Source organism: Achroia grisella, unplaced genomic scaffold (genome assembly GCF_030625045.1).
Source record: "Achroia grisella isolate CSIRO2021 unplaced genomic scaffold, CSIRO_AGI_Agris_v1 utg903, whole genome shotgun sequence".
NCBI classification, from domain to species: domain Eukaryota; kingdom Metazoa; phylum Arthropoda; class Insecta; order Lepidoptera; family Pyralidae; genus Achroia; species Achroia grisella.
The window spans coordinates 3,534,733-3,606,821 of record NW_026713061.1 but is presented as its reverse complement, the minus strand read 5'-3'; the positions used below and the strand labels follow the sequence as shown (position 1 = coordinate 3,606,821).

Here is a 72,089-nt window from a genome sequence, read left to right as displayed (position 1 = left end):
GTAAGAACGGTAAAATACAGACCTGAAAAATCCTCTTTCAACTGCTGATGCATTCAAAATAACACTATCTTCTTGATTGTACCCAGTGTAACATAAGATTGCAACAATTGAATTAATGCCAGCTGGCAATTCTCTGAAACGCAAATACTCCATTGATCTAGTAGTGACCAATGGTTTGTGTGGATAATATAAAACATGAGCCAATGTGTCCATACGAACGTGGAAATTGGTAATGTACACACCCATGGCTTGCTTACCCATAGCACTTTGATAAGTGTTCCTAGGACTTTGATTGTGATCAGGGAATGGAATGATAGAGGCACAGACACCTAATATCATGGCTGGATGAATTTCACAATGTGTATAAGTAGTACAGTAGGCATATTCTTTAAGTTGCGCCAGATCATCTGGACTCATAGCAATCATTACAGTTTCCTCTTCTAGGGTGTCAATATATTCTACAACACCACTAGCTACAAGGTTTTGCCATCCATAATTGTTGTAATCTCTTTCTTTAAGGTTGTCAATATGTTTCTTCTTTAATAAAAGGGCTCCATTTTCAACAATAAGCAATGGACGACATATTCTTCCAGCATCTGTATAAATTCTAATTTCTCTGTCTCGGATATCACGGATCATGCTTACTTCTGATACAATGATGTCCATTTGACGTCTAAGTTTCCTCAATGTAGCCATAAGTTGTTCAGGGTCTCTATGAATCCCGACCCAACAACCGTTTACAAATATCTTTGTTGCATCTGCAATTGCAGAAGGAGCAATTTCTTCCAGATTTTCCATTGACCACTCCTCTAAGAACTCTAAGATAGGAGAAGGTTGACTGCCTACAGATATATAGGCCATTAGAGCCAAATTTTTTACAAGCCCGACAGCAGCACCCTCTGGGGTTTCTGCAGGACATATCATACCCCAAAGTGTATTATGTAGCTGACGAGGTTTGGCTAGTTTTCCATCACGTCCAATAGGTGAGTTGACGCGGCGTAAATGTGATAATGTTGATGCAAAGGTCAGTCTATTTAATACCTGTGATACTCCAGCTCTGGCTTGATGAGCTTTTTTCTGATCACCCCAATTGCCCGTAGCAAGTGAATAACGCAACCCATCAGTAATAATTTTTGTTTTAATGGCTAATTCAAGATTGAAATCTTTTCCTCTGTCAATGAACTTTTGAGCATACATACGCACTTCTTTCAATAAGTTTTTGAAAAGACCTCTGAACAGGAAAGCCAGTAAGGGTCCAGCCAAATCCAATCTTTTATTTCCATAATGATCTCGATCATCTAATTCTCTGCGACCCAGAGCTGCTAGCAGAAGTCTATGCACCATATAACCCAAGAAGTAAGTCTTCTTAGTTTCACAAAAGTCTGACACTCCAACATGTGGTAACATTTCCTTTTGTAGAATCTCTCTAGCATATTTGATACGCTTGTCTTTTGTTACACCAGGACGAGCCCCACGGGAACCAATAAAGTTCAGAGCTACATTTTGTTCTTGAAACACAAAAGCTTCATCTAATGATGGTTTCACCATTTCCATCATTTCAGGATCATCAAAGTCATAAATAATGTGTTCCAATATATCTCTGTCAGCTACAAATCCAAGTGCTCTGAACACAATCATGATTGGAATTTCTTGTTTAATATATGGGACAATAGCAATAATTCGCTGTCCTATAGCTGATTTCTTTATGCTCTGACCACCCCTGGCCATCATATTTACCCATAATGTTGAAGTTGGTCTTGAACTGTGCTCAAGACAAGAACGAATCTCTGTTTTATAAGCATATTTTCCATCTTTCATACTGAACACATACACAGTATTTGTTGCCATTTTCTCTTGAGCTATTAAAACTTTTTCGGAACCATTGATTATGAAGTAGCCACCAGGATCAAGTGGGCACTCATTCAACTCTGTTAAATCTCTGTCTGTAAGATGGCTCAGGAGGCAATATGTAGATCTCAGCATAATTGGAATCTTCCCAATAAAAGTCTTTTGATGTTGTGTTTCAATAGGATCTTCATTTTCTTTTACAATAGTCTTTGTTATATCCACATACAAAGGAGCAGAATATGTAAGATTACGAAGACGGGCTTCATTTGGCATCATGGGAGATGGAGCGCCATCTTTCTCCCAGTGGGTGGGTTTTGATAAATAAATTTGGTCAAATTTTAACAGATATCGTGGTGGAGTTTCGATTTCGCCGGATGAATGTTGTGCTTCTGCTTGTAGTTCGATTGGTGGGGAATCTTCTACAATTCGTTGTACGGACATCTGGATAAATTCATCGAAGCTGTCCAATTGTTGTCGTACCAATCCTTTTTCATCAAAATACGCGTTGATGACAATCCAACAGGCTTCTTGCCAAAGCTCCGAAGAAATTTCTTCCACATCTTCTTCTTCATATTGATCGTCCTCCGTATCATACATTATAGATTCAGAGAAATTATATATTAGTGAATATTAATAACATTAATTTTAGGTTTAAACAGTGGTTTGTGTAAGCAAGCACAAAACGAGTACACAAAACCAATCACTACACTTCTATATCAAGAATGCTCGGATCGCAAGTTCACTGGCGCTCAACCTGAATGTTAAGTCGTAGAATGAATTTAATGAACGAATGAATGACAGTAAAATAAACACCGGCAAAGCAAACCGGTAGACTGACAATCACATTTTTTTTCTACGTTAAATAGATTTACGGCTTCGGATATTTGGGTAATCAACAAAAAACCAGCCTATTTATTAATTATTGTAATCTATCTTTTTATTAATTATTATTACATTACAGAGTGTCCTATATGTTTAAATGAATTTAGGGACAATATTCATGTGTTTCAACTCTAGGTTCTATGGAAAGCTATTTATACCACAAAATTGAAACCTAAATAAAGATATTCATTCGGTGGCATGGGGTCCATACCATAATGGGTCCTAATTCTATTTTATATGTTGATTCTGATAACTGAAAACTTTGTGGTAGAGGCTTTATATTGTCCATTACTTTTATCATCAAATTGCATGTCATTTAATTGAATGACACCAAAAATAACACAAACTAGTCACAGAGGATTAAAGCACACAATCTGTATACCAAACAAATATCTGTCAGTGTCACGTCATTGTCATCTTTAGATCTCGTCTCATCTATCTTTAGTCGATCTGATTCTTACTTTTTTTTTAATAATTCCTATACAATTTCTAAATTTTCAAATATTAATACCTGAATAGTATAGCTTTAAAAGTTATGTATTTTAATATTATTATTTCTTGATCGTTGTAAAGCCTGTTTCTGACGTTACCTCATCATCGTGATGTTTTGTTTGACTATATTCATATCTGGTGGAGTTCGATTGATGTAGTACAATGATTCATATTGTATGTTTTTCTGTGATTTTATATATTTACTTTGCTTTTGTTTCCATATAATTACTTTCAAGTATTGAGTATGGAGTCTTCTCGAAGAAATAACTCGGAAGATCAACGATGCATACTTGGACTTCAAGATTTAAAACTATCAAACAAAGATGAGGACGGTACTGAGCAAGCGCACGGCGGCGCGACTTCTAACTCGAGCACACTCGGCAAAAGCCGTTCGGTTGGCGCAATAGAGAGTTTTGTCTTGGACAACACCCAGGCTAATCGACTAGATTATAGTTTTTACGAGAGATCAAATGTTATAGCAGCCTCTAAATTTGCAACACCGAAGCGAGTCGAGACAATTGCATCGATAAATAAACGCGATATAAACACAGCAGCGTTGCCCGCTAGCCCTACGCGTTCTATCGATTCATTATCGCAAAGGTCATTAAGTTATCAAACTGAAGACTTGTATGAGATTCCTGCAAATCCCAACACTCAGTATCCGCCGCCCGTGTATGAAAATATTGATTATTATAGTGACCAAAGGTCAACACAAGCACCTTTTTATCACCAACTGTACCAGCACGGTCTGACGCCCTCTGTTTCCGAGGGCTATTACGACACGCGTTATAGTAAAGCCCAACCTCAGGTGCCAGTCAGCTCCAAACCTAAAATAACACCATCTGTGTATGAAAATATGCTTTGTAGTGATAACAGTGAAAAGAGACGTGATTACAAACCAACTCAGGTACATGAGCAGCACTACATACAGCAAGGATCCGTTCCGGGCCCACAAGTGGCCAACAGTCATATAAATAAAAATGTGTCACAAATTAAAAATGATAATGTTGGAAAAATAGACAAAGCTCCGCCACCACCCTACAACTCATCAGACAATAATCCTAGCAGTGACTATACAGTTATGAAGTCAGCTCCCCCTAAATATACTGATGTGACTGCTCTCTTAAAGAGTAATTCTACTGTCAGTTTTGATGACAAAGTTGTTACAATTCCATCCACTGCTATTTACGCTTCAATTGCTCCAAGTGCTCAAAGGCCTAAAGCCAACATTGCTACTGAAGTCCAGACTGCTACAGCAAGTCCAAAATTTTTCCATCATAAACCAAGTATTGCAAGTGGTCTAGGTAAAGAGAAATCAGGTTTGGCTAATGGTGGCTATACTGCAAAGCCAGTTGTTGGTAATAGAATGCAGATAGTTGATGATGTGAATGGTTCTGATTATGTGTGCATGACAGGAGGCCAATCCCCTGCAGCTGTAGCGGCCAATAAAGACAATGTTTCAATAAATTCAGAATCAGTTGGCTCTCGGAACTTAGTGTCTGGGATGACATCTTTATGTTCCCCTGCACAGTCACCTGCACCAAGTCCCACTCCTAGTTCTGTTTCACAATTATCTGGTGGCTCTAGAGGTTCAGGAGGGAGGGGCAAGAGTTTATTACCTTACAGTATTACCCCCCCACGTCCACCTGGGCCGAGTGAAGCTCAACGTAAAATTGAGGAATTAACAAGACAGCTAGAGGAGGAGATGGAAAGGCAAGATGAGGAGGGTGAATATTTTGGTAAGTTGTGATAGGATAAAGGCAAGGCAATCCTTTCTTTTCAATATATACTTATACTCTGTTGGTGCCTGAGTGCAATATGACTGTGTTATTTACCGATAATTTAGATTTTCATTGGTGAAAGCATTTTTAAAATTCTTTTAGAGTTTTCATTATAAACATATATACACATAACATGAACATACAAAATTAAAATCTTTACTCTTTCTAATATATCTAAATTGCACTATTAGCCTAATAGAGAATTTGAGATTACCTACCTACATATCATATGTTTACAACATTCACCCTTACACACTTACAATAATACAAAACATATGTCTTGTTTATAATAAAATTCCATTTGTACTTATAAGCAACAATAATATTTTTTATGCAGGTATATGCCATACATGTGGTGCGGGTGTAACAGGAGCAGGACAGGCTTGCCAGGCGATGGGCAACCTGTACCATACCAATTGTTTTATTTGCTGCTCATGTGGCAGGGCACTACGCGGCAAAGCATTCTACAATGTACATGGCAAAGTGTATTGTGAAGAGGATTACTTGGTGAGTTGAAATTGTGTGTATAAAATAAATATGTGAGAATTTATAGGGGATGTTTTAAGTTAATGTTCTTTTTTGTTAAGTTTATCATCCGGCTATGGCCAGTGGGATTGTAGGGATGTCTAATATATTATTTTATTTTCTTATTTCAGTACTCAGGATTTCAACAAACTGCAGAGAAGTGTGCAATTTGTGGACATTTGATAATGGAAATGGTGAGAAAAATCTTTTTTATATTACTTGACATGACATTATTACTTTAATTGTTGCAAAGTACTAAGAAGCAGTAGATGATTTTTAGATGAAACTTTTGCTGGACAAACTATGTATGCTTCCTATGTAAGTAAGGTTATTAAAGTATGGTTGCTATGGCAGGTTAGGCTAGGCAAAAATTAATATCAATACACAATATGAACATCAATTTTATTCATATGAAGTATATCCCTTTAATTTTTGGTATTCCAGATCTTGCAAGCAATGGGAAAATCATACCATCCAGGTTGTTTCCGGTGTTGTGTATGCAACGAATGTTTGGATGGTGTGCCCTTCACAGTGGATGTTGACAACAAGATTTACTGTGTCAATGACTACCACCGGATGTTTGCGCCCAAGTGCGCAAGTTGCGGTAAAGGTGAGTGATAAATGAACGAGTATCTACAATATAATATATACGAAACATCTTATATTCCCACTCATTTAAATTTTACATCATAATTTATTTTGTAATTCCCGCGAATTACCTATCAGATAATTGTCTGCGGAATAAATTAAACACAAAAGGTATAATGTTAGTTTGAGATATTTGTATAAAATTTAAATTTATCCTAAAAATAAGATACTAAATATGAACAAACATTCAGAGGATTATGTACACGCCCATTATCTTATCTATATAAAATGTAGCATCAGATAATCCATATGCATGTGCAGATATGACAATTCCTCAAATTAATTAAATATGTATTTGGATCATATTATATATAAATTGCTTTATATTGACTTTATTACATAGTATAATATAAAGTCGCCGTCCTGTCTGTCTGTCCCTATGTATGCTTAAATCTTTCAAATTACTCATCGGATTTTGAATTAGTTTTTTTAATAGATAGAGTGATTGAAGAGGAAGGTTTATATATGTATATATTAATTACATGTACACCCGTGCGACGCCGGGGCGAGTAGCTAGATAAGAATAAAAGACTTATGAAATGAACTTTTTTTTTGTTTTGGCTGTAATAAGGTGTATTTATTTAGGTATCACACCGGTTGAGGGAACGGATGAAACAGTCCGAGTGGTGTCAATGGACCGAGACTTCCATGTGGACTGCTACATGTGTTGTGTGTGCGGCATGCAACTAACTGACGAGCCTGACAAACGCTGCTACCCACTGGCCGGTAAGTAATTGCAACCTCATATACAGGCTATAATAATTCTTAAAAAAATATATATTATAATATATACTTTTAAAAATTTTGCTCCAAAAAAATAGACCCATCCCATATGGAATGATAAAGTCTCGTTTCTTCGTCAGATCCCTCCTCCACTTTCGTCTGTCGTTGCCAGGCGAAAATTTAAGATGTAAAGTTGAAATAACTTGATCATCCGACTTCTCCACTGGATTTTGCAATTACTTTCTATTTCCAACACTCAAAAAATATTTTCGTGAAAAGCAAAAATAATAGATACCTCAAACAGCTTCTTTGAGGGATTCGATTAATCTTATTGTGAAGGTGGATGGGTACGATTTAGCATATTTCTAGAAGTTCTAAATAGTACAGTCATTATGCAGAGAAATTAGTAAAAAAATGTTTTCATTGTAGTTTTTATAGTTTTCGTTGCCTGGTACTTAAGCTGATCCATGTATATATTTTTAGGCGATTTCAATAACAATCAAGATGAAGACCGAGGGAAAGAGAGACATAATAATCTCTCTCTCTCTCTCTTACGTCACGTATGTTGTAATTTTAATTAATCTATATATTAAACTGCTATCAGGTCGGCTTATGTGTCGCTCCTGTCACTTGGCTACCATCGGCGCTGCTTCAGGACCTGGCCAGCCACCAGCACCGCATCTATCACCGGCCTCTTATCAGTACATGGGTTGAGCTCCTGTTTTTACAATTCCGATTTGGCAGCTCTTATTCAGTACTGAGGCTTGCTCAAAATTGGTTAATATAGTTAAATAATGTAACATATACATTTGTTAACTTAATGAAATTTAAGGCTTTAAGCGACGTTAACTCAACTTTATTGTGGTTAAAGAGATTTTCCTGGTCTAAAATATTTTTATGTTGAAAACGGCCTACCATTTAAAATTTTTAGTGATCCCTTTAATGACCTTTAAATGTAAGATTCGAAAAAGTTTGCATTGTAACAATCTTGTTAAAATAATTGAAACAAATCTATAATATAATGCTTTAAACTATTTACTAGAGCGTCAATAGCAGTCTCATAAAATTTACGTGAGTTTTAGTTCTACTGTATATGTAACACGCCCTTTTATCAGCCAACGCAAAAAGTAAGATGAAGAGTCATGTATTTGTGAGTCTGCTTGTCGCAACGTAGTTTCCAATCTAATGAACCAATTATAATCCCTTTTTTTTATTGTTTGAAATCCTATGTGATCGTTATCTTACCTATAATATATTGTTTTTCATAAAGGGGTTACTTACAATTTTATAATTATTTTCTGTCGCTGACTGGTATAAAAACTCCGCACTGTGTATTTTCTCTGAATTCACTGTTATAGTGCTGTAGAGATCGACTTTTTAGCTGATCTCGCAGAAATATTTTAGAGGCTTTAATGCTGAAGGAGGATGGTTATATTATGTCAAAATTCAGTCAATGATATATTGTTCGTGTAACTATTACAATTTGTATGTAAAACATGCTAAAATTATTGAATTTATAATGAGTTAAAGATGTATAGTATACAAATTATTACAAATCACAATTATTGTCACCGTTACAATTTGGCAACTGTTAGTGTCATAAAACAATGTTATTAAAAATGGTTTATTAAGAAAAAGTAAACATATTAATGATTGTACTTTTTAACGTTTATCAGTATTTGTACAGATTGTTTTTATCTGTACCTGTAAAACAAACATGTAGTGTTATTAGTAGTACATTTTAAACCATTTTAAATATATACCCCCTAATCGTAAGATTTAAAGCTCTTACAAATCCTATTTAGCTAGAAATGTTTTGTGACTTTCTTTCAAATTAAGAAAATAACACGAAAGAAAGTAACTAACTCTTTAAAATAGCTTAAATGGGTTTCTTATGCGCATGACATTTACATAAAGTGGGGGTAATTGAATTAGTAGTATATAAATACCTGTTATAGAATAAGTTCCATTTAGAATTAAGAGCAAATGGCAAGATATTATTTAAATAGTTATTAAACTGCTTGTAGTATTCTACAAGTACACCTACTGCGACTTAGTTTAAGGGGAACGTACAATTAGAGAAATGCAATCGTGTCACGAAATAGTAGAGGTTTAATTATGTAACGATGTTGTTACTAATTCGGAATTGTAACGAATTAAAATTGATGCGTTTGCGATTTTCTCTGAACTATTTGAGAATTGGAGAAGGGAGCTAAGTTGTAAAGTTTTCAATTTTAATATGTTCCTAATATAACTGAAATGCAATTGAAAACTGCTGAGAATTGTATGTAATATAGTTACGTAATTAAGGTCAAAAATGTGACGTATATGATTATAGCGTTTTTGTCCAAAGCGTTTTTTATCACTCCATATGTTCTGCATATAAAGACGTCATATTCTGCGGTCCAACGATTCGTGTCACGGTTGCGTAGCCTGAACTGTATTTATAAACTAACAATAATATGAATGTGACTTTAAGACAGTATAATTTGCCTAAAATATTTGTGATATCATTAGATTAATTTCTTATTTGCTGCTTCAATAAATGTAGGATAGACATTTTTGAACAAGATATGATTGCCAGTTTTAATATTTTGCCATAATTCTGTAATACTGTAAAGGGGATATAGGAATAGTGGAGTTTTAATATATACGGAATCTAAATCTTGTTACAGAACAAATACAACAATAAAACAAGGATGTCTTGATGGGTTTCATGTTCACTACAAAATAGAATTTTGGATGCATTTACTAATTATACATAATAATGAACACTAGACATGGCAGCACACCTGGTAATTTTCAATTATAATTCTATTGTGATATTCCACCTGATTTGATATTTAGTGCTATTAGTAAGAAGTGTTTATTAATTCTTGTAATGTCACAAAACTATTTATATTAGATGGAGCAACACTAAGCATTCCAGTTATGTGCTGTCCTGTTGTGTACTTAATGTAAGTAATTATATAAGTTGTTTTTTATATCTGTACATTTTGAATATGTGATGATTCGTATGTTATGATTACGATACAATAAAATAAGAAAGGATTTTGTTAGGAAATTTTCTTTTTATAAATATTTAAACAATAAAATTTTCCAAAAGGATATTTTGTTTCATTATCTTCTATCCACTCCTTCCAACAAACGCTTATGTCATCCACTGACTTCCCACGAATTCTACATCGTTGGTCTATCTAGAAAGAGGACGATCCTTGAATCGTGGTGTTGTACGTGGTTTCCATCGTTCACAGTCAACGGACGTAACGCATCACTTTTTGAGAACTATATCGGACCTTTTTATATTTTAATATTAGGTCCTGTCCCGCAGATGTAATGAACATAACAGTCTCCACTGTTTTATGTTGTTATATAATATTATGTACTTTGTCGCTACCTAATTTACGCACCAGCTAGTGAACAACAATTAATAGAAGTCGTCATCAAAGATCACAGTCAATACCAAACGCAATTGATAGTTGATAAAACTTGTGTATATGGTTCAATATTGAGAATGAAAGTAGTCTATTTTATTGCTAGTAATGTATGTTAGATTACTAGCAATAAAATCAAGTCATGTGGGCCGTGCATACCTTCTGAAAATCATTATAGTTAATTTCTAATTTATCATGTTAACTGATAAGGCAGTGTTTTTTTTTTGTGGATGATAATGGAATGGTGCACTTTGTCATCATGAGATCAGGTCAGTTAGCCCATCGTGACAAATTCACCAGGAATTTATCACGATGGTGGAGGTCGACCTGACATGATACATTGCTAGCAATGGGGTTATCAATCCACATTACTAACAATCCCCTTCCCCCCGATAAGGCAGTGTTCATTTTGTCATCTATCACTACCACAAGTGCTTCGCTAACATACTATTACTGTTCATAAAGTCTTTCAGGTTTATACTTAAATAAAACGAAATCAATTAAATTTCATTTAAACATTTATTAAAATATCAAGATATTTTTTCATAACTATAAACAGCCCTTAGGGTTTAAAATATGTAAATAATAATTTATTGGTTAAACCGTACATAAAGTAGATGAGGCAACATTAAGTTATTTTATCAAATATCATAAATATATTCACATTTTTTTCACCTTGTTTTTCATATTTCGCATTTCGGTCTTATATCGTCGCATCTCGTCCATTACTTGGGTGCTTTTCTCTTTCATCTGTACCTGGTAGTGCTCTTTGCTTTCCTTAAGTTTATCCTGTATGGTGTCCTTTTTCTCTTGAAGCAATTCTTTGATGCGCTCCCTTGAGGGTACAGGCTTAATCCAACCTATTGCTGTTAACTTTTTAATAGCAACTGTTGTTCCACCTAGAAGAGAAAATAGATTCTATATAATAATATAAAACAACTTGATACCTCTTATGCCTTTGGTATTATTCAAAGTAATTTAATCAAATTTTTATAAATATATAATAAAAAAAAGTACATATTATTTATTTATAAAATGTAGTATACATTTTATAAATAAAAAATGATTAGTGATTTATATAAAAATAAAAGTAGCTCTACATATGATTCAAGATAAAAAGTAACCATGTGCAGGACATGGTTCATGTTTGTGACAAATTTAACTCAAATCTGTACAGTTGTAACTTATAATTATAAATAACTTGCTGTGCCCGCAGTTTCATTCCTGTGAAATTTATAGCCTATATGTTATTGTGATGTATAAGCTATATTACTGTAATGATTCATCAAAATCTGTTTAGTAGTTTTTGTGTAAAAGAGTAACAAACATCCATCCATACTCACAAACTTTCACATTTATAATATTAATAATGGGTAAACAAAAAAATAGCCAATATTTATTGTGCAAATAGCTATCCTAACAACTAACTAACAATGTATCTTAACAAATATGAGCAATTAAATACATTTATCCCTTTGCCATGATTGGCTTACATATTTCATAGTTCTGTAGTGATTATATTTTAGTACAGAATATAGTTTGTATGAATACATGTAAAATTTCATTAACATCATTCACCTGTCAAAAAGTAAAAACAGACAGACAATTTATAATATTAGTATGGATTAGTTTATATCTACTAACTATATAACTAGTTTATATAACACTTTTTATATTATTGACAGTTTGTCATTCAACATCATGGAAATGCTTTGGATTGAGTTTAGTTAATAATAAGCATGTTTTTTATCTACTTGTTACAGTGTCTACTTATTGATGTGATGAGCTGGCTAGTAAACGAAATTATATTTTTTATGATATCCTAATTTTCTTAATGAATATACAATTGGATGAAGTATTAAAATTAATATTTTAGTATTTTAATACAACATTTTGTTCAATATTCTTTAGTGTTAGTTTGTGTTATCCATTTAATGTTTTAAATGTTTAAATATAGTAATTACCAACAGTGACAGCATAGCGCAGTGGAGTTACTGCTTTGTAGAGAGCAAATGCTAGAGCAAAATATCCTGCGCTTGAATCCCTTAAAGGTGATATTAAAGTTTCACTAACACCAATTGATTCCAATATTGCTAAAACATCTAAACCACTGTAAGAAATTGAATACAAAACTATTAAATTTACATTCTTATATAACACTATATGGGAATAAAGTTTATTTAATTAAACTAACAAGATGTGACTCAAATCATATAAAAATTCATAAGAAGTATTTATCATCACAAGGAATTGAAACATATTTTAGTGCAACCGACTTATTTGGGCATATAAATTTAATGGTAAAATAAAAATTTGGATAAAAAATTTAGATAACCGAAAACCCTGTCAATAGATCACCAGGTCTATACTATACTAGCTGATAGTTGTGATTATCTTTGAGACAAAATATAACTTATTTCAATTCTTTTAATACAAATTATCTTCATATTATATTTTATTAAGATCCATCAGCTGTTTAGTAATCACAATGTGACAAATAGATAGACTCACATTCAGATTTATAATATATTAGTAGTTATTTAAAAGAGATCTTGTGATGAGTATGCATTCCAAATGAGAAAAAAACTATTCAAGTCTTAATATTCAGTTTAATTGAATAAAGATATATTTCTATTCTATTTATTTGGAATAAATCAGAATGGAATAACTGAATGTAGTAATTTACCTTCTAACTGCATAGTAGAAACCACCAAACCATACCGCTGATGACACCATATGAACAGGCACTAGAACATACCAATAATCTCTGTACATATCTTTAAATCTTTGCAAGAGTCCTGGTTTTGGTGTTGGAGGCTCTTCTTGTTGTTTGTTGACATTATTGCCGCTTTGTATTGAGCGCTGTGTTACTGAACTCACTAATGATTGCGTTTGTTTAACTTCGAGTAAAGGTCTGTGGATAATGTTCTGTTGATAACAAAGTCCACTAGATAAAATTCTTAAAGGATAGATTTTATTTGATCTCCATTTTGCCGGTTTGATTACGTTGTGTACAAAATAACAATTCCTATATATTGGTCTTACTACTAAGGCCATTTTATTTTTTTTAAGGTTAAAATAATATCGATTAAAATACTAAAAAATTCTCATTTTTTTTTTTATGAAATATAAATGTATATATGGGCTATTATAAAGTAAAGTAAAATTGACTAATAGAAGAAAATTGGAAAATGGAATAAAATGACGAACCGAGAGGTTATGACAGTTGTCAATGTCAGAAAAACAATCACAGAGTATATAGACATAATATTTTACAGCGTAGACATTATTAGACAGGTTCCATAATTCGTTGAATTATCGATACCATAGTTTACCATGTCTTATTTATTCCTATTATGTATGAATACCAGCGAACCTGGAATGGAGCATTTGGAAGCCATCGTGATTAATAACTCCTATACAGTGAACTAACGGAGTAATGGGAGAATTCGTCCATGTGGTATTGAAAATAAAAATCTAAATTAAAAGTAGCCTAAGTTACCCCTAATAACATTAGTTATCTGTGAGCGAAAATTCCGTTAAAATCAGTCCAGCCATTGCAGAGACGAGCAAGAATGAAGAGGAACACATAATTTTTTCAAATTATTATCATGACTAGTTGATCCGCGCAAATTCGCGTATATCACACTAACTTTATATTTATCATTATATTACGCCTCATTTAAATAATACCTTTTTAAATTATAGACTATGTTATATTCTGATATATAAGCTATATTGTTACAAAGTTTCATCAAAATCCGTGTAGTAGTTTTGCGTGACAGTATAACAAACATACATCCACCATCCATACTCACAATTTCTGGCGTATATTACCTATTATAGTAATATTAGTACAGATATATGCTAAAAGTTGTGAGTATAGATATAGTAAGATTAGTTGAAAAAGAGACCTTGATATACTGCACGCTCATCCTATTAATCTCTACAGCTACCCGCTAACGCCTACTGTAAGAACAGATGATTACGTAGGTACGTACAACCTTTTAGTATTCCATGTGTTAATGTGTTAGAAAAGTATTAGGGGCCGTTCAAGTATTACGTAAGCACTATTTGGGGGGGGGGGGGGGGGGGTCTTTGCTTTGCTTATTTTGGATGACATGGGGGGTGGGGGGGAGTCTAGATGATGATTACGTTATCGGTAATTATTTACTTTTTTACGCAAATGTCAACCCTCACATCGTCTTTGCTAAAAAACAATACATTAATTGAAAAATGTTTACGTAAGCATGGAGGGAGGGGGTAAGAGCTTTGCTTACTTTTGCTGACAAAGGGGATGGGGGGTAAATAATTGTAATAAATTTGCTTACGTAATACTTGAACGGCCCCTTATTAAAAAAATACTCAATTTAAAAAACGTTTTATTCCAACGCACAATTGCATTTTTTATTAGCTGTAGTCTGTTTTTATAAAATTTGATGATGATTCAAATGTCGAATTTGACTATTTGACACTTTGGAATTTCGAATCGTACAGCTTAATTAGCATCTGCAATTCACAAATAGTTCATAGAAACAAGTTTAATGCCATCAAGTTTGATCTATTAAAAACAAAATCAGGTAATAAAATTGTTACATAATTAGACCCGAGAATCTTTGACTGTGACTTGTGATTAGTAAGATCGCTTGGTATGACTTTAAGCCACCTATCTACAATTATAGATACAAAACGTATAAACACGTTTTATATCGCATTTCAAGCTTTCTGATTTCAATTCTATTCTACATACTATTTTTAAATGAAAAGTGCTAGCGATTCGTTACGCGCTAATCCTTTACAAATTTATGAACTTAATGTCTTATTTATATATTTTTTTTTATTTATTTATTTCAGGGATCATGTTATTTTTACAACATTTACCAATATTATATATACGTTAAGGACTAACATATATATATATATATACATATACATAATAAAATTGATGGAAAATTAAATATTATATATATTATAATATAGACTTAATATGATCATCACAATTATGTACAAAAATAATACATATTGATACCATAGTGGTTTCCATAAACATTTAAACGACTTACGGTTCCTGACAGTTCCTGTTGGGCTCGTTCTGTTTATAAGGTACCGCCAAATAGACCATCTTCAGGATTTGTTTTAATTACTATGCGTATACGTGCTTCTACGATCACTATTATGATTTACTATGACAACGTCTATTATCTTATCTATTTTTAGTTTGCTGCATTCAGGGTGACTACGTAATAGCCTATTGATATGATTGATTAGATATTTAACGGCGGCACTTCTTTGTTTACAGCCAGCTGGTAGGAGTTTTCTTTCTAACACTTACTCCAGTGTTTACTTATACAGACATTTTCACATGTTCTATCCTTACTAACTGGTAGAAATATTGGGGGAAGGGGATTGATAGTAATGTGGACTAATAACCCCATTAATAGCCGTTCCTAGTAATGTGGTTCTTACATGTTACGTTAACATGTCAGGTTGACTTTCAGGTGATAAATTCATGGTGAATTTACCACGATGAGCATACGGGCGTGATCTTATTGTCATCTTATCATCCTTTACTGGTGCCGCGCCAGAGTAAACCGTTAGGCCAGGCGGATGCCCTATTCCATTATAATGCATTAGAAAAAAAACTTCTAGAAATTAACTTGCTGCTGCAATGTTGACTGTTCTACTTCTTTTTCCTATTTCCTCATGTACTAATAATGTTAGATTAGTGAAATCCAAAAATGTAAGTAAACATCGTAGACGGCGAATGTTGTAACGTTAAAAACTAGTCTTTTTGGGTTCGATTCGTTATTTGTATTTGTGAGTATGAATGCTTGTTTTGGTCTGGGTGTTGTCTATATGTATTTATAAAAATAAGTATTTCTATCAGCTGTCTAGTGCCCATAACGCAAACTGCTTAGTTTGGGACCAGATGAAGCAGTTGAATAGTCAACTTTATTATTATTATTATTTCCTTCAGTTCTGAACAGATATATAGTATTATTCCTATTTTATGGCATCGATTATTATATAGGTAAGCATTACAAATCAATAATGTAATTGATGGATTTGTTACTTATACTTATTTAGGTAGGTAGTAGGTACCTACTGATACGAATTAGGTTTGATAAAATTTACTTTGGTCGCTTTGTTTGCCAAACAATCTTGAACCTACATATTGATTTTTTTAAGCATTCAATCTCTTACTGACACGCATGTTATTATCGTTGTTGCCAAGATATAATATAGATCATATAGTTTTACATATAATTTAGCTATAGTTCTCTCTGATTATTCCTATAATTATTGTTTTGTAGTAATTTTTTTACTTTCAATTTGAGGCTGTATTTATGATTTGGTTGTCAGAACATTAAGTATTTATTTATCTGTATATTTATATATGTTTTGCCTAATATATTTATTGACATGTCATATTTATATTAGTGGTAACCATAATTTCTTTGCACCACTCATAGTTGTTAAGTCCGTCATATTTTTGTGTATTCAAGGTAAATAAATATTTTTTTACCAGCTGTGGAGGTAGTAGTAGTAGTAGTATCCAAACTATCTAAAACATTCATGTTACTGCAGGATGTCGACTGGCTCTTATAAGAGGAGATTATTTGCCAATTATTATATGATAAATACCATGAAGACTATGCGACTCTATTTAAAAATATAAAACGATTTGCTTTGTTTGTTATTTTTGAATAAATTAATATAATCCTTGCAGGATTAGGTATATATATATATATACTCGTATGTAAATTCAAAGTAGGTAATCGTGTCGTTCTCTTTTTTTTTTACCTTTCCGGAAGCTCGTAAGTGTTGTCTAGCAATGTAATACAAAATTTTTGGCATTTCCTAGAAATATAGTGTTCTAGTACGACTTTATATTATTTATACTAATATGTCTGTCGTTTACCTTTGCGCTTCATCCAACTCTACATAATGTTTAAAAAATAAATTTATGCAAATGAACGTAATACTATTAATTTTTACATGTTTTTAGTTTTTTAAAGTCACTTATGCAGTAATAATAATTATAAGTACGAATATTCAAGTATTTCAATACAAACGAAATGATATGTCAAATAATGTCCAATATATTTATCTATTAATTAGGTATCTGTCTCTACTTATAAAGACAATTTATAATTTACATTTCACTAATAAGTTTATATCTTTACCAAAAAAAGTACATATCTATTTGTATATAATAAATAATATGTATCTACATAATGTACATATTACAAATTAAAGCCATTCTGTACCATTTCTATATTTTGTTACGTAATTTATATTATTCCTTGTACTTGTCTTTGTATGGTTATAACATTTGTTATAATTCCAATGACTACTTACTATAAATTCTGTACCAAATACAATAAATATTTAGTACCTAAGCTATCTTTGTATTTACTGGAAAATTGACGTGCCACTGCAGATATTCCATAACTATATTAGTTCCTTAACCTAATCTCGATCACTAATCACACATTATTTAGTATCAGCTTAATGCTGAGTTTGTGCCAAAGCAGAGGTTTTCAATTGGAATTGGAAACAATTTTAACTCTTAAGCTATCTACGTGGTTAGACGTGAAGATAGAGCAAGTTAAAAGTCAGTGATATTCATGAAGTTAAACAAATTTTCCTAAGCCATGATAAAAATATTTAAAAAGCAAAATATCAGACATTTACTTTGTTTCTTGGTAATCTGGTAGGTACACTTTTGGCTATTATTATGAGATAAAATGATAAGACAAATTGGTTACATATATAATACATTGTACAGTAACTATTCAAACATCTAAGATAAATTACATAATTTTTCTAATTCATTGTTTAGGTATTATACTTTGTGGCTATAATATATTGTTCTCTTTAATAAATAAATATAGAATGTCGATGCGTAAGTCCTGTAAGTATCTCTCCACGCATAGATATTAATTTGGCACTTTATTCAAGTTAATTATTTGTTACAGTCTAACCATGTAGCTACACAGGTTTTAAGTAAAATACAATTTATATTTCAATCGATCTATTAAATTCTAATTATTATTCGTTAGGTAATACGATCGCTGTATTGTATGATCCAAATTTGTTTGCTACCTACTACTTATTCTATCTACTTACTAAATGCAATTTGTTAATAGCTTCTACATAATATATGTATTTACTAATATCTTAAGATAATATCTACCTACATAAATAAATTAGGCCGGTATATAATTTTGAGCAACTGATATGTACATCATAATTTAACATATGTTATTAATATCTACGAATTAACTTCTTTGATTATAGTTTTATAATATCACAGTATTTAAGTATCCCTACACATTTACCTTAATAACAGTAACAATACAATTTTAACTGATAATTATGCACACAGTGACTCTGATCGCCGTAAAGATTCAAACGGCTAACAGTGCCGACCAGTGTCCACTGGCGATTGTCATGCTGCAATGTGGCTTCAAATACTCCACCGCTCGGAGCTGTGCGTACAACTACCATAATTTCCCTCCAGCCTTCTTCGTTCTCTGGCGGTGTGCCCACCATCATTTCTGTCGCCTCTATTACTTCTGCTAGAGCGAGACGTGAGCACTGAGGATATTCGCGCATCATTGCATTTAAACTTCTAACCAATTGTACTGCCGCTTCTTGTGCAACAGCACTATCAGTTTTCAGTTTAGTACTTCTATGACATGTACACCAGTGGTCGTCTATGCCGGCTATCTTACATGTTCGATTTTTTGGTAAAGGTAAGAATAAACTTATACTTTTGTCATTAGCGTAATTCATTGCGCTTCTTGATATGATTTTTTCATCTTTCAATAAATCTAAATTAATCAAATCAGATAGAGTTGCATGTATATCAAAAGGCGTTGTAAGCCGTTGACTATTCAGCTTTAAATTGTGATATGCTTGACTATAATTTTCTTCAAAAGATGGTGGCACCAGTATATGAACAAAGGGCAGTCTTTCTTCGAGTCTTCCTTGTTTTGTATATCGAATATCGCCCCATCTTATCCCATGATCGCTAAGTAGAATTAAAATAGTATCATCTAGGTACTGAGATTCGTCAAGGTTTTGTAAAAACTTTTCATAACTACTATCCATTAACATTGGGTAATTTAAATAGTCATGACTTAAGGTAACCTCCCAAAAAAATCCAAATAATTTGGAAGTTTTCAATGTTGTCGTTAACGCTTCAATGTAATCCAAAAGAACTTTGTAGAAATGTTGACTTCCCATGCAAATGTATGTATTGTAATCTTTTTTGTTGCCAATGTGAGTTTCAGCTTCGTGCATAAATGTATGTATGTAGTAGTCAGTTGGAGTGCCTACAAAACCAAATTTACCAAAATTAAATGTTCCCAATTTTGCACTATCTTCACCCAGAGCCGTATAATATCCAGCGTCTTTGTACCACTCCCAAATGAAAGGACAATTATCAAAAGTAGATCTTACATGGGGCCAACAAGTTTTTTTCAGATCCTTTTCTCTAATACCTAGTAACATAGGTGTTAAATTAGGAAACGTATTATCGCCTACTTTGTTGTAACCTAACAATTCTATAGCTCCTTTCTGTTTTAAGAATGCTAAAGTCTTGGGCATTGTTCTGTGAAAATTTAATCGGGATATTGCATCCATTCCCATGACGATAACATTATATGCTGATTGATTTAAAGGAATCTCATATGACTCATCATCATACGTGAGCATAGGCTTTTTAGTTGCAAATAGGAAAAAGTGTTCGTAGATTATTTTATGATCGTAACCACAAGAAACTTTGACAAATTCGTTCATAACTTCAATATAATTAGTGAAGTTAAGGCAAGGTTCGTATTGTACTCTATCGTCGACGTTCATAGCTGTAACATCCGCGACTGCTGTTGGTCGATAAAATGATTGATAGCAGCAAGAAACATTGAGATCTCTAGGTGTATCATAAAAATATAGGTTTTCTTCTTTGATCCAGATATGGGTGTTATTATTGTCTAATAAAGAAGTATTTGCATTGGGGCACGAGTTGGGTTCAGGTTGTCTAATAAACTTCTTAATGCTTTCATGAAAAGGTTTCAAGCCGGGAATAGTGCATCCCTCTGTGTCGATAGTGTAAGATTTGCCTGGATGACCTGTGTGAGCCCGATGCATGTCGAAAGTTGTGGTGGGATTATCGCCACTGAGAAAGAATATTGTAGCGCTGTCGCTGATGGACATGATGAGGAAGCAACCGCCACATACTGTAGCTAGCAGGAACAGGTATCTAAACCGCACTGGAACAGAGCGTGCTCTGTTCCCTGAGGTTTTAATCAGCGGACCCATGCTGAAACAATAAATTATAATGTGTAATTATTGCAGTTACAATAAGCTATTGGAATTGTTATCTCAGAAAGAACAGATATTATGTAGACGTATGCGATTAAAAAATAGTAGATCATGTCACTGAAAATATTAATATGTTTAACTGTTCCACAAGTTAGTGATATCACAAAATGTTGAATGGAAAATATTTTATTGTAATCTGGGAGCCCTCATTATTTACCTGGCCAATTATGGGAACTCCCCCAAGTCAACTATCTTAAAAAATATATCCACCTGTTCTGAATAACCCTTATTAACAACGTTACGGAATAAATTCAACACAAATAACGTCTAATCAATTTGTAATTAAACACAACACACAGAGCAATCACAAAATAATTCGAAGGACTTAATTTGCTCGATTAGTGATATGCAAGTTAAGTGCCTGCAACTAATTTTCATGATTTTTTAACTTCTACCAACAAATCTTATAGGAACAATATTTTTTAAAAGTAAAAGTCTCTCGTTTCTATTTATTGATAATTATCGTGTAAAGTTACATACGTAGGTATATATCCATAAATGTTTAGATGAAACAATAATAGGTGGGTACACTCGAATAATACAATTACACTCGAATTAAGGGCCCTTAATAAATTAAGAAAATAATAATAATGCATAAAATGTCATCTACATGTGTGCTTACATTAAATTATAAATTACATACACATTCGTACGTCGCAAACCGACGCAGTAAACAAGTAACTGTTAATAATTAGAATAAATAAATTAATAGGAAAATAATAATAATAAATAAATTAAATATTTATATGATAGATATTTTGTAACAAAATGTTTATAAACATAACAACAAAAAGAAATTATTTTAATATCTATTATGGATTGTGTTGTATCGAATCATTTATTTTACCATAAAAAATCTTTTTACCTCACAGATAATATAGTAATATATGTATATGAAACTGACTTACCTATAATATGTTGAGAAAAATTTCATTTTCACTCAAATGTGATGTAATTAAACGGCAATATAAAATATGAGTTGTAACTATCATTATTAACACTTGATCGTCATCAAATAAATAGGCACGTGTGTTACCCAACAGATGATTATGAATAGCGATGTCTGTTTACGGCGTATATATCATTGAGGTACTGAAGCCACTCAAAGACTGAAACGAGCCGATACAACGGGCGAGTATTTCACATTCAGAATTGTCACCTATCGCAATAAAGTTAGCCGTCTTTTTCAAATTTCAGCTGGTGTAACCAGGAAAGCATGATTCTTGTCGATACAAAGGGCTACTGGCAAGTTACGAAGTATAAGGTTGTCCCGGAGTCTGCGCGCATGCGCTTTGCATAGACAGAAGGGGAGCCATCCCCTAGTCGTTAGGCGATATATTAGATAGATGCCTGTTTTCAACGTTCATCTATAATTACGATTACGACTCCAGACCTCACATTTTATTCTAATGTCTATCTTTACATTCTTAAGAGTATAGGAATTTCTCTATAGTTCGAACGCTAAATTATTCTGAACTAATATAAATAATTAGGTAAATTAATATTAAGTTATGCGTATCTAATTTCTATATTATTTTTAAAAGAAAAATTCATTTATCTAAAAGTGACAGCATGAGTTTGACTCTATCGACATAGAGCTGCAACTAATGAAGCTAAGTACCTATTAAAATTTTATTTATTACAATATTAATGCTCTTTCGGTACCTTTCCTAAAATGATAGGTACAAAATGTGAGCCTCAACTATTATATTTAGATATTATTCTTTTAAGGAAATTAATGAAACAATGTTATAAGCACTATTTAATTGATTTCTAAAATAGCTAGTACATACACAAAGGCAAAATTTAGCGTGCCTTGTCAGATTTTAGGCACAACAGCACCTATTTTTTCCAATTCCCGAGCATTTGTCATTGACATAAAATGTTATAGGTAAGTACTAACATTTTCTGCATTTTACATTCATTGTATTATTGAGAAGAGATTTCAGAGACAACTCTGTACGAGTTTACGAGATCGCTAAATTTAACTATATATTGATTTTACTGTGGTGTACCTTCACCTCAACAGTAAATATATTATTTATTTAACAAATCGTGCCATAATTCGTATATTTAATTAAAATATCTTTTTCTACAACGTTTCCATCATGTACGATGAGACACACTCACTTGCCTAAATGATGATATTTGTTATATATAGGTTGATTATGACAATATCTATTATATACGTTTAATAGATTTGATATTATGCTGACTGACCTTCTATAGAATTTTCCTCTTAAATTTCTTTTGTGTGTACGTTGTAATTACATTCATTTGAATGCGGTAAAGTGTTGCAGTTTTCTCATGGTTGTGTACAGGGTATGTTATCAAACACGGTATGTTTTGAAGAGCTAATTACCGTTTTATTGTTATGTTGCCTATATAGGTAGCACAAACCACCGTTTCAAGCAACTTTTAATAACTAGTTCAAATGCATTTCATTACAGCAGCATTGCACTGACGATGGAAAAAGTTGCTACTTTTATTTTATAGTAAACTATAATAGTTCTGCAGCTTTCATGCACACGAAAGGCCTTAATCACCTCTGCTTAACTTGAATAATAAAATGTCATCTGGACTATTATTACATATTTACTACAATTACTTAAAATCGAGTTCTTTCAACATTGTTAAATTCATATTCCAATATATTCTGATTACAATGAAAAAAATAATAATACAACAAATTAGTACGCAAATATCTATAATCAAAATACGAACTCCAAATCTTTGAAGTTTTTGACTTTTTGTACTATAATATGTATTGTACATGCATACATGTAAACCTTCTTCTAGAGTCACTCTATCCATTTCTGAAAATTTAATAAAAATCTGTTGCATAGTTTAAAAGATCTAAGCGAACAGACGGCGATGGCGTCTTTGTTTTATAGAAGGTAAAGAAGCTAACATTATAAAAATAAACTACACATGTAATATGGTACAAGATTATTAACCTATTTTTTAAATTAATACAAAGAATATAATAACGTAATATCCTATATAGGTAATAACTTATAAAGCTTTTCTTTGTATTTATTCATTTAAACTTGTCTGCAATTATTTATAAAGGTTTATTTGAAATAAGTACATCAAGATTTGCAGACGAAAAATCCGAAAAAGAATGAATAAATGCTGAACTGTACTGAACGTTAGTTAATACATACACTATAAAATGAACGCGATAAAAAATGCAGTCGTTTTTTTTCAAGAGCACTTGGCGAGCGTGTCAAGAATCAAGATAAAAAGTAAACCAGACTTAGAGCGTGTCGTAGTATAGCTTGGTTTGTACCTAACCTATTTAGTCCACATACTTAATCTGCATTATATTATAATATTTTACCTGCTTAAAGTTACTAATTTGTTTTTATGACGACCATCTTATTTCTTGCGCATCTACAATATTCGTATCAATAAATGAACTGTACTGTAATCATAGATATAAGTTAATATAATTAGAAACAATATGAGCATATGGACTACTTTAAGGCTATCTATAGATACTCTAGCTCAGCTAATTTAAGTTAAGGAGAACAAGCAAGTTATTCTTATTAACTATTAAACTGATAAAGTTTTTTCAATTAGATATCCGTCGCTACTCACTAAAAATATTTTTTACGTAAAGACCTTAGTATTTATTTTTTAATAAATCGGTAGGTACTAGAGTACGAAGAAAAGTAATCCTTTCACGTAATCCAACATGGAGCGAGGTATAAACGGAAAAGTACATACTAGTGTAGGTACTTTTATGTACATACATTAGTGTGTATACATACATAAAAATGTAGGTACGAAGTATAAACAAAAAAGTACATACTAATGTATTTATTTTTGTTTAAACCTCGCACCACGTTGGGCGCCAATTAATTTATCTACTTACACTTCTTTATGTGATTATGAGACCGCATGAGTTTTGTAGACTCTGTAAAGCGATCTACTTCATTACCATTACGCAGACCGTATGCTTCTGCATATTTATAACGTTTAGAGTTTATAAGAAATGTTTGTATAATAATGCCTGTATAGGCTCTACAAAAGAGAATCTGACTTACATAAAAGTGACGAAAGGAGATACCTACATATAAAGAAATTAAGAACTAAGTAAAGTAAAAAATACCATAAATTTTGAAAGTTTTAAATGCAACACCAATTATACCTATATCTCTAATATACTCTTTAGGGACCGTATTTTAGCCGTACTTTGAACCGTATTTTGAAAATGTAGGCATAATAAATATAATGAGTAGGCTTAATAAAGTAACTGATGTACGACAGAACTTTCTTATCCTACCCCTATGATACCCAAATTACATAAAGTACTCGAATGGATTAAAATTTATAACTTCTGCTAAACTGACCCCTTCAGTTTAGCAGTCCGGGTTGCTGTCGTTACGCATGCGCGCATCAAAGTCAGCCGGTGACCACCCGTGTACTACTAACTATGAAATAGACGAAGAAGCTTTTATATAAACAATCAATTCCAAGAGTTTTATTGAATATTTGCGGTATAAAAGATATGAATGAGGACCACGTCGTTTTCCCTCGAGGTAAGAGTGACTTTGGTATAATTCTATATAAGGTTATAGAGGCTAACGAACGGAAAATCGATAATTAAATAACAGAAGCATAACCTAAAAACGGACTTATGAAAATGTAATATTATTAGTAAGTATATCACATCGATGATAAAGAAATTGTGCATATTAGAAAACAGTGTAAAATAATAAATAAATAAGTCACCCAGTAGATAACATTCTAAATTGAGATTTATCGTCAAATATATCAATTGTATTGATTGCAAATATTAGAAATATACCTCAAATTTTATATATATATATATAATAAATAATCGATTGAGATTATTTATTTTATATTTACTTATTAGTAAGAAATGTTTGCTATTAGTGTTATAGGGATAAACGTCAACATGTCTGATAGTTGTTATCGAAATTTTGTGTGTGTGACAGTAATTAAAGATAGTTTAGGGCAATTAAATTATTCTAGAATTAAATTTCAATATTTGAATATATTTACACATATATCAATGCATGGCGAAACAGAAACAGTGAACAAAATTTTGGTACACGAATTAACGTTTGATACATTATGTGACTGCAGCGGGAATACAACGACTAGGTATTAATAAAAATATTTAATAATTGTAATAAATGTGTATACTTCCCAACAGCGAATAAGTCAAAAGTGACATATAAAAATAAGAATGGTGGACAATTACCTACGTGCAATCTAAATAATATATCGAATTTGTATGTTCTGTCAATTATAAAATGCATATTTATTTATAATTATAAATATTAAATTCCAGGTCTTGGCCCTACTCTTCCTCACGCTGATACCGTGGCCGGGGCCGTCAGTTTTCAAAATCACTTGTTCACGTGACAACTCCAAAATCGTAAGAAAAGTCATACAAAGCAAATGGCTTCCAGTTTTAGAAAGATTTCAAGTAAGTTTGAATAATTATTATACATCAACGAACTTAAATAATGTAGATATTAAAAACAATATTCGGTAGTGACAAAATTAGATTAAGCAAAACAAGAGTGGAGCCAAACAACGGCTAACAGTTCAGCAGATTTCTCAAAGATTTTTTTATATTACTGAAAAGACTAACAAGCTGACGGCCGAGGTATAGGAAAATGTGTCAAATTTACGCAAGAGCATTTTTGTCATTAGGTTAAAACACTGATTTTCTTGCATAACAGTAAGCTCCTTCATTATTTGTAGGTAAAACTCCCCTTGGAGTGCCCATTCCACCCTGCGCGCGACATCTTTGCACCGCAGCACGCCGCGAAGCTACAACACCGGCCTTCACAGTGGACTTGCGCTTTCTGCGGCAAATCTTTCTACGAGGAGCGCCATCTTGATACGCACTTTGACCACCGACACAAGAACCAGATTAACAAGGTAGTAGCACCAATACATAAAAAATGTGAGCGTCGTAGCCTAGTGGTTCAAATTTGAACTCATACCAAATAAGTCGTTAGTTTAAATCTGCATAACACAAATCTTAGTGTGTCAAGTCATATTTCTGACATAATCTGGGATCAGATAACTTAATCTGAATTTCAAAAATTAATCCAGGAGACGTGCTACATTCAAATATACCAAAACAAAATGGGGGCATGTCAAGTATTGCGTTCACCACAACATTGACAGTCGATAATGTCTCTGACTACCCTATAAAGGTGAAAGTCGTCAAGGTATGCAATGTTCAGCTACAATACACCGTGTCACATTATTGCTTTTAAGTTCTGAGTGTACCAGAATAGCAGCCAGTATGGAGAAAAGACGAGCTGTCGTAAAGCGGATAACATCTGCCTCTAACTCCACTACATAATGACCACGACTACAATGTATCGAAAAAGAAGAAGAAGAACTGATACAGATTTTAAAAAAAAGTATCCGCTGTTACAGGCGGAGGACGCAGTATGTTTGGCGGATTACTGCGATATAATGCGGTGCCAGGTGCTGGTGGCACACGGGTTACTAAGTGGTGGCGGCGGACCCGGCACTGACATTGAGGTAATTTTTTTTGAAATTTTTTAATGTTATTAAAGAGGACAATGATAATAATGTTCCTATCCTTTGACACCACGAATATTTATGGTGTTATATGTTCACACAGATCTAGTTGTTTCGTATCCGATTCAAATAAACGAAAAACCTAAGAATGTAGTTAAACTATTTAAAAAAAAATTATATTTTACATATGCCGAGTACTCAGAAAACTAATAATGATGTGAGTGACATGTGACTCAGGTATGGCAGGATATGGAAGCCGCTCGGACGGCGTTGGCGCCTGCAGCGCCGCGCGGAGTCGCGCGTGTAAGCGGCCGTCGAACGGACGCGGGGACTCGAGCCGCGGGAAATACCCCGCGACGTCGGCCTCGCCCCCGCCTCACGTCGCCCGCGCGGGACTGTCCCACCACAGCACCGGAAACTGAGGAATCAGGTAATCATTTAGTAGTCAAAGATAGGGGGAAGGGCAAAGAAAATGGAGAGATGAGGCGCCCAAAGCCGACAGGAAGTATTATTGAAGTGGTGCAAAGCATTCGGAGGGTGCTTCATTATAATCGACGTAATAGGAAACATTTTTTCTATGCCTTATTAACTTTCTTGCGATCAATAGTGGTTATAAACTAATTAGCTACTCGCCCCGGCTTTACACGGGTGTACATGTATTATATTATACCTTCCGCTTGAATCACTCTACGAGTATCTATTAAAAAAACACGCTTCAAAATCCGTTGCGTGGTTTTAAAGAATTAACCGACTTTGTTTTATACTATGTAATGATTATAGCATACATTACTGGGGTCTCACAAAGTTTGTATTGTCTGTTAGTTTTCCAGTAGATAATTTAACTATTTTCAATATTACATAACATAAATACACGTTTACAATATACCGAAGCAGCAAATTTTTTTATATTTTTTATTGGGTTGTTTGGGCTATTGTCAGATGTTTGTAGCACCAGTAGCACTGCGACACTGTTTTTCAAAGTTCGAGACCCGTCAGAGACAAGAATTGAAGGATATTCTTAGGAGCGATGGTTTTTATCTCCTCGGGAAAGAGTGTAAACTTTCCAAAGGAGATATTTCGTTTATGCATGAGTGGGCTACAACCACATAGGATAAAAGCGAAGCAGCAAAGGGATACAGGAGAGTGTACAGGAGAAAGCAGTTGCCTTGAAACTTATGAGCAGTGTTAGAGGCAGCATAGTAGGTATCATAAAAATTGTATATACCTACCTAAGTAACAAGCCTATGTACGAAATTAACGTAGTATCTATATCAATAGTACTAATTATCCGTTAATTTAGATGTTGTTAATAAATCAATGTGTTCAGAAGTAGATGAAAAGAGAACGGAAGATAGCGAGAGCGACGTGAACCAAACGGCTGAGTTGTGCGACGCGGACACAGTGGAGTCTTCGCTGCCGCCCGACAGCCGTCAGAGACGGCTGGCCGACCTGCAGGCCGAGCGGGCCGCCTGCGACCCCACGCGCCTGCAGGCGCTCAAAGTGCGCTGCGAGAAAATTGTTCATTCTTGCATCGCAACACTTTTATTGCATCTCACTCAACATCAGTTCACTGAACTGGAAGGTTAGTTTTTATGTATGTTTTTTTGGTATAGATGACAAGCTTACAGCCTACATATAATGCTCCTTTTTTCTTTATTTATTTTTGTTATTTATACATTTTTTCTAGATGATACACTACTTATCTTGATGGAAGTGTCAGCTGTCGCCCGTAGACATGAACGGGACCAAGCACATCACTCCGTCAAGTGAATTCCATGTCAACACTATGCGCCGGGCTATTGTAAAATGTGCGTTGCCTTTCCTGAGGGTGCCGTGCATCCGGTTGCTATAATATTATTGCCATTTCCTCTACCTTCAAACCGGAATATAGCTTACAAAGAAAGTTGTTAAAGGGACGGGCAGAAATAGGTGAGATAGGGTTAGAGAGAACGACGGCTTCGTACAAAGTCTATTTCGTATTTTCTATAATACCTTTAACGAATGGGAAAAATACTGAGTAGAAAAATTTATATTTCTAAACAGTATATCGTTGAAAAAATATCGTTAGACTCATATAAATAATTCCATGATTTTTTATATTGAAAATGGTGATGTGTAGTTAATTCTGTGGTGTGTACTTGCAGAGGAGATGCAGCGCGCGGTGTGTTGGTACCTGAGCTGCGACCGCTACTGGGAGGACGCGGCGCCGAGCGCCCGCGTGTTCCCGTGGCCGCTGCTGCTGGCGCTGGCCACGGGGCTCGCGCTAGCACTCTGCATGTGCTATTATATCATATGGATCGTTTTCGAGTGAGTATTATCCGCATTGTTATCCTCATAACTGAGCATTATCACGGCTTTAGACTGTTGTCTGTGATGATCGATGACTTTATTGAGGACGTCATGGAATGCACTGTACAGAGACCTGTAGATCTTGTAGGACTATTAAACTGCGTATATTATACAGCTATTTAAATCAGCGATACAGTAACACGCTGCAGCCCCAACTGATTGGAGGCCCTTTCACGTTGTCGTGTTACATAAGTTTTTATTTTATTTTATATTTTCCGTCAAGTAGAGCTAATCCATTTCTCAATATAATCTCCTTTTAGATGGTCTAATTTCTTTAACTCGTCTGAAAAATGTCTATGAAGTAGGCCTGCGTGGCGGCGATAACCCGCTCATTGGACTGACTTAACCTCATCGTCATCTTATCTCTTATCTATCTTATCTTATCTTAAAATCGTCCTGCACAGGTGCCCCACCTGTGCAGGACGATTTTAAGATGACGATGCCTGCGTAAACTGTTAGTGTAGGCAGAGGGACTATTCCATTAACATCTGATAAAAAAAAACTACTCATTCGACTTAAAGTTAATCTCAGCCAGTAATTTTATGTGTACAGTTCAGAGGAGGGCAGCGTAGCAGGGAGCGCGTCAGTGTCAATGACGACGCACTCGTCGCCGACGCGCGGAGAGCGGCTGGCGGCAGACGACGTGCTGGACGAGGACCACGACGACCACTACATATACGTCACGTACCCGCCCGAGCTGAAGCGGCGGCTGCTAGAGAGGTACGCCACCAACAAACTCACACTTATTGTTCTCACGCCCTATTTGAGACAATCTCGTGTCGATTGACTTTTGTTATTTGATGCCTTTACACGACACATTCTTTCACGGGCGATCAGGAGTGCTCCAACTTTAGCGCGGGAAGACCAGTGCGCGCAATCGTGAGGGATTACATTATACTATTTTTTGTGATCACTCTTTCATGCGTGATAGCGCGTAGGTGTCTCAAGTCTATTTATTCACTTTCTTTTAAAATTTTATTTTTATTCCACAAACTTTATTTTCCAAAAACACTTAAATTTTATAAATTATGCATATAATTAATAATTACAAAAAGGCGCCAAGGTACTCACGATTGAAGAATGCAATGCGCGAAATGATGGCGCGTGCGGTCTTTCTCATTCTCTTTGTCTACATTTACATACACATTATTTTCTGCGTGATAGGGCGTACCTGCCTATACCACCACCTATTGTGGTTTAAAAAATTTACACGCTAATAAAAACATATTATTTAATGAGTAGGTACTAGTACATCGTGTTTTAAGATTACACCTTCTTGTGTTAATATAATATAGGTGTAATTGGTGGTTTAAGCTGGTAAACTGGTAACATAAACTAGGTTAGTCGTTAGACTGTCTAAATACGACTAAAGTTTCGATGGACTCAGATTGACGCATTTTGGCAACCTGACAACTAAGCAGGTGTCTGTTACTAGCTTTAAATAATTACCTAAGTTTGTTGCAGACCTATATATGTCTATTACAATATTTTGTTTCTTACATATAATTAGAATTATTTGAAATTATGTAATATCTTTTAAGTCGACTAAAATATCATTTAAAAATTACTGTAAAGCATTTTTCTTTCATGTATATGTATTTTTATTTATTTAATAAAGCATGTCAGTTCACTATGTAGTTTCTACTGGAACTATCAGTTGCCTTCGAGTTCTTATAATGTAATCGTAATAAACTTTGTTAAACATGATTTAAAAATGTCAAAGAACACATTTCACAATTTCGTCATACATTTATTTTTTAATGGATGAATATAAAATATTGCAGCCGTCTTCGCTAACTGTAGACGTTGGTGGAGCATTAGTGCAAGATAATATAATGAGCATGAAGTTAGGTCACTTAGCACATCGTGCGTCATGTATATCTATTAAAACACTTGTTTAATAAGTCGCGTGTTCTATATATACTTTAGAAATAGCAAGTGACTGCGCCTCATAGAATATCTACAAATAAATGCCGTTGGGGACAGATATTTCCAGTATACTTGTACCAAATATAGTAGTTTTAGTGCCGGAGTTGTTTACTGTTTTTACTAATAAAAGTTATTTGTTTTAGCTGCTACAATAGAACGACCCGACTCTGAAATGCACATCGTCCATGACGTTACGTCGCGCATGCGTATTTTTTACAAGTTCCGTAGTCGTAATTAGTTTGCGTTGTGAGAACAGTCCAATATAGTGAAAAACTCTGTCAACGATTTCTGTTCATTTACTAAAATCGACTATGTCCTGATTTAGAAAGTGTGTAAAAGATATTATGCAGCCGTTTAAATTCAAAGTCTATTGCTAGTTATAGTAGGTAGTTTAGTTATTTTGATCAATGTGTCGAGTCACATGTAAGAGAAGAGGTTTAGTATTCATTGTTGCTTGAACATTATTTTAGTAAAAACCTAAGTACCTAAATAAATAGTACCTGCTCTATTTCGTTAAGAATTACCATTACTAAATCTTAGTTTATAGACTAATAATTTCAGATTCCGATACCATGACAACAAAATCTAATTAGTTGACACAATTTAGAAGATGAAATCTAATTTTTACTTGTGTTTTTTTTCGAAGTAGATATTTTCCCGTAGATGTAGTTTGCTTTTAAATAACGGGTGCCTAATTTCCCCCTAGATCATATTTACTTGTAAGTTTTTATACGTAGCAACACTGTTGTAAGAAATTTTTGTATATAGTGAGATTTATTACAAAACCTGCAGTCCTAAACGCTAGGCAGTCTATAATTATGGTATCAAAGTGTCCTTTATATTTAATATTTTGCAATACGAATGTTTTGTCATTTTAAATTCAAAGATTTAGCGGTAATTAATTTGTATGATATTAATACAAAGAAATTTTCTTTAGTAACAGTTAATTTTACGTTGTTCTTTTTATAATACGTTACGTTATATTTTTATAAAAAATAAGCATGGACAAAATGAGTTAGAGGACAAGCAGAAGCTACCTACAGTAAACAATATCTTTATAATAAAGAATGATATAATATTTTATTATTTTAAGATATATAATAAGAAATAGTCATTTCTATAATCTACTTTAATTAGAGAAATGGCTATTTCTACAACCTCATACAACCATTATTTTTGTCCATTCTTTACTGATACACACTACAGATTATTCTATAATCTATTGATGAATGAAATAGAACCAGACCTGCCAGAAATTTGTGTAATATAATAGTAGCTTCTCAAAAGTTACCAGTTCAGTGGGTTTGCACATGAATAAAAATCATAAAATATTTTGAAGAAAAGTTGCCTTACGAAGTACCTACATAGAGCACGTGATATGAACTATAAAAATTAAATATAATACTCATTTGTGACGTATATTTAAGATGAATGAATTTTAAACATTATATTGACTTTCAGTGCCGAATTCGCCTAGTTAACATGCATATTTTTTTCGGTTCATTTGAATTATATGTAGTTCTAACGCAATATATATAATATACATTTGTGTTTACAAAATTTTACTTTGTATGAGACAGTTCTCATGCCAAGAGAAATCTTTGTAATCAAATTCATAGAGTTTTTAAACTTTCTAATGCAGTCATAAAAATACTATTTATATGACAAATTTTTATAAAAATAATTTCAATACTTAATAAATCATTTTGAACATTATTAACTTACGGAATGAAGACGCCAGGTGTATCTAATAATTTCTTCTTAGTTCTAGTAAAGAATAATCATAGAGCCATCAAAGTTACAGATACCTTCCTGATGAAAATAATATTCAAAATGATCGTCAAATATTATAATTATAAGAACTATTTTCGATGTTCTTACTGCGGTATGATTTGATGTAATAAGTAGGTTAGGATAAACCCGGTAGTAGATACAGTTTCAAATGTTTGATCACAAGTACAGTTTCAAGTGTTGACAAACAAGAGTGTATGCTTGTCAGACATACTTGTAATTTGCTGACATGTCATAATATTGGACTTTACGTAAGAGTGTGTGCGTACAATTTTCTAGATTTAACGTTTTTGGAGCTGTGTCTGCCACCAGGTTAAGATGGGACTCATTCATTAATATTAAATTTACCGAAATAAAAAAAATAGAATTTTAAATGCTGTAAATACGCCACAGCCTCAACCCTGGAGGATCATTAGTTACAGCATGGGATAATTATATAACTGGAATTCAAGACTGGATTTGTTGTGCAGACCATACAGAGTGTATTCACAATAATATGATTTACCTACATACATATAAGAGATGCTGTCTGGATCCAAACTTTGTTATTAGAACTAAACATTTTCAGTACTAACATTTTTAGATTCGAGTAAATAAGAGGTATGATAATACGCGCTTAATATAAAAGGTACCTAAGTAGAACTAATTGTAAAATATGAACAAGCTTTTTCTACTTATACATGCTTTGACGAGACTGAAAGTAAGCGTTATATATAATATATGACACTTTTGAAATTGTAATTCACACGAATCTATAATACTCACGCGCACATGTCATTATGTTTGTTTTAATTTGAAATTGTAAAATATTTGTTAAATAAAACATTGGAATCAAATCTTATTACTTATTTATTAATGCAAATGTACAAATATAACACTTAACCTTAATATAAATATTAAACTATCAATTTAAAACAATAAAAATCAGTACAAGAAGATAATAATATTTCTTAAAGTCACTATTTACCATATAAGCTTCTGTTTGGTTCATGGTAATTAGTTACCCAAATATTAGTTAAAAGTATCATGTTTCACAGCATTGGTATTGTTTCATTACAGAACAAATATTAGATCATTATATATATAAAAAATATACTGCATTTTGGAGTCATAAATATACTATACAAAAACGAGATTGCTTTATCTAGGTGATTCCTAAAGTACCTAGGTAATACATTGAAAAAAATTAATTATATTATGTTTAAAATGCATGTAAAAATAATAAACTGACAGATAACTGTAGCTTTATTCCAATATATTAGATAATGCAATACTGCCTTAAACAAGAAAACTAATGTACATACTATAAGTACACGTATTATGTATGTTATCGATATGATTAAGTTTATATGTGAAAGGCAAAGTACAAAGCCATACAGCCTAAATTTATAAATGCAGTCTAAAAACGAATATTAAATTAAAGAGAAACCCATCGCTAAGTTTTGATGCAGAAATAAAAGTAACTATAAGAAATTAATATAAAAAGTTAAAATATATAAAATAATAGCCATATAATTGTCAATAATAACAGAGCAACATTCAAAATTCACCACAGTGGCAACATATAATTTTAACCCCTTACTATTTGTTCCAATTCGGTTTATAAGTGAGTATATTTATTTTATTAATATAAAGTATTTATAAATATTATTGTATTGTAAATATATCAACATTCCATCAATATACAAAATATTAAGATTACTCTGCGGTCAAGAGATGGTTACTTAGATATTTGTTATTTAAATTATACAAAGAAATATTAATAATTAGTATATTATAAATGAAATAAAATAGACCATAAAACAAGTAGTATGTATACACACGGACGTTCTATTCTAATTGAACATCTAGCATCTAACTATAATAATATTTAAAATTATAATTGAATAGATTTCTTTTGAAACATATGTACAAAAAATGTACAAGACTCTACTGTTGCCTCATATTTTATGAAAAGAAATATAATGTTTAATGTACAAAGTTAAGTCATAAACAAAGTTTAATACTAACTAATATTATAAATGCGAAAGTGAGCTTGTTTGTTCATTATAATGATTCTATGTTTTAACTTAAACTTAACTTCATAATGATTTTAAGTTTTAGCTTTTGTATGGAAAAGAACATAGGTTACGTTTTATAGAAGGGATTAGACGGAGTTGCGAGCGATTCTTAGTCAAATATTAATTATGTGTCGTAGCTGTTAGAAACACGGACAATAAAAACAGCGATTTTCTACTGCAAACAAATATTATCAATATAATTACTAATTAACATGTAATTAATATTTAACTAATAATCACTACTGTGACTAGGACGTAGGTTGAGTACAGTACTACATAATTCATATACTTTTAACGCATTTTAACTTCCGAAGCACTTTAAAGTGGACACAGTATATGTATGTAGTGTAAAATAAAATTACATTACCCTTATGCGTTAAACAAATTTTGTGACACTTTTCCAGAGACTGTTGCCGTCGATGAGGCATTTGCAACCGCAGCCCGTTGGACATGTGTCGCGTTGTGAGAACCTGTAGCAATAACAATAATATGTAAAATATAAACAAGTATAGTGGGTGTCGTAGTTCATTAGGGTATCACCTAAAGGAAAATATACAAATCTATACAATTATAAAAAACGGATATTACCACGTTTTATTTATTTTTATGGAATTTCCGATATTTCGGCAGTTTTTCAACCGCTATTATTATCACAGATAAACTGAAGAGCAGCGGGTAGATTGTAAATAAATATTTTATGGGCAGACATATTCGTCTACCTTCACACGTCTTCGTTTGTTGCTACTATTGAAACTCGAATGATACTCATCTCGACAAACCATACTCACGGTAAGTTCTTTTGATTTTTACTAATTGTACGTATAATTAAAGCAGTATGGCCGGCGTGGCCGCAGTACGCACACAGGCAGCGTGCCGTAGTCACGTACCAGTGTATCATGTGGCGCGCGTGGCCGGCGTGGCCGCAGTACGCACACAGGCAGCGTGCCGTAGTCACGTACCAGTGTATCATGTGGCGCGCGTGGCCGGCGTGGCCGCAGTACGCACACAGGCAGCGTGCCGTAGTCACGTACCAGTGTATCATGTGGCGCGCGTGGCCGGCGTGGCCGCAGTACGCACACAGGCAGCGTGCCGTAGTCACGTACCAGTGTATCATGTGGCGCGCGTGGCCGGCGTGGCCGCAGTACGCACACAGGCAGCGTGCCGTAGTCACGTACCAGTGTATCATGTGGCGCGCGTGGCCGGCGTGGCCGCAGTACGCACACACGCAGGCCAGCCCGCGCACTGCGAGCATGCAGACGGCGCACCGCAGCGTGGCTCGCCCCCCGGCCCCGAGCGTGCCCAGCACCGGGCCCGCGTGCTCCTCCGCGCGTCCGTTACCTCGAACCAGCTTCATCACCTGCCCGAATCATCCGAATATCTTTATCGCTAACTTCGAACCACAAGATCCATAGATATATTCAGGGTGCGAGCTTTTTAGACTGTACTCATTCTCGAGTACTATAATCGTTTAATACTAACATGACAACTATCACGTTAGTACTGATTAAGTCTTTGAAACTAGCCATAGTTTCGACGATATCATATAATACTTTAATTAAAAATGTTTCTTTGAGTAGTGCTAAGACGCGACCTCTCATAATTTTTTTTTCCATATTCAATGGTTTGCTTCATCTAAAGTCAAGTAAATAATATATATGCAAATTAATGTATTATGAAAATATAGAAATGAAATAGCTATTACAGAATATACATACTCATTAACATCAAGATGCGATGTTAATGAGTATGTATATTCTTGTTACCATTTTGTAAAGAAGATGATAACAACTAATTAATATTAGAACTCACCTCTGTTTTCTTATATAATAACTGCCATCGATGTAAAATATCAGCGTAAGTTCGCTTGAAGCAATTGTACAGGTGTACCGTTGACTCATCTAGTACGCAAGATGATACGCGTTCAGACTTCGACACGGTGGAGTCAGTATAAAAGTTCTCGGCTTCTGAACACGAGTTACTGCGTAGCACAATCGGTAGCGTCCAACCGTCGGCACTTATTTCGCTGTATTGGTTTACTGTACTATAAGGAGAGGTGCCGTTTCCCTAAAAAATGTTACGTTAGATATTAACCAGCAAATTGTTTAAAAAATCCGGCTAAGAATACCTTTACAGACTACAACTGTCAAACTGACAGATAGTTTCACAAAAACAACGGCCTCGGTGGTCTAGCAGTTTAGCACATCACTTTACTTACGATGATCACGGGTTCGATTCCTCGCAAGGTACAAACATTTGTATTCATGAGTATGATTGGTTATATTGGTATGTGTTTTCTATATATATGATGAAAAAAAATCTAATTATACATTGGATAAAAAAAAACAATATTTAATATATTGTAATAGTATTTTTAAAAATTAAAACAGAGGTTTACTAATAACTTACACAACTGGAAGTACTAATTGTTGACTGAGAACTTGAATTGCTAGATTCATTGAAGACAGAAAAGGCACAAGCTAACATGGCTGCCATTTGAAGATCTGATAACTTTGCATAATGTGATATTCTGGAATCATAAAAATTAATAAATAACTTAATTCTAATATTATAAAAGAGAGAGAGAGGATATTATGAGAAAAGTAAACTCAGGAAACACCACAACAATAAAGAACAGGTTTGAAGGCACACTTTTATATCTACTTTAGGATAATATGGGCTATATATTATATTCATATATAACTAACATAAAACTAAACTGTAGGTAGTCCCTATTTATAGTACACATATCATCAATTAATATATGAAATATCACATATATAGGTTTTTAAATTCAGTCAGTCACAAGCAGTGGCAGCTGTACCTCAAGTGCGCTAGTACGCTGAACCGGCAATTTAAGATTTAAAAATGATAAAATATTACTTTATTTTTATTTTCAAATTACATATTAATATTTTTTTTTTACATTGATAAATATTTTTTTTATTATGACGCAACGATTTAAGCGCTTGTCTAAACTTATTTTCAGCTGTAAAAGTGCATTCTTTACAGGAAAAATAAATTCTGCTAATATAACTTATATGAGTCATGCCTGACAAGTGAAACAAAAGATATTTTATAGATATATACCGAGTAATGTGTCTGTCGTGCGCCGCACGAGCATATCGAAGGTTACCGGGAACACCCAATGTTTGACGAAAGTCGCCGACCGCCATAGGCAGACCGCGAAACATTACGTCAAACATGGACATTTTAATAAATAGAGTTAAGGGGTATTGCGTAATACTCACAGTGATTGTATCATGTTGCAGCACAGAGGATGTCCTACCCAGCCCATTGTCTCCTCGCTGGATACCAGGTGGTCGACGATGGGCGTCCGAAGCAAACGAGCCGATAGCGCTGCTAAATCCCACGAGTCAGCTAGTTCACGCTCACCTTCTTCTGCTGCTATTTTAGCATTCCTTTCGCACATCTCTGTAATCATGAAGATATCAAAACATGTTACAGAATTTTATTATTTCTGTATAGATATAGTAAGAGATGGTTAAAAGCATTCGCCAATGCTTAATAGTATTGTAGGTGATTCTTGAATTATTCTATAAATCTACATGACGTCATAAACAGAGTAAAATAACATTAGCATTATCAGTCCACGACTTTAAAATAACCTATGAAGTGAAATGACCCAAACGAGTACATCAGATGAGAAAGCGAAAATATTTCACAATAAGACTTTAATTAGTATGAAACAAAATGAGATAAGCACTTTGGAATATAATGTTTATATTATTAAAGAATAATTATCAAAAACGGTATATAAGCGACGAAGATATTTTAAACATACAAAAGCGTCGAATCGAATGGGAAATTGTTTAGTAGGTAGAAATAACAGACCTACGGGATCTTCTGCGTTGATGACGTAGTTCTCAGCGAGGGCGCGGTGCAGCGGGAACAGGTCGGCGGCGTAGAGCAGCACCCGCGGCGCGCCGCAGCCCGAGATGCTGCCGCGGCTGCGCATGCTGCCCGCGCGACGACCTACTGCTTTCTGCACCCACATTATTATGCTATATTATTTAACTGTCCTATAGCAGTCATCTGTTCAACTGTCTTTTAAAGTGAGTAAGGCGTAATGTATTATAAATACCATAAGTAAGAATTCCATCGCGAATAAACACACTGACACGAATTTTTTATATATACATAAAATGTCCGTGTACGTTAGTTATTATAAGTATATATAAAACAAAGTTTGCCACGTTGTTTTTCTGCAATAGAATCCTAAACTATGGGACCGAATTTTAAGAAATTTTATATATATCGGTAGTTCCGAGAAAAGGTTATATTTTTATATCCCACATTGATAACCTGCCCTCAATAATTTATAATATTACAGAAAATTGTTTTCTAAAATTACTCACAACAATATTATAAATACTAACTGTTTAATACACTGTGTAATACAATAACGAAATCAGTCAATGTATCTGAAGCAATATGAATAGTAACTTTCTTACCCATCTATCTTGAAAATAGAAGGTTGTTATTGAATTGGACGGGTGTCTATGGTGTAACTGAGGGAAGCCAGGGGCATTCGTCGGGGATGGCGTAGTGGTTGCATGCGGTGACACAGAGCTGTATCCCGCACCGAATAACGTCGGCGCTAACGACAATGATGACATCGACCTGAACAATCACAAAAAATATTAATAGCATCACAAATTAAAACACAACAATAGTGATATGTTCAGAGTCCTTAAAATAAATAAATACTGTCTATGGTTTTCAGTTACACTATATGGTAGTCTTTGTATGGAGTCAGCTTTCATTAGTTCATCAGTTGCTGATAACTCACCTGGGTGTTCCAGTTTCATGTTTCAATGACAATCGTCTAGCATTTGCTGGACGATTAAATACTACAAGAGTATTCACTCCACACCATTTAGCACCACATGTGCGAGGGAAAGGGATACATGAATCACCAGCGTTCTCACACTCTGACTGACTTCTTTGACTAGACTTCATTGAATCTGTTTCATCATTTGTCTTTACCGGTATCTGAAATTAAAAAATAATAATGATTATAAGGGATAAGACGTTTGACAACAAAGTTTTTTAGATAATGAAAAACATACTTCATCGATAGATGTCGCTAGTGTTTTTAAGCAGTGCAATAAACATCTGTGACCTTCTTTTTTCTTTCGGTGAGCTGTTCTGTTGATTGTTTGGAGTATTTTTATTGTAGTAGGACTGTCCACATTAGTGCCTGACAGCCAAGAGAATTTTGGTATTGTCTGTTCAGTAACATTTCTTGGAAACATCACTTGTAAATTAGCAGTGTAACCATTGCGCTCAGCGTGTATTTCACAAGTACGTGTTTCTACGTTTATGTCTGTCACTTCTATGTTGGCCATTTTTGGTATAGATTCAAATTCTTCATCGATGGATGTTGTTGATTTATGTGACAATTTGATCTAGAAAAAAATAAGGTTTTTCTTTAGGTATTACCAGTAAGATATATTATACAACTATATATCACTGATAATATTATTATTTTTTTGTATTAAGAATGCTCATTCAAAATAAAAATTTACTTGCCATTTGTATATCTTGAACTTTGTTATCATTGACTGATAGATCGTTCATTGACCCCACTGTAGATGCATAACTTACTGCTGAAAAGATACACAAGTAATTATATATCTTTGCAACAGATGCTAAATAAAAAACTGTAGAAATTAAGAGTAAGCCACACTTATAGTAATATTTACAGGTGTCAATGTTGACAACATTGACACCTGTAAATATTACTCACAGTTTACTGACATAATTGACTACTAATTTGTATGTGAACAATTATAATTAGTGAAATGTAATTAGTGTACACGTTATCACAATAATATAGCAAATACTTTAGCTTTTGATTCAGTTGTTTCTAGTATTATGATACGTACAGTCACTATTATTATCTTCTTCAGTGTCTTCATCATCTGGTAAATAATGATTACACATCTTTAACAGGGAAGGGTGCATCGCCCATACTCTGAGAGATTGATCACGACCCCAGGTGACTAGTTGATAGTTACTGGGTGCAGTATTTGGCCTCCACACCATTGTTTGGACTGTGTCTGTGTGGCCAACAAGCCTGTGTGTTAAGGAACCTCCAACCCAAATACCAATGACCCCTGCTTGTTCAGCTCTTGGCAACCCACCCCAGCCAACACCGATAGTTAACAAACCACTGCCAAATGGAGTGTATATTGCTCTCCATACTGGGAAATTTGTCATTATAACATTCTCAGGACGTCTTGCATTATTTATATCAAAGTATTTAATGCTGCCATCATGACTTGATGTGACCAACTGATACTCATGATGTGGACTCCAGTCTACACCATGTATTTTACACAGATGTGCAGATATATAGTGTATTGGAGCTGTGTGTTTACGATAATCCCAAATTTTAATATCACCATCATGAGCTGTTGCAACTACATGAGTAGCTACTTTATTCCATTGCACCTGTGATGCCCCAGCTGCAAATAATAACAGTTAAAAATGAAATTATTGTTCCCTTTATAATGAACTAAAATAGTTAAAATTGTCTTTATATAAAATATCAAAGAAATCTAAAGAATTAAGAATGATTATTTTTTAAAATTTCAATATCTATCTATCATAGATTGGTAGGCTTCTGTGGAAAACCAACTACTATGTGGGAAATATATTCAGAAGTATTCTATAAAATTTGTTTTCATAATGAATAAAAAAATATCTAACCTACAGCACATAGAGAGACTACAGGTTTTCTGGCATCTCTTAAATCCCATAAATGAGTAAAGGTGTCAATAGAGCAAGTGGCAATGAGATTGTAGTCTTGTTTGTGAAAATGTGTATCACTGACAACTCTGGTATGTCCACGAAGAGAGCATATGCATGTCAAATCATTACCAGCACGCCATTCATACACATCAACACGTTGATTACTCTGTAACACAAAGGAATAGCTAATGTCTTTATTATGTATTCACATTGGAAATAGTAGTAAATTTAATTTGTATACAATGATTAAAATCTATATCGCCAATTAGGGAAGAAAAATTATAAGTACAGTAATATGTAATTACAGTAATATGCAAGTAGTCAATAATAAATAAAATATTTGGGTTTATTATTTACTAACCGCAATGGCACATAGCTTTTGTCCGTGATATGACTGGCACCACTCCGCCCCAGCTGCATCATATTTACTATGCCGGGGATATTTCTTTACTATATCTCCACCATCATCATCCAGACACAGCTGTTTGATGGCCAACCATCTTCGACCCGCTAGCAATACATTATTTCCCGAGTAATCCACAGACATAGCTGTGGCTTGTAGTTCCCGGTACTCCCATTTCATAATCTCTGAACTCCAATGCACCGACATATTTTATCAAAATTAACACTCTGATCATATATAAAACGGTGTTTCAAAAATAAAAATTACACTCCTCGTTTTTATTTATATCAAAATTGGTAATGAATGATTACAAACAAACAAATCAAAACACATGGAATTCGTGGAATTCATTCACCATATGACATAAAACTCAATTCTCAATAAAACGTCAGTCAACGTGTTGTCATTCCATCATGTCAATTCAGTGCTTTTTTACGAACTAGTTCGCTCGTTTTCTACTCGAGTCAGAGAATTGCAATAGGCTGTCCAACATAAGATAAGCGTATAAAAATCATTTCCTATAGTTAAATGTTCTTGTTTAATTTTTAGTACGGACGCCAATTAGTTCCCAGATCGTTCGCTCTTTAGTTCGTTTGATAAATTATTAGACATTAATGCGAACTACATAGTTGGCTAGCGCATTATGGGAGCGCTCTTCCAAACTAGTTCGATCGCCACTACAAGCATATTGTAAATATTGTCGTGTCAAGTTTATTTTGTTTGTCAGACTTCAGTTCTAAATATTCGTCTTCGATTAGAAAATAATCTATTTGTTCAAAAATTATACTTATTTACATACTATATCTAATTTTATTACATTCCTTGAATGAAATAATGATCGTAATGAATTAATTGACTTCAATTGAAATTGTACTACGATGATCTTCCGTCGATGGCGAAATAAATTGTTTTTCAGTGTTTTTATTAGATTATTTATAGGAATTATTTTTATTTATATCTATTGTGAATATATTATTTATTATGTTACTCAAATACAAGTAAGTATTTTTATATAAATTTTTATATAATTTTTATTAGATTATTTATAGGAATTATTTTTATTTATATCTATTGTGAATATATTATTTATTATGTTACTCAAATACAAGTAAGTATTTTTATATAAATTTACTATAATACCTATTTTTCGTCTGTTTAAATGTTATTATTTTCAGTGCGGTTGGCCAATGTTAACTAATGGGCCTGGTGAAGGAATTCAGCCGTTATATGCAATGGTCCTGGCTGACCCGCATTTGCTTGGATCTCGTAATGGACACTGGTTTGATAAATGGCGCCGAGAGTGGCAAATGCACAGATCATTTCAAACTGCATTAACTCTTCACAGACCTGAGGTTGTCTTTGTTTTAGGTAAGTTTTTATAATCTACATATATACCCATGAGTGGTTTCAGTTTATTTAGAAAATTATAAGTAGATATACTTTTAGGTGACCTATTTGATGAAGGCAAGTGGTGCCCTGAGAAAGAATTTAATGAATATGTAGAAAGATTCCATTCATTGTTTAAAGTGCCAGATGGAACAGCAATGTATGCTATTGTTGGAAATCATGATATTGGTTTTCATTACAGGTAAAGTATAATTTTATAAATTTATTTAGTATTGATTGTATATTAACATTTACATTTATCTGCTTGAAATGTATTTATTATTACAAGCTTTGCCTGTGACTTTCTTTGCATGTCCTAAAAAAGTCATGACAATTGATTGAGTTGTTTGGAATAGACTGTATTTATTACTATATATTACGCATTATGTATGGTAGTTGGTGCACTAGATATCTAGTAGATACTAGATACTACAAAGGCAACAATAGATACATAAACTCAGTTTTTTGGGGGAATGGATTGTTAATATTGGCTCCCTACTAGAAAGCATTTTAATTAATTCCTTATGAATTGGCATGATGGGTTTACTGACTTGACTTCATCCTCATCTTTTTATTTACCACTGGTGCCATCATACACAAGCAAGTAATATAAACTTACTTTCTTATTTATAAAGTTAGTAAATAATTTCTGAAATCATCAAACTAATTTAGTGGAAGTGATTGAAATTATCTTTTAATTTGAATCACTTCCACTAAATGAGAGAGAAGAAGAAATAATTTATGTAAAGTTATTGAAATTATATATACACCACTTTAGATAAATGTTAAGCATCTATATTTTATTATTTGTATATTTTAAAGTAACAAGCTTGAAAGGAAAATCCTGCTAAAATGTGGCTGGACTAATAAAGAGTGACATATTTTGTAGGTAAACATATTGGGTGTTTTATTTTGAATATATAATATGTTATAATTAATAATTATTTTTGTAACTTTTCTAGATTTTGTCATATATTGGATATTATACAGTTTTGTAATAAAGTAAGATTAACTAATAATACAAGGTATAGATACTTATGGTATATTGTTGTTACTAAAAGCCGTTGCTTTATCAATAAGGCCAAATACTACTTGTGTGCTTATTAATTTGTAATTCATTTCATGTCTCTATTTTGAATTTAGATTGGATTACTGAATGATGTAGTTTGATGTAGTTTACTATTCATGCATTTTCAATTTTATTTGTCTTTAATATTAACTATAGTGCATTCAAAGGATAACCCCACATTTGGCCAAGAGATTTGAGAGCAAACTTAATGCGCCACCAGTTCGTTTGGCGAGTGTCCGTGACAATCACTTTGTTCTGATCAATTCGATGGCCATGGAAGGTGATGGTTGCAACCTGTGCTCAAGGGCTGTTAGTGAGATCGATAGAATTTCAGGTTAGTTATAGTTTTGCTGCATTGAATTACTTTAAAATTGATCTATTATGAAACTAGGAATTGAAAAAGGGCATGGAGGAGATTAGATGAATAACAAATGGGCATCCATAAATGCACATGGATATATGACAACTTCATAACTGTTGACCCCATGGTTCCCCTTCGAAACCATCTTTATAAATTCCTGGTGAATTTGTCACTGACCTGACCTCATGTTCATTTATCATCCTTCACTGGCACCTCGCCAGCGTAAACAGTTAGTGCAGTTGGATGCACCATTCTATATTCATATTAAAAAATAAAACAACTTATAAAATTTGTATTTTCTTCAAATCTGTTTTTATTTTATCCATACTCCTTATAATCTTTCATCTAACATTATTAAAATTGTTTATGATAAAAAATACCAAATGTATTTTTTATCATAAACAATTTTAATAAAGAATTATTGTATCATTATTAAAGCCACAATAAATACTATTAATTTTACAGACATCCTCAAATGTAGCAGTGGATCCACACTGTGTAAAGGCAAAACAAAATTGAAGAAATACAGCAGACCTATTATAATGCAGGTAAATATTACAATTACAATGCATAACATAAATAATTTCTCTCATATAATAATCAATAAAAAACAACTTTGTGACAAAAGATATTTGTTGTGTACACAGTTGTCTCACTGGTCGTATATTAAACTCATTAGTTTATGATTTAATTGTTTACTTTGTACATTTGTGCAAATTAAATAAAAATGCCCCAGGTGTACTTTTAATTTATTCATGTGTCTGTGCACTATTCAGATCATGTATGTATGCATACAACGCGTGGGAATGTAAGCATCTACAATTTTCGTCCGCTTGTAACTTTTATTATATTTAATTAATAACGACCCGCTCCAACTCTACACCGGTGCAATTGTAGTCTGGTTTATGAAAATGTGTATCAATATTTTTTTTTATTTATCCATTAGTGGAATATTTAGTTCTTGTGGTATTTATTTATATGCTATAGTTAGGTTAGATTAAATTTACATTCTGGAGATCAATGATGAACTCTTGTTTTTTGTTAAATTAAAATATTTAATTTGTTTTTTAAAAAAATAAAAAAAAACTATCCTGCAGCATTATCCACTGTACCGGGAATCAGACATCATTTGTACAGAGCCTGATGCAGCACCATTGCCAGAAAGAAACAATCTGTTTGAAGAACGTTGGGATTGCCTCTCCAAAGAGTCTACTGAATATCTAGTTGAGAGTTTACATCCGCGTGCTGCGTTTGGTGGCCACACTCACCACAGCTGCGTGGTTCGTCATAGCTTCGTACCGACTTCTGATCATAAGATAGAATTTGTAGAGTATACAGTACCATCGTTCTCTTGGAGGAACAGATTGGATCCTAAGTACTATTTGGTAAGTATTAAAAATGTAAACAAGTGACACTGTGTCTTTGTGTGTCCTTTAATATTACGACTTTACAATTTTATCTGACAAACAATACAATGGCTCATTTGATGTAAAGTGGTAATCGCCGCTTATTAGCGAATTGCTCCAACTTCGTACGGATGCACTACAAATGTCTGAATTTCTCAGATTTTCTGCATTAAAATAGGCATGTATTATAAATATAAACCTTCCTCTTGAATCACTCTATTTATTGCTGAAAACCGCATGAACTTTTCGTAGTTTAAAAGATCTAAGCGAACAGAAACAAATGTTTATTTAGTAAATGTTATATATACCATAAGGTGATTATTTCATTTTTCAGTTGACGGTTGTTCCCGAGGAGGTTAAGGTATCAAAGTGCGGCATGCCCCGCGAGTGGACGATGCAGGTGACTGCCATATTGATGGGTTTAGCATTGCTTGTTTACTTAAGACAACATTGCATCGCCGCCAATAGAATCTATAATTATAAACAATTGTGAATTATACATGTCACTTTCGTTTCATATTATATCACGTGTAAATTTATGGCTTACTTATTAGCATATTTATTGTACAAGTAATAATATATTAATAGAAAATAAAGTTTCTTATTACATAGGTACTAGAGTTCATGATTTCTCGAGCTTTTCAATTTCTCGGGTCTCGAGAATTCTCGAGGTTAATTTCTCGGGTCTTCTCGGGTTGTCGAGAAAATTACATTTACTTACGTTTTCTCATATTATTTGCTTCCAATAACGTCAAAAAACTCAGTGGTTTCATTTGAGAGGAAAACCACTGCATTTTTTGTTAAATATTAAATATAAAATTTAACTATAAAATTAATTATAAAACTTTTATTGAGTATATTTAAAAACATTATACATATTATGAATAAGCAAATTTTTTTTTTAAATTCTGTTATATCCTCCTTACATATGAAATTAGGGTTTTGTCGTACTGGTACACTTTGATCTTAAATATCTCCTCTTTGGTTAGGAATTCCAATTTCAAATTTATACGGCTATTCACTCATGCATTTGTTTTTCGAAAACCGTAATCTATATGGCTTTTCCATCTTTGGTTTTTTCTTTGGGTCACTCAGCTTACAAAATGGAAAACTTAAAATATCGCGTCATTTACAAGTACGAGTTCCGCCATGGCACCAGTGCTACAGAAATGCATTTTTGGTTCCTAGATCCTAGGTACATAAAAAATGTCAAATACTTTGTAACAACAACCTACAGTTTATAAATAATGTGATACGAAAGGAGCTGTACAGTTAGACGCATATCTGATGAATTTTATATATTATATGAAGTAAGTTTGATGATATTTAGTAAAAAGTCCTTAAAATATAATAAATACTACTCGTGCTGGTTATTGCATATCTAAGTACCATAAAAGTAAACAAGAAAACAAATGTCTGGAATGCAAGTCGGAACGTGTATAATTTTTTTTTTATAAATTGGGTTTATCAACAATCTTTGCCCGATGTCATATAATGCAATTGTTAAATTGCATTATATGACATCGGACAAGTGGGGATGTTAATCCCCACCCTTTTATCTGTTGGTTGTCCATATCAGTTACTTTATTTTTTAATTAAAATTGTTCAATTTTAATGAAAATATTAGGCCTATTTTCGTGTTTATTATTACAGTTAATGTTTTTGATAATGGTATGGTACAACCACCTACGCTAACGATTTACTCTGGCACCTTTGGAGAATGATAGGATGAGCATGCGGTCAGAGCAGTTAGGACATCGTGATAATTTCACCAGGAATTTAACACAATGATTTCCAGGGGGAACCGCGTGAACGTCATCTTGACATGGTTCATTGCTAGCAATAGGGTTATCAGTCCACACTGCTAACAATTCCCTTCCCCCTTGTATTATTAAAGTATACATTCCAAATATCAATGAAAGCTAAGTGTAAAATAATTTGGAATAAAAATTTTATTTCTAGTCATATAATTATGTAGTCACAACCAATTATCGTTTTACGATAAAAAAATGCCATAATAAAGACTCATATATCTTCTCTTCGGAGGCTATCTACGTACTGTGACGTCACGGTACGCCATCTACCAAAGCCGTCAGTACTAATTCCCATATTATTTTAATTATATTAGCTATTTAGAAACAGTAAAAAATATGGCACTGGTTTGGTCATTAAAAATATCAAATAATTAAAATCACGATGATGGTGGTCCGTTATGTTTAATAAGGTCTATGTATCACTTTAACATTTGTGATGGGAATAGGTAGTTATGGTATGGCCTATAATAATATTATTGATTTATTCCTATATTATTAAAAAAATACGATACATATACATATGATTCTTGAGTTTAAAAAAGAAGTCTTTATTACCTATTATATACTTGAGTTATTATTAATAGAAGACTGTCACTTTGATATTTATTTCTATAAGTTTGTGTACCTATTTATTGAATAAATGCCTTGTTAAATTCCATTTGTATTTTATCTATTGACCTGGAATGATGTAACCGTTTAGATTATTAAACTATAGGTACAAACTACATTCATATACTAGGAATTAATTATTTCTTTCTTTCAAAATATGATAAAAAAAATCACTTATTGTATAACATAAAAAAAGTGTACTTTAAAAGGCATTTGCAACTTTTACTTTACTTTTACTAAAACTTACTTTTTTAATCGCTATTAAAAATAGGGGTTGACAGTAGTGGGGTGTAAATTTAGGGTTGTATGTATGTATTTTTAATGCCGAATCATAAAAAAATATTTTTATCAACGAAGTTAAAACTTTTTGGGGTGGGTCACCCTTATCATTGAGGGGTATAAAAATCGGTAAAGCCGTTTCTAAGCAGTTGGTATCAAACTCCGCGACACGAGAATTTTATATATATATTCAGTATCGGAATAAGAATGTACGTGAGATTATGCAGTACTATGGTGTCTACGCATACACTAAATGTGTGTATGTAGGTAACTATATTGTCATCTTGTGGTAGCATCTGATGGTTTCGATCTTAGCGTACTTTTTTATATTAGATTTGAAATGCCAATTGTTGGGCACATTGATAATTGTATTTAATTTAATATCTGTTTGCGTACGTGAGCGATTCGTGAACTAACTGATAACACTGCGGGGGTGAGGTTCAACGATGTTAGGATTTGTATTTAGGGTGCAGATAATAAAATATTCATATAGTATGTACAAGTGAATATATATTTTATTTAAATAAAAGATAACAATAGGAACTTTTATAATTAAACTAGTTTGAAGAAGCAATTTCATTTCACACTTCACTCATTGAATTAATTTACTTATAAACGAGAATTAGACTACTATTTTATTTACTGCCAGGTTTACCTATCAGGTCTACCAGATAGTAATGACACTTATTCTGTGAATGAAATGAAGTATTTTACGAAATTCTTTTTCTAATAATACTGAATTAAAAATTGCCACTAAAACTTCAGTGAATTCTGTTGAAGTTATAACTATAAATTTAATACAAAAATCTAATCTACAATTTTTATCCCTTTACCCAAAATCTGTAGGATAAATTTTGGCGCTCGTATCTTAATGAAATCAAAAATTATTCAAATACAGTGGACCCGCGGTAATCCGGCCCCTGTCTGTCCCTTGTAATCCGACATTGTCTATTATTTGTTATTGAATATTACTTTGACAATATACTTCAGAGTGCATATACATACATACATATATAACATAGAATCTTATCACTGGATCTGTAATTTGTCGGATTACAAGATACTCTTTTGTAAAAAATTCCGGACTATAAGCAGAGGACCCTTAAGCAGCACTCTATAATCCGACAAATACGATGGTCCGACACTGCCCTGCAAAACGTTTGTCGGATAACCGGGGGTCCACTGTATATGTATGTAACATAAAGAATCATTATTGGATCTATAATTTATCGGATTACAAGGTACTCTTTTGTAAAAAAATTCGGACTATAAGGGGTCTTAGTCAGTACTCTATAATCCGACAAATTCGATAGTCCGACACTGCCCTGCAAAATGATTGTCGGACTACCGGGGGTCTACTGTAGTTAAAAAGGCGGTCTATTCAGAACTAAATGTTATAGAAATAAAAAATGAATAAATAATCTATATCTAGGATAATGTTAGAAGCTGTTAATAACGAGGAAAGGTAAATACCTTATTTACTCCAAAATTATTCTTGTTAAGACTCGATTAACATTAATAAGAATCAACTATTTTTATATGATTTTGATTTGTCAAAAGTCAGCTTATTGTTTATTTATTTTTACAGTATCGCATTACCTGTAAAACATCTCTACATAAAATTATTATTTCAAGTGTACGTGCTTATTTATCAAGTTCTTGACATTTGCATCTGAGGTTAATAAACATCTTGGTTACTAGTGCAGTATATATCTTATTGATTAAACAGTGACATGTTTGATAAATAGTATTTTATTAACTTTTGCATAATAACTATGTATGTACTTATTAAAAATATAGTAGGGTCACCTATTAAATAAATTACGTCTACATATTGTTTCTATTACTTATGTGTCTCTATATAATATAAATAGTTAAGTGTTAAATAAATAGAGCTGTATTTTAAATGCATAATAAATAACTTATTTCATTATATTTAGTTAATAGTAAGTCTACATACACCGTCAGATAGTACAGATGTAATATCAGAGTGTCTGCACAAATACGTCTTTATAGACCTATGTCTCGTTTATTTAATGTGCCCTGAATTTAAAAAAAGGTATGGTAATGGTTAACATCTCCATAAACCAAGGGTTGGCAGCACCCCACTGATAGACAAGGAGGGCAACAGAATAAGATTTACAGTAACTAAATGGGGATCCAGCTAAGTTATCTACTAAGGTACAATTATAAAATTATTTCAATCCATAATATGCGTATAAAATAATTTTCAAATTAGTCTGGTATGTCGCTAAGTCGTATGCCGTTAGGGCGACGGTACATCCTCTCGTGCATCGGCAGCTCACCGACCAAGAAACGGTCGAGGGCTTTAGAGGCAGAGCGCGTGTGACCTGAACTCCTGAAAGCCGTGCTTGCGTCTTGACCTGCGTATTCCAGCATAATATCGGCGCCACCCGGATGCTGGAATAGAGAAATGCCTATTAGTAAAGATCTAAAATGTAGTAATAAAGATAATTATTATAATATAAAGATATTTCAGTCTGACAAAAATATGTATTAAATTTGTTAAAGTAAAGAATGTATCTTTTATCTATCTGTCATAATGCTTATAATGATTTCTCAACTGACCTCTTCTAGGAAAGTGGTAATGTCGTACACTCGGTCGTATATTACGACCCAGCAATCTTGAGGAGTGTCGTGACAGCTAACTTCTGCGAGAGTAATAACTCTATCTTTAGCTTCTGGCGTACCAGGTTGTATTTTCTCAACCCATTTAGTCTCGATGGTCCATGGGTTGACGAAGCGCAGTGCTGCCATTGTAAGCGCCACAATATCCAGGTCGTTAGGCTCCTGAGCCGGAAGGGCGGGCAGGCTTACTTCACGGGGAACTTGTATGGTAGTCATGGTATTGCTTTATAAAAACTTTCTTCAGTAAATATTGATAACTTTCAATTTCCGGTGTTCTGTATTATCAGACGTGTTTCTACTTTCTGGTAAGTTCAGCGCGACTGATGTGATATTTGTATCTCTGTAAAGGGATTACGAAACCGCGTTAGTGTTTTCACGTCATGTAATCTAGGGGTGTGTCTCGTTGATAAATTTATGAGTGAAATGGAATACACTTGTCATTTTAAATCTATTAATGAAAATGAACATCTTGTTGTTATTAAAAAATGTATGCAATATACATATAAAGAGCTAGCTAAGGTAACCTATCTTTTATTGCTATATGAATCTTGCACTGCCTCACTGATACGAATATATATTGTAGTTATTAAATTTCAATGCCATTCCTACTATATGTTAAAACTACTAGTTAAAATAATATTGGAAAATTTGGAGTATTGATAAAAACAACATTTGTGGTATTGTAATTTTTGAGATTGATTACTAATGATTACACATATCAAATAACTCTTATAACATCAAGGTGCCACGTTTAATTTTTATATAAACCTGTGGTACTTGCGTAGTCTGTATCTGTGGCTAGCCCTATTAAATGCAATGAAGCGTTGTAAATTAAACATGATACTATTAACTGGCGTCAGTTTACGTCTGAGCTAAGATTATACCGCAATTATGAAAGTATCTACCCAGTAGAAGCTTGAATATATAAAAGCATTTCTTACTGTTCCTTTTCCATTTCAGTGAAAACTCATATGAATATTGCCGGTACAGTGAAATTAAAACAAATTACATATTATAATAAATATTTTGATATAAAATGAAGACGGAAGAGGAAACAGTTGTTTTAAATATGTAGCACCTAATTGATATTTATAAGTAGGTATACACTTAAATTAATACATAAATATAAGCGTTAAAATAAATTATGGAATGCACAAAACGTCACTATGTTTATGCAGATGCATTTGAATAACAAATAATATTTACCTTTTAGCTGACGTACCAGATCCTTGAACTTGGGCTATCTGTGTTGATATTCGTAACTTGGGGAATGACTGTCACACCAATTGTCACTGTGCCACCACTGTTTGTTATTCTGTTCTATATTAACAGTTTCAAAGAAATGCATGAGAGCGTTGATCATTGCCACGAAATAATTAGAGTATTGTCATCTATCAGTAGCGATTAGTGAATGAGTAGCGGTATGTAGCGGCGAAGCTTATATAGCAGCCGCGCACGCGCCGCGTTTCGGTACAATTTGCTGATGTAATCGGACGGTTATCTTGCCTGCGCCGTAATTGCCGCCGAAACCGTGCGGGCTGGTGCGCATTCGGCCGAGCCTCCGTCCACATCCCCAATAATATGTCGCTGTGCAGCTAGGTTATTGTAAGAGGATAGGGTTCTGCCAGTCTACTCTAAAATTAATTCCGAATGACGTTGGATTATGCCGTTTCGCACCTTTGTATACACTTCATTTATAAACTGTAGTATATTAATTGTATATTCCGTGTTCAATTAAAGAACTATCTGACATTGTTATAAATATATTCCGTTCAGACGTCATTAATTATTTTTCGAAAGTATAGTACAAAACTGTATTGAATTGAAATCAACATTGTGATTAAATTCCAAAATAGAGTTCTTCGACTCAACTTGAACTAGGTATAGATTTTCAAAAAGATGAGAATGAGTAAATAATCCATAGAGCTACTCTATGAATGGGTGCAATGTTTTTCACCTAATATAATAATATTTACACATAATATTATTAGAGAATAATGTAGGTGGCTTCTGGGTAATCTAGAAAATGCATTGCGCATCGGAACAAAAGTGTTTGTTATATATCTAAATGATGACTATTAACCACTTATTGCATAGTTTCCTTATAAAATGAAAAATTACCTATATTCCATTTTTTAAGGAAAATAATCTTGAAATGAGTATGACAATAATTGCCGGTATTTATACGTGATTCACATTACCTACATAAACAATTTAACATAAGTTTTAGTCGAGTAATGAGGTGAAATACTGATCAGAAAGTTCGAATTAAACTGGAATTCATGAGTTTCGTGACCTAATTACTGTAACTAGATGTACCGGAGAGTTATGAAATGTTCAATTTCATTTTAAGTTCTGTCTATATATACATATATATTTTACAAAGTTTTAATGTAGATAGGTACCTAAATGTAAAACAATATGTTTCATGCCGATATTAAGTGTGAAGTCAATTGAATATTTTTGTTTTGCAGCAATTTTTTAATATTATTGCAGTATATTATGCTTAAAAGTTATCACTAAAGATTGTTCTATAGTTTATTTGAAATTGGTAGGTATTTTACACATGCAATATTAGAACCTCGTTACATCAATGTTACCGTCTTCTTTAACTATGTAGATATCTACGTGCTACATTATTTTTATATTCCTAATTCTTTATATTACAGCTAATTAAAATTTATTAACATCTATGGAATACCTAATGAGGATCACTATCTATTAATTAACTATGTAGTTATTGATTAATATAGTGATGCTCATTAGGTATTTAGTTACGTCATTTATATAGGTATACATACTATAGTATTTTATTTGAATGTCTAACGGCAGATTCTCTAAAACTATACTATAGGTACATTGTAGGTAGGTACTTACATTTTACAAAAAGAACAACCAACTCTTTAAAACTATTATTTGTAATTTTGTAGAGATAAGAATAAAAAATACATTGGTCAAGCTGCCAGTAACAGGTTTATCTACAACGCGATACGATTTAAACTATCTCTGTACTCTCTGATCTTTGCCCAAGCTGTATATTGCAGTTTCCGGTTCGGTATTTTCGGTTAATTCACTATATAGCTAATTATGTGCATAGATATACACATGTCAGAGAGAATTTATAGATTTCATTATATATATATATATCATACCAAATTAACCTTCTTTATATAAGCATGCAGATTCTGCTTCATTAATATTTCTTGATATCTAATACATCTCATAAATTAACGATACGGCAAAATAAATTCCAGGAAAGTGTAGGTAACTATAAATATTACGAAAAAAAAATGGACCGGGGATTTTAATTATATTATCAATGGAAATGTTATTTGCTTGGGTATACTATCGCAATAAACATTTTCGTAAAAACATTTCAGATACGAATACGTTAGATGTTTTGTTTGTTTAATACATCATTGATAAAATCATGTATGATCGATCAAGAATGGATTCTAGTGACGTAGATACTTTACGAAGACGTAGTCGGTGAACGAACCCTTTGAGTTATCGATAAAAATTACGTCGTCGCGTCACTCAGTGAACTCGTATTACGTGTATTTGTTTCTAATTGTTATTGTTGATTGACATGGGGAAATATATATATTTCTAATTTTCCATCGTATATAAATATAAGGTAAATATCAATAAAATGAGTAGACAGAATGATGAAAAATGTTTTTGTTGTTGCGCATTGTATTAAGATACCACTTACATCTTCTAATTTTCCAACATATCATAGGCAGGATAGTGATGTAAGATTCAATTCGTGTTACAATCTTATTGATTCTAACAGCACGTACGGGGGGCGCCGCTAAAGATTATAATTTACGTGTGTGTGAACAAAGTAATGGCCAAAAAACTTATTAAAAATTTTTAAATTACAGTCAACTCAGACGTTACTTCTGTAATGTACTTTAATTGCTTTAGTCCTCGGGAATAGCAACAATAGCAGGGCGAACCTTTGGCGCCATATGTTTGATTTGTGTTGTTCCTCATGTCGTACCTCTACATAAATAAATGGCGAAAAAAGTAATTTATTTATCCTACTTTCATTTTTCACTTTTCCAGTTTGTGAACAAAATAGCTTATTAACCAACATACGTGACACTGAGGTAAAATGTACAAAATTAAAGTAAAAGAGTAATGTTTGACTCTGAGCTGATATCCGTAGGCGACGGTTGTGACTTTCCATGAGTCAGTTAGTTTTGCCATTCCAGTATCATAAAAATGTGTTAACCAGTTAGTTAAAACAATAAAAACCTATGGAATTGGAATAGGTATTATAGAAGCGTCCATATTCATTTATACCTAATTGATGTTACTAAATTTAAAATAGTCACGAAAGGATACCATTCTAAAATTAGATACCTATGCCTATATCGAATTTTGTAATTAAATTTTATAGTAGTATTTGTAATCTTACTATACTTTCGGGGCATGAAACAGAATTATGTAGTTTCGCAAACATATCCTGTAATTTTTCTTATTGCTTTATATATAGGTGATTTTGATATAACTTTCCTATAGATTTAAGTTTTTCAACATGGACATTCATAGACATATGCGATAAAGTCCTATATGTCCTAAGCCATATCATAGCATTTATTGACTCCTAACAACATTCACAAGATATCATGAGGTAACCATATGTCGTACCTACATGAAACAATGCATATTAAATACATAATTAAGTGTAATAATTAAATTGCAAAGTTTTATTTCCTTTCGTACACAAATTACTTCTTATCAACTTAAATGGTGTATTTGCGTAAGCAATTGAGTTCACATGTTTTCTTGAAATATACCTACAAGTAATAACAAAGGACAAGAAAAATAAAAATTGGTAGTTACATTTAAAGTAATATAAATTGTATGTATTAATTTACTAATAAACATAGAGAGAGTGGAATCACTGCCACCTCTGAGTTATAGACGTTATGCATCTATCGTATATCTATTATTTTTAAATTTTATAATAAGCAGCAATTGTATTAGTTTTTGAGACAAATATTATTCTTATTAAATGATGGAAGTGGAAAAATGAGCTTACAGAATAAAAAAGAACTCTGTTTATTTATTTATTCTATTAGCTGTTACACACCGGCAACTTCGTCAGTTTTAAGATAAAATATAGCCCTTCACGATATACATATAATCTATCTTCACGTCTAATGTCATTAACATATGTTCTTCTGTATAGTCATAGAACGGTAAGAATCAGACAGACATACTTTCGCATTTGTCATCCATATTATATTATTGGCCATATCCAATATTTTCAATCCTATTATTAACAGAGGCCATAAATGATTCCTGTATTTTTAAAATAAATGACAATGTAATGCGTCATTGTGTTATAAATAGAAAATAGGCCGGCATCAGGTATAATGTACCGGATTTGTATCCGTACCTCAATTGCTTTTCAGGAAATCTCACTGTCTAACTTGTTTGACGTATACTGTCGCAACCTGGATTCCACGCTTAGGAGGCTGACATTCACCCTCTATCGTCAGACTGACATGACGTGACTAAAGTTGACACTTTCCTAAAATACCTTGATGATAAGTACCTTGCTATATGAATGGTTGTACATTCGAAATAAATGCCGGCTTTTTTTATCGATTGCAAAAAGAGGTAGATTTTAGTAGATATGAAGCTTAGTGTATTGGTGTATAAGTATTTAAAAAGACTAGAATGTAAAGTTTAAAGATATGTATATAACTTATTATATACATATTATGACATACACTAAAAACTGACACAAAGTTATCATTGTTACAACTGTATATTTACCGCAAAGGTTTTAGAAATGAAAATGTTGGATTGACCTGCAGACTAGTAAGTATGTCTATTATCAGTATTGGTATTGACCTGGGGCACAAAACAAAACATTCAAGTCCAACTGAATTAAAAAAAGATAATAAATATTAAAAATGTGCTGAATTGGTGTAAAACCATAGAATAATTATTACATACTATATGCTGTAATAGGGAGCATAATCCAGAATGTCGTTTACAAGAAGTAACTTTAAATTATCCATACAAATAAAAAAAATGTCACGTATGTATTATAATTGTTATAATGATAATAGACATACCTAGTGTTAAATAAGTTGATAAACTCAGTCACGACATCATTAATAATCACTTAATTATTATCATGGTCACATCGTAACTTATGATGACTTGACAGAACTTATTATCTTTATAAGTAAGTATATAAAATATAAGTTTTCTGTTGTACTGGTGTTATTATATCTCTTAAACAGTCACCTGAGATAGACTATGTTATCAAAGCAATTAAAATCATCGTTTTGAGGGGGCCAGTCGAGGATCGTCAGTAAATGGTACTCCCATTTACTGTTCAGTTGTTCAATTGCTAGCACTGAGTCCCATCAGGCGAGAGAGCACTTAATCTATTTTCTCTCAAGTATAATACAAAAATAGACTTTAAGTTACTATCTAGGTATACATTAACCAAAGCAGATATGAACTAACCACAATGTCCAGTTTTCACATACTGACTTAAATATTTATTTTGGATTCACTCTATGGTACAGCTTTGACGGATTTGATACGGCTCTTAAATTTTTGTAGGTCAGAATCTTGTATGTACTAAAATCTTAATCTTACAAGGACATCCGTGCTTGGCTTCATCATGCCTACAACAATGTTATCATCCATAACTAATGACGTTACAGGTTTTATAACCTGTGACGTCATTAGTTGTGGATGACATTAATTAATATAATTCTATAGAAATGTACGTTGTATTTCTATGTAGCCAGATTTTTTTTCTGGTGTAATATATATTATTTATTTCTACATATTACAGGTCAGATGCACGAAGCCATTGAAAGTACCTATATATTTTATGAACAGATAGCCAGACAAAACGTACGATATTTTATCGATTTCATGTCAACAAAAATTGAATAATAAACAATTTTTTGACTTATCATTTAACGTAATACCTAACTAGGTTAAAGTCCAAATGAATGGTAAACAACCTGTGTTCGATCGTTGTTAGTTGGGTAAGTAATTCTCTGGAATATACCTACGCATGTTAACAACAGAAAATGTGCAAATGCATCTTTTGACGACAAAGAAATTTCAACAAACGTTAGCAAAGTTTTATATTCTTAAATAGAACTTCTGAGCCTATATACCTAATCATTAAGCCTAAAAACAATTAATATGGTTTCAATGCTATTACTTTAACGCTGATAGTATCTACTTATAGCTGGCCTACTTTACACTGGTCATAGCAATTAGTTTTTTTTTTATTTTAAGTATAATAGAATACCAATTAAGCTGACGGTATACCTAATGAAAATTGGTAACCGTCACTTATTTACATGAATCGGGCTTTATCATACGACGCCCATGACACTACTTATGCGTTGCCATTCTATATCATACTTCTTATCCCGTAATTTCACTCTATAACCGATGGTACTTGACAGATGTAATAGAGGAGTCTGAGATACTCACACAAACTACTTTTTACAGGGGGAAGACGATTGTTAATAATATGAATCATTAACTCCATTGTTAGCGGTGTACCATGTCAGTACCATTTCGCCCATTCAATAGTCATCCATTAAAAAAAACTGCTTCAGTACATTGTATTGTAGTATTTTCTTTATTGAAATTAAATTCTATTGCACGTTTGGAGGTTTTTGATATATACTTGTTTTATCAGTGTTATTTTTGTGGAATGGCATTTGTCTGCGATAATGGTGTACGCTGGACGAAGATAGATTGAGAATGAAGTTAAATCTCTCCTCCCATTGATGTTTGTTGCTTAAAATAAATGAACTCACTTAATAATAAATTTAAGCAGTGAATTATATTAATACTATATGTATTGTTGCCATCCATGTTTGTGAGAAGAAATAAATGAATAATATTAAATTAAATTATAATATATAATTTAATCACTGTTAAATGACTGGGCAGATTTGAATGGAATCTAAGTTTGTTTACTTATACTTTTTCTTCAATTCACGCAGGCAATGCAATAGAGCTATTTGAAGAGCTGTTTAAAAACAATATCGTAAATCAATATGATCGTACCGCTCTACCCTAACAATTGAATATTTTCCCCAACAACTCTTACGTAGGTACACCGTCATCAGTAGCAAAAGACGTCAGTCATTGCGCGCTCGGTTAATAATTGTTTTCTGAAAACAAATAATTAAAATGTTTGTATTGTAACTATACCATGATGTCACAATAATAACCCAAGACATATAATATAATGTACAATAAAATTCTATAAACAAGTATAAGAATACGTGTAAGCATTTGCGTCTTAGCGATCAAATCCATTTGACCTTAAGGTGACGCCATGAATTACGTTGAACCAAGAAAGTCATTAAACCAATTAATACCCACAATAATTGGTCGCAATTGGATTGTTAGGCGTCATGATAAGAAACTAGCTTAAGCAAGGTCTTCGTAGACTACGAAGGTTATCACAACCCGAACGTCGCTGAATATTCATATCAAACAGCCTGAATGAAATTATCTACAAATTACAATTTCACAATGTTTGTCTGTGTGATAGAGATATGAGTGATTCGATGGGCAATTTTTAAATTTCGTAGCTGATAAAGATTAACAAGACCGGTAATAATGTGAATAGCCATTATTTTTAATATAAAAGTGGTTCAAACAAGTTTTCTCAAATAGAATCATTAGGTGACAGATAATAACCAGATGCGTCTCGTTAATGTAATACTAATTAAACTACATTGATATTGCCCAGTGCTCTTACTAAATTATACAATATTATTTTACACGTTTGTTGACTGTACGGATTAGTTCATGTGAGGTAGATAGATGTGGCAGCGTCGCTTGGTATATAAATATTTTTATTAGTAATCATAATGAATGTATATATTTTTATTAATAATACTCAACAAATATTAATACAAAAAAAAAGAAAGAAAGACTCAAATTAGTAAAGTATCGAGTTCCTCATACAAATTACTTCAATTGAAAATTAATAATCTGTGTTCTCAACATTTTAAATATTAATGTATGGCATTGCGAAAGGATATATTTACAAAATTAATATATGCCTGAAATAATTAATCTTCTATTGTACTTTTATAACAAACTTTTAGGTCATTAAATCTTTTTAGTTATAAATATTTAGAACTAAAAATATATTTTGACCTTATTGCATACCCATTTATTTGAGCATGGTCCCGACGAAACATTGTTTCTTCTATTTAAATTGTTCAACAATCTGTCAATCACGCCCAATCTACCAATCATATAAATGTAAATGAAATTTGGTGCACTTATATACCCTAGACAAACTCACAGCATACTAGTTCACTAGTAATTTTTTACAAAAATATTTTTCTACGTATTTCAATTTCATGTTCACTTTATAGTATTTGAAAGGCGATTTATTAAAAAGTTTTTTAAAGTCTTTTCATTTTTATACTAACTCACGCAGTCAAAGTCACGGGTTGCAAATAGTATGCTATAGTGTGTATATAATAGTATATATATTTTTCCTGTTGTATTGCAAAGAAAACGAACGGTAGTGAAAAAAATATAATATAAAATATTTAACGTTCATAAGCGGCTAAAATGTCCTTCATGAATAAATGAATTTTGAATTTGAATTTAACACACCGTTTTACTTCCGATAGTCGCGAGTTTGATTCCTCTCACGGTGCAAACATTTGTGTTTAAAAAGAAATATCTAAGCATTTATATCGGTTGTTTAGTACCCACAACACAAGTTCTATTTTGTCTAAATTGTCCAGCATTATTTATTTATTTATTATTATAATTGTTAGTCATAGGGTTTTTACGTGAGTGTCTATTATATCGTCTAGTCATTTAGAAGTTGAATATTGTATATAGGGATTGAATATTTCTCTACATTTTTCAAAAAGGAGTATTTTTATGTTGGGTTTACCTTGGCCAATAACATTTTGATTATTCCTTATGCAATCGAACTCACAATTTTAAGTCTATCAAATAAATAGAACAAAATAGACCCATCCATTTATCTCATAAAATATTCAATAAATTAAAATGTTAATCTTTAGTTTATAATTATATTACTTTGGTGTTGGTTTATCTAAATTCATTATGTATTGAAATTATCAACCCTATTACTATGCAGAAGGAGTACAATCCGGATTAAACTAGAATAGTTGTCAAGGGTCATACTGACTGTCGAATACAGTGAGATGATTTCCGATATCGATTCCAATAGGTTTAAAATATAGTTAAAGATTTTAATACATACAATAATAATTATTTTATTTATTAGGTACGTCTTTATTTCTATATCTTACATATTATTAAGAGATATCGGTAAGTATGTATTCATATTTCCTCAGTATATCCACAATGAACTTTATTGGTAGTTCTTACGAATTTAGCAATATTAAAATATTGAGCATGTGACACGTTATGTATTACCACAGATAACATAATATTACATAAACAAACCAAGTTAATGTGGTTATTGATTGACCATTAGAGGGATGTGAAAAAACAATCGATAACGGAGAAAATCGATTAATATTCAATTAAAAATCAATTTTATTAATGGATTACCATTAGGTAAAAAATATATATCAGTAATAAATTATATTTCACAGATCAACCGCCTAATTGGAGTAACAAAAAGAGAAAAACCGGCGATGTAAAAAAGTTATTACAAAAATTATACTGTGTTATTATTGGTACAGTGTAAATTGCTCTATTCTGTAGGTACAGCTTGCTTATATGCTCTAAAAAGTTCATATACAACCTTGTTTTTCCAGTATGCGAAAAGAAGAAGCGTTTAACATAAGTAGTGGTAGCTCAGTGATCGAAATTCGGCCATAACTAATTTAAATTAAAAGTTTGAACAGTATTAAGGTTCTATTGTCCAAGACTAAAGATAAATAATTTTAAAGTATATTTCTATTCTCAATTTGACCAAACACTTTAGCAATAAACGAAAGAGTATATATATGCAGGTGTGTGTTTCAAATACACGGTAATATGTGTAAAGTTCTTTTTTATGGATTTAATGTATTTATTATGCAAAATTTTAAAATATAACATTCTGCACTCTAGAGGAGTTCAGAATGCTATAATTTTTAAATACATTCCATACTCATTTTCGTAGTAAGGGGTACAAAGTTTTTGGTTCACTTAGTAATGTAATGATAAATACGGACGTATAAATTAACCGATTAAAAATGTAATAAAAGAGGTAAGAGTAAACAAATGTTAAGGTCAATAACGAGTTGATAATCTTGTAACGATGAATGATAATTGTTCAAGAGCCAAGAACTTGATCTTTTATAAAGAACTTTAAGTAACTGTATACTATTTATATTCAAAGTCAAGGCTATATTTCACCTAAAATAAGAATAAATGACAGCTTTTAAATATGGACAGGTACTTTACTTTGTCTATGTTAAAAATAAACGTGTTCTGTGTTATCTTTTTTATCCAATATGCTCGTGTCTCTCTCTGTAGTAGCCTGCAAAATAGGAAAAACGTATTTCTATTTCATGGAGATTGTTTTTTATGTAATTGAATTTGCAATCAAGCTCATGGCCTACCTGATGCTAATTAGTAATATTTTTTTAAGGGATGATAATGGAATGGTTCACCCGTCTGAAGAATTCGGTATCCGGGCACTAGTAGAGGAGAAAGAAACTAGAAATCTGGCCTCATGCATGAGATGAACATAGTTAACTCAACTTACAACTAACAACTACTTACAAGTTAACTCATTCTGACAAATTCACCAGGAATTTCATCATGAACCGCGTAGTGATCAACCTGGCATGTAATGAGGTTGTTAGCCCACATTACTGACAATGCAAGGGGCACCTCTCAATTGGTAACCATTGCCTATATATACATAAACAGCGTGACTGACAACACGACATCATGTAACTCCCTTGATACCACTCGTGCGTTGCTATTCCGAAGGACTAAGATGCTACGTCTCCAAATCCTATTATTTCACTGCTTATCTCATCCGTCAATCTAGCTTTTCACGACTAAATGATGAGCCGTGACTTGAATATATCACGAGAATCGATATAGATTGCAGACATGTTCAAAAAGCAGACGAAACAGCAAGTATATTATTATGAATTGTTTAATTTATTACAGTAATTAACAACAATAACAACAGTCAATAACAAGTAGTAGTAACAGAAAGTCGGAATCTTGAAGTTCTAAGTAAGTGTTCTAAGATACACATCAACATAGGTTTCTAGAAATATCTACTACAATAATAATGTGATAACGGGTTCGGTGAGGTAAATAACCAATGTCAAACATTATACAAATACAATAAATTATGAATCAAATAAAAGTCACGATGAATCCAAATGAACGTTATGCGGATTTTTTTTAAAGAGTAGTCAGTACCTTTTTGATGGATATAAAAAAAAGATAAACCTAACTGTACAAGAATAATTGATTATGGGGGTATAATTGAATAAACACCTATTTATTTACACGCCTTGATGTAACGGACATGACATAATAATGTACGTACTCAATATAAATGTAATTACAAAAAATAAGCATTCTAAAAGTTGAAATTAAACGAAAAAATCTATTTATTCCTGATGAAATCGTGTAATTATTGGATACAGAGTCTGTGGAGTGATATCATGAAGTAAGTACCTAGTACAGCGGCTATAATGCCTATTAATAATAGTACCTATCTAATTAATTAATTAGAAAAGCTTGTGCTTACATTATCCCCCAAGTCAGAGTCAAGGGGTAACAGCGATATCTGTAGTTCTAAAAATATTTATATTTGCTGACGCAATTCGCTACGATGTGGACGCGAGATCATTGGGCGCTCGTGCTGGTCTGACGGTCAGTGTTGACAGATGACCGTCTTGATTCCCCCCAAACAAAATGCCCCAAAAATTTTTGATAATAAATAAAATCTGTAGGGGAGGGTGGGGCAAGACGGGGAAGCGAGGTAAGACGGGGTACCCCCCTTACAGAGAAAACCAAATGAACTTCAGTCAAAACAATAATACCAGTGATAAGCTATTACTTGACCCCCTCGGTCTCCTGAGAACCACCGTAGTGAGACGTCGCGTTTAGATGTTTGAGCGAAAAAACTAGTTTTGACCAGTTTACTTATTGTTTTCAATTGTTGTTATATACATGAAAAAAATATTAAATTGATGAGTGGTTGCTGTTATTGCTGTTATTGCTAAAAAAGCATAAAGTAAGGCGAGAATATTTCGACCGCTTAAATTTATTATTCCTATTTTTTATTATTTTTTTTATAAAATTAATACCCGAAGGGGCAAGATGGTATATGCGATACCCGATCTTGCCCCATTCGAGTCTAATTTTGTATTTTTGAAGAATGGGATGTACCTACGTGCGGAAAACCAGTAGGGTGAGTTGGTCAGAGCAGACAAATGGCACCCCGAAATTTCAATTAGAAAACCGGACAACACTTAAGCGGCAAGAGCTGCAGGACTTAATTAAATAGCTGTAGATAGATTTTTAATTTGTTAGGCTAAACCCTCGACCTCAAGAAAAATTCTCCTGACAGAATATATAACACAGTTAAGACTGGGGTATCCATAGTTCCTAAAAGTAAATATAAAATTATCTAAAAAGGGAGCTACTATCACTGTAGTGTTTAGTTTCAGTTCATTTGGGTACTACATGCTACCAATGATGCTATTTCCTCATAAAACGATGAAGCCAGAACTGATGATAAATGCTCCCCAAGGTACGTGGGGTGTTTGCAGTGAGGCAGACTGGATCACAACAAAGCTATTCATGCAGTGCATCCCCTTAGTAGTTTAGTCCATTACTTATAATCGTATTAAACTTGAGACTGTTTTTTTTTATTTTAAAACCATTTGTTTTTAGTTTCTAACTGTATTTACCGTAGCAGTTATTATTATTTTACGTACACCGTCGTGCCCTATAGGGTACCCCGTCTTACCCCAGGTATGGGGTAAGACGGGGCAAAGTGACCTTTTCGCTTTAACTATTGATTGTGAGAAAAATAATAAGCTAATTTGAGTCTATTGTTATTTATACAATAAACCGATTACCAAAGTTTGTAAAACTAAAGAAAATATGGTTATCCCTATTTAAATGTGAGTTTTATTCAGTGTCAAACCTTAACTACCCCGTCTTACCCCACCCTCCCCTATATGTAATTACCATTCCTCTAAACCAAAAAATAATGTTGTTATAGTTTTTATTTAACTTCCATACTTTGTTCTGTTTTATGTCTATATATATATTGTGTTTTTGTTGTCCTCTATTAACGAGCTATAAACCCTCACCTCCCCGTAACTATAATATTCCCCTCTCCAAGTTCCTACAATCATTTGGTCTCATAATCATCATGAAACCCCCCATTGGAGGGTAACCTTGTAATCTGGCATCACTGCTAGTCCGGCCGTGGTGTAACGTTCACTTGCAGATCCCACGCGACCGCGCTTTACCCCCCTATACCTCACGTGGCACGCGTTTTCATTCATGATACTGATTATATATTGTAGATGATACTGCGCTGTACACTTGTTGCGTCAGACGGAAGACCCGAGGAGTAGGTTAATAGAAATTGCATGAATTGTATTTTATTTTAGAATTATTTACCAAAAAACCTCAAATATATCGCCATAAGTGTCGTATCAGTGTTGAATTTAAGATAAATTTGCTATCTGCAAATGTAGATAGCAGTATTAATATAACTGGAACTTTCAAATACAATAAAATATTTATAATTAAAAAAATAGTTCATTTGATTTGTTACATTATTGTATCGAAAATTATTATTATTGTTAATAAAATTAAACATTATACTTGTGGACTCGTTGGTGTTGTCTCTATTTAATTATTCTGATATTTATTTATGTGATACAACCAAACGAGAACACGTGGTCTGGTTCTTTAAGGAATAGTCCTTAAAGAACCATGTATTCCTAAAATGTATAATCACAGACTTTTATATTAGTGCGACTCAAAGTTTTATGTTATGCTTTAACTTGGGCGATAAGGGTACAGTTGAAAATCAGCGCACACACACAGCATCGGCTTACTCCGAACCGGGTCCTTTTGCCGCATTTAATTAAGTAGGGTACTAGCGTAACTAGGTTTATTATGTAATTTCCATTACAAGCAATAAATTATTCTTATAAATTTGACATGACGGCGATTTTGTTGTGAAAACACTGAAATGAATGATCAACTAATTAATGAAGTTACTCTAAAATTTAACAGCTACATTTTGTTAATTTAAATTCGTAAAATTTATAAAGCCTACCTATTTTAGCTAGAAATCTATTCGTACCACTTATACCAATATTTTGTTTAGTTTATTAAGAACAATATTTAAATTGGAAAGGAAAAACTATTTTTTTATATTTGCAAGTGCTACCCTATATGCATAGCTGCATAGTGCATTCAACAGTAGGTTTACTTAGTACAGTATTAAGTTTTATTTTAATATATATTGTTTTATGGGTTATTATGGTTAAAGAGAATTAATCATTATTTCTCCGTGTGGAAAGTAATATCATAATAAGACTGTTGAAAACTCCACATACGTTTGTTTAAATGTAATAAAACAAAAGATGGCGTTAAAACGATCATATCTAATTATATTCAACAACAGGCACCAGAGATAGATGAAATATGTGAATAGTTTTAATTAACTTAAAAAATACTTAGATATTTACTTGTTATGTGCGTCTATGACGTGCTTTGTTAGGTATTAACAAATGCTTCCAGTAAGTCATCCTCACTTCAAGAAGATCTGCTCTTGTCTATGAGCTTTGTTACCGTTTGCTCTTCCGAATATTTGAATACTTTAAAATGCTTGTATGAAATCTTACCAGGAGATGTTTGCGAGTGTTCTATACTATTTTATTCTTATATTATTTCTATTATTTTTTATTTCCATAACATTATTTTTTTATTTTTTTTATACGTACATCATGTTTGAGGACAATACTATTTTATTACGACGTTTAATTAGGCATATAAAAGGCATTATACAAATAACAAAACGGTATTGTTAAGATAACTAACCAATATAGGTTGGGACTAATTTAATTTGTTATTGTCTAATAGTAACTACCACTAGTGCGAGATGAAATAATGACAATAAAATCTGTTTATTTTGTCTATCGTGACGAATTCACCAATTATCTATGATTATACGATATCTATGAATCGCCCCAGGGAGGAACACATTGAGGTCAACCTTATATTGCTAGAAAAGGGGCCAATAGACCCCATTACTAACGGTCCTCTCCCTCCTCCCTCCTCCCATGCGATAAGGTTTGACCTAAACGTAAATCAGAATCACACTCTAACATTGTGCTTTTGATAATATTTGGGTAACTGTAATTATAAGTATGTACAGAAAGAAAACTTGATAAACTATTATTTATATTGTCGCTTAATATAGAGAAGGTTATTCAACTGTTTAATTGTATTTGAAAAAAAATATGAACGCAAATTTTTTAGGTATTCGCAAATCAGATATTTCATTTTTTTAAATTGTTAATAATGATCATAGCAAACTTAAACTAATATATTTAATTATTTAAATGTCCAGACAGTTAATCTTATTGTTAAAAAGCTCACATTTTCTGTACCGATTGAGAAATAATAACATTCGAAAACTGTAACTAAATAGATGTGATGTGTCAAAACTTGTTGGATGAGTTTGTTGAAAATGTAATTTTCTGATGTAATACGAGTATTTGTATTAAAGACTCAAATTACCAAAAAATAAATGAACTCTATATTAAAAGTATTACAGAGGACTGTATATATATAAATATACGTTCAATATGATTACTAACTGGTCTGGTTTGTAAAACCAACTTAATTTGGTGTGTACGTACCCCGTAAAAGTTTCCTGCTAATCATTACTTAAATTACATTACATTACGTTGGTACATAGAATACGCAAGGAATTATTTTATAAGTTCCTTGAAAGCAGTTGTAAAAATAGTACATACATTACGCACAATATAGTACGTTTTTTCTCAACTCAGCTTTTTGAGCTCCTTCGAATACAAAAGAATTCTGAATATTATCTTTCTAGTGGACAGAATTTACTCCCATGTGGAGTAAGTTTATCACATAATAAGTTTAAAAGAAATGGATTATTTTTTGTAGAATCGTTTAATTCTAATGTCTTACCTATATGTAGTTGACGTCTTTAGGTTGTTTTAATACCTATATTATTCTCTTGATAACCGAATAAATTGACCTCCTTGGTATGGCAGTCTTTTACTATTTTATTACAATTAATTACTATTACTATATTGCCGTTTTTTATGAAATAAAACATACTTATGAACTGTATTAAGCTCTTTCGATTACACGTAGACATAGCTATAACTACCTACACAAGTAACAGGTCACGTATGGTTTACCAATGAGACTATTCCCCTAAGTGTACTAGCAAACTCACGTGATGAAAGAAGAATTGACAAAAAATACTATTAATATTATTAGTACAATATCTAAGGATTTTTTTCATTCTGAGATGGCCAGGAATTTGTTCCATTGCAGATTCGGTATACGAATAGCAAATAGTGCATATTAATCATATTTGCTAACAACTGGGGGCAGGCGTAATTGTACTCATTGTCTTGGATTCAGAATTTGAATAATGCTATAAATAACTAATAATATTAATTCTGCCGCCAACAATTTGGTATGCAAACTGTGTTCGGGTTTAAAGGGAGTTTTCACTGTGAAATGACACGGTTCGGGTCCCAATAACTTAGTCCCCAGATAGGCGCTGTCGAGATTCAACAGGCAAAATAAATGCAAAATTCTTCAAAATATTTTGTGTACTATTTTAGTGTCGTTCTTATTCATGGCTATATTTGTTTTTATTTCAAGTGTATAATAAACTATTTAGTCATGCAATAATACTTGTAACGAGTATAAAATAATACATTTTGTCTAATTACTTTTTTGTTAAGTCTTTTACAAAGAAGAGTAATAGTGAAAGTAGCAATTATGTGGAAATGAAACAATAACATATCTAGATAACAATATATTTTTTGTCATCAATGACAAACTTAACAACAGACTACAACATAGATCTTCTCAACGAAACACCTGCGCCAAGTTTAAACTTTGCGATAGATATAATTTTATTCCTTTGAAATGTTTACCAACACATCGAACGCTATCTACGGCCAATTATATATATATATACATAAGAAAGTATTTAAAAGTCATTTAACCACACACCTTTACAATGAAAATCAACTAAATCCAAAAATAATTGGACGGCTTAGAATAATTAGGATAATATCGTGCTCCTGATGTTATGGGCTATAAAAATTCAGGCTGTTGGTAAACAAATCGTTGCAGTGTTAAGTGTCAAATGATGCAAATTGTATTTATGTTGCGTTGTTCATTATAATTTTGTTGTATCTATATTAAAATAATTCTTAATCCCTACGCGTAAAATTGCTTTTGGTTTAACGTGTTTAATACGTAAATGATGAATTGACTCAAATAGAGGCAGGACTGTTCGTCGTACCTTGCTTTAAATATATAATTACTTATTCACTTAAATATAACAATCATACAAACTTATTGGTAAGGTTAAATATAATTAGGTGTAAGTTAAAATTAACTATAATTACTCGTACAAAATATATAGATGTCTCAGTGCATACATAGGTACTTTGCTCATTTCATTTTTATATGATTATATAGTGTCACTTATATAATTTTAAACAGGTAAAATTTTAAGTTCTTCACAGGCGGATGTTATCGTATCGGTTTATTGTTAAAACATTGTACAGGATTAAATTAAATTACAAAAACGATAATTACGGTACATTGACTTAATATGAAAATATAAATAATTTGGTTCATTATAATAATTGTGTAATCGAATTACAAATTTAAAATTCATTTGCAATGCATCAAGTTCTAATAAATCACAAAGCATAGGTACTCATTTCAGTTACTCTAATTATAATAAAATGTACAGAAGCGCCTTTTCATCGTTTTCAATGATCTGTTGTGTTTATAAGATAATTTGTACTCGTATTTACGTGACGATGTTATCAATTTATATTTTGACAAATCATTGAAACTGATGCAATAGAATAATATCACTGTTATTGTAGATAGATCCTAATCAAAAGCATTTATATGTTAATGCCATTGTTCGACTCTTTCATACTGTACACGCAATTGTAAAATGCTTTTGGCACTAACTTCGATAAATATTTAAAGTAGTATTATAATAATATATTACAAGACTGAAATTTGATATTTACAGCTTATGAATATAGATATATATTTACAACGGTCACATGTTCAGATATCTGAAATATAATGAATGAGGTATTATAATATCGTTACATTTTATACATGTGTTACAATTACAACAGTTGGAACGTGTACAATATCTACAATGTAAGTTACAAAGTTAAAAGCAGTAGCAACATTCACATTTATATATCGGGGAGTACTTTAAGATCGGATATTTTACATTACTCATTATACATTTAACTCATTATACATGGATGACATTAGCTATATATTGCAATACACAAATTGTAAAGCCGCAAGATGGCCTATAATATCGACGCAACAGATATAGATAGAGGTTTTATAAGCACTACGCATGTCCATTTATTTTGCATGATGTATGATGTATGTTTCCAATTAGCTTTTTCCATATAAATTATATGTAACAACTGCGAGTTGAAATTTAATAAGTGTAAATTACTACCCATAGTGTCGAAGTAAAAAAAATTGACATGCAAAGTTCATACAGCTGTAACATCTATCTATATTCGTGATCGACGTCAATATTGTTTACTGATTCTAACATCTAAAGAAATATTTGATTATATTGCACACATTCACTTACAATCTACGTATGTATATA

The 72,089-nt window shown here is 32.6% G+C and overlaps 9 protein-coding genes across 18 annotated transcripts in view; 3 read left to right on the top strand and 6 right to left on the bottom strand.

Annotated features, from left to right (window-relative positions):
• Positions 1-2,613, bottom strand: part of LOC131853629 (DNA-directed RNA polymerase II subunit RPB2) — a 3,770-nt gene extending 1,157 nt beyond the window's left edge. Inside the window, exon 1 of the mRNA XM_059204597.1 lies at positions 1-2,613. This exon is cut by the window's left edge and continues 1,157 nt beyond it. Within this exon, the coding sequence (XP_059060580.1) occupies positions 1-2,445 (2,445 nt within the window). The 5' untranslated portion in view covers positions 2,446-2,613.
• A 535-nt stretch (positions 2,614-3,148) lies between these two features.
• On the top strand, positions 3,149-9,981 carry LOC131853617 (LIM domain-containing protein jub). Its single transcript, XM_059204569.1, has 6 exons — positions 3,149-4,961; positions 5,341-5,510; positions 5,660-5,722; positions 5,973-6,138; positions 6,762-6,902; positions 7,504-9,981. Exons 1-6 carry the CDS (start codon positions 3,467-3,469, stop codon positions 7,611-7,613), a joined length of 2,145 nt encoding a protein of 714 aa, XP_059060552.1. The 5' UTR covers positions 3,149-3,466; the 3' UTR covers positions 7,614-9,981.
• Positions 9,982-10,869: 888 nt separating this feature from the next.
• Positions 10,870-13,553, bottom strand: LOC131853604 (uncharacterized protein C18orf19 homolog A). The gene is made up of 3 exons (XM_059204552.1): positions 13,020-13,553; positions 12,298-12,443; positions 10,870-11,232 (listed from the first exon to the last, which is right to left on the bottom strand). The coding sequence occupies exons 1-3, from the start codon at positions 13,388-13,390 to the stop codon at positions 10,994-10,996; spliced, it is 756 nt and encodes a 251-aa protein (XP_059060535.1). The 5' UTR covers positions 13,391-13,553; the 3' UTR covers positions 10,870-10,993.
• Positions 13,554-18,030: 4,477 nt separating this feature from the next.
• LOC131853602 (uncharacterized) lies at positions 18,031-21,937 on the bottom strand. The gene is made up of 2 exons (XM_059204550.1): positions 21,634-21,937; positions 18,031-20,663 (listed from the first exon to the last, which is right to left on the bottom strand). The coding sequence occupies exons 1-2, from the start codon at positions 21,657-21,659 to the stop codon at positions 18,680-18,682; spliced, it is 2,010 nt and encodes a 669-aa protein (XP_059060533.1). The 5' UTR covers positions 21,660-21,937; the 3' UTR covers positions 18,031-18,679.
• Positions 21,938-25,150: 3,213 nt separating this feature from the next.
• On the top strand, positions 25,151-34,099 carry LOC131853574 (uncharacterized). Of its 3 annotated transcripts, none has more exons than XM_059204503.1 (9): positions 25,151-25,272; positions 26,052-26,189; positions 26,471-26,650; positions 27,161-27,268; positions 27,515-27,698; positions 28,596-28,850; positions 29,413-29,575; positions 30,170-30,337; positions 31,690-34,099. In XM_059204503.1, exons 1-9 carry the CDS (start codon positions 25,246-25,248, stop codon positions 31,715-31,717), a joined length of 1,251 nt encoding a protein of 416 aa, XP_059060486.1. In that variant the 5' UTR covers positions 25,151-25,245; the 3' UTR covers positions 31,718-34,099. The 3 variants fall into 3 exon arrangements, with proteins under 3 accessions (XP_059060486.1, XP_059060485.1, XP_059060484.1); XM_059204502.1 differs by having other exon boundaries at positions 27,506-27,698; positions 28,599-28,850; XM_059204501.1 differs by having other exon boundaries at positions 27,506-27,698.
• A 107-nt stretch (positions 34,100-34,206) lies between these two features.
• LOC131853514 (GATOR complex protein WDR59) lies at positions 34,207-42,900 on the bottom strand. 2 transcript variants are annotated; one of them, XM_059204422.1, is made up of 13 exons: positions 42,536-42,900; positions 42,133-42,340; positions 41,307-41,888; positions 40,951-41,027; positions 40,488-40,826; positions 40,208-40,410; positions 39,870-40,038; positions 39,250-39,400; positions 38,646-38,829; positions 37,804-37,924; positions 37,207-37,461; positions 36,573-36,754; positions 34,207-35,867 (listed from the first exon to the last, which is right to left on the bottom strand). In XM_059204422.1, the coding sequence occupies exons 1-13, from the start codon at positions 42,782-42,784 to the stop codon at positions 35,774-35,776; spliced, it is 2,814 nt and encodes a 937-aa protein (XP_059060405.1). In that variant the 5' UTR covers positions 42,785-42,900; the 3' UTR covers positions 34,207-35,773. The 2 variants fall into 2 exon arrangements, with proteins under 2 accessions (XP_059060405.1, XP_059060406.1); XM_059204423.1 differs by having other exon boundaries at positions 40,951-41,024.
• A 336-nt stretch (positions 42,901-43,236) lies between these two features.
• Positions 43,237-47,978, top strand: LOC131853539 (metallophosphoesterase 1 homolog). Of its 3 annotated transcripts, none has more exons than XM_059204458.1 (7): positions 43,237-43,575; positions 43,753-43,945; positions 44,024-44,165; positions 45,200-45,366; positions 45,859-45,941; positions 46,491-46,778; positions 47,134-47,978. In XM_059204458.1, the coding sequence occupies exons 1-7, from the start codon at positions 43,456-43,458 to the stop codon at positions 47,290-47,292; spliced, it is 1,152 nt and encodes a 383-aa protein (XP_059060441.1). In that variant the 5' UTR covers positions 43,237-43,455; the 3' UTR covers positions 47,293-47,978. The 3 variants fall into 3 exon arrangements, with proteins under 3 accessions (XP_059060441.1, XP_059060440.1, XP_059060439.1); XM_059204457.1 differs by lacking the exon at positions 43,237-43,575 and adding an exon at positions 43,612-43,685; XM_059204456.1 differs by lacking the exon at positions 43,237-43,575 and adding an exon at positions 43,612-43,685 and having other exon boundaries at positions 44,012-44,165.
• A 2,893-nt stretch (positions 47,979-50,871) lies between these two features.
• Positions 50,872-53,542, bottom strand: LOC131853616 (uncharacterized). Its single transcript, XM_059204568.1, has 3 exons — positions 53,357-53,542; positions 52,091-52,490; positions 50,872-51,922 (listed from the first exon to the last, which is right to left on the bottom strand). Exons 2-3 carry the CDS (start codon positions 52,364-52,366, stop codon positions 51,737-51,739), a joined length of 462 nt encoding a protein of 153 aa, XP_059060551.1. The 5' UTR covers positions 52,367-52,490; positions 53,357-53,542; the 3' UTR covers positions 50,872-51,736.
• A 16,714-nt stretch (positions 53,543-70,256) lies between these two features.
• LOC131853496 (whirlin) overlaps positions 70,257-72,089 on the bottom strand; it is an 84,541-nt gene continuing 82,708 nt past the window's right edge. For all 5 annotated transcript variants that reach the window (XM_059204388.1, XM_059204391.1, XM_059204390.1 and 2 more), the window contains one exon: positions 70,257-72,089. This exon is cut by the window's right edge and continues 2,374 nt beyond it. The gene's annotated coding sequence lies outside the window, so the exon portion shown is untranslated.

Bases quoted from the DNA above. Each gene is read 5' to 3' on its own strand.
- LOC131853539 (XM_059204458.1), top strand. From the start codon at position 43,456: ATGATCTTCCGTCGATGGCGAAATAAATTGTTTTTCAGTGTTTTTATT. The intron at 43,576-43,752 runs GTAAGTATTTTT...TATTATTTTCAG, and splicing joins ATTATGTTACTCAAATACAA to TGCGGTTGGCCAATGTTAAC. The intron at 45,942-46,490 runs GTAAATATTACA...ACTATCCTGCAG, and splicing joins GCAGACCTATTATAATGCAG to CATTATCCACTGTACCGGGA.
- LOC131853574 (XM_059204501.1), top strand. From the start codon at position 25,246: ATGAGGACCACGTCGTTTTCCCTCGAG. The intron at 25,273-26,051 runs GTAAGAGTGACT...ATTAAATTCCAG, and splicing joins CCACGTCGTTTTCCCTCGAG to GTCTTGGCCCTACTCTTCCT. The intron at 27,699-28,595 runs GTAATCATTTAG...CAATGTGTTCAG, and splicing joins ACCGGAAACTGAGGAATCAG to AAGTAGATGAAAAGAGAACG.
- LOC131853617 (XM_059204569.1), top strand. From the start codon at position 3,467: ATGGAGTCTTCTCGAAGAAATAACTCGGAAGATCAACGATGCATACTT. The intron at 5,723-5,972 runs GTGAGAAAAATC...TTGGTATTCCAG, and splicing joins GACATTTGATAATGGAAATG to ATCTTGCAAGCAATGGGAAA. The intron at 6,139-6,761 runs GTGAGTGATAAA...GTATTTATTTAG, and splicing joins GTGCGCAAGTTGCGGTAAAG to GTATCACACCGGTTGAGGGA.
- LOC131853514 (XM_059204422.1), bottom strand. From the start codon at position 42,784: ATGTCGGTGCATTGGAGTTCAGAGATTATGAAATGGGAGTACCGGGAA. The intron at 42,341-42,535 runs GTTAGTAAATAA...TTTGTGTTACAG, and splicing joins AAAAGCTATGTGCCATTGCG to AGTAATCAACGTGTTGATGT. The intron at 36,755-37,206 runs GTGAGTTCTAAT...TGATTCGGGCAG, and splicing joins TATTATATAAGAAAACAGAG to GTGATGAAGCTGGTTCGAGG.
- LOC131853616 (XM_059204568.1), bottom strand. From the start codon at position 52,366: ATGACTACCATACAAGTTCCCCGTGAAGTAAGCCTGCCCGCCCTTCCG. The intron at 51,923-52,090 runs GTCAGTTGAGAA...TCTCTATTCCAG, and splicing joins TTACCACTTTCCTAGAAGAG to CATCCGGGTGGCGCCGATAT.
- LOC131853602 (XM_059204550.1), bottom strand. From the start codon at position 21,659: ATGAAATTTTTCTCAACATATTATAG. The intron at 20,664-21,633 runs GTAAGTCAGTTT...TTATTGTTTCAG, and splicing joins TTTTTCTCAACATATTATAG to CATGGGTCCGCTGATTAAAA.
- LOC131853604 (XM_059204552.1), bottom strand. From the start codon at position 13,390: ATGGCCTTAGTAGTAAGACCAATATATAGGAATTGTTATTTTGTACAC. The intron at 12,444-13,019 runs GTAAATTACTAC...AATTTCTTACAG, and splicing joins TTCTACTATGCAGTTAGAAG to TGGTTTAGATGTTTTAGCAA. The intron at 11,233-12,297 runs GTAATTACTATA...TTTCTCTTCTAG, and splicing joins GCGCTATGCTGTCACTGTTG to GTGGAACAACAGTTGCTATT.